The sequence below is a fragment of the Marmota flaviventris genome, chromosome 11, assembly GCF_047511675.1.
Source record: "Marmota flaviventris isolate mMarFla1 chromosome 11, mMarFla1.hap1, whole genome shotgun sequence".
Taxonomy (NCBI): domain Eukaryota; kingdom Metazoa; phylum Chordata; class Mammalia; order Rodentia; family Sciuridae; genus Marmota; species Marmota flaviventris.
The window spans coordinates 13924188-13996276 of record NC_092508.1 but is presented as its reverse complement, the minus strand read 5'-3'; the positions used below and the strand labels follow the sequence as shown (position 1 = coordinate 13996276).

The 72089-nt window shown below is 41.3% G+C and overlaps 1 protein-coding gene and 1 non-coding gene across 2 annotated transcripts; one reads left to right on the top strand and one right to left on the bottom strand.

The window, feature by feature from the left end:
* Window positions 1-12795: 12795 nt before the first annotated feature.
* Window positions 12796-68095, bottom strand: Ap1s3 (adaptor related protein complex 1 subunit sigma 3). The gene is made up of 5 exons (XM_027941803.2): window positions 67998-68095; window positions 28771-28949; window positions 27280-27388; window positions 19526-19663; window positions 12796-15041 (listed from the first exon to the last, which is right to left on the bottom strand). The coding sequence occupies exons 1-5, from the start codon at window positions 67998-68000 to the stop codon at window positions 15006-15008; spliced, it is 465 nt and encodes a 154-aa protein (XP_027797604.2). The 5' UTR covers window positions 68001-68095; the 3' UTR covers window positions 12796-15005.
* On the top strand, window positions 45538-45609 carry Trnaa-agc (transfer RNA alanine (anticodon AGC)). Its single transcript has one exon. It is a non-coding gene; the product is annotated as a tRNA-Ala (tRNA).
* Window positions 68096-72089: the final 3994 nt, after the last annotated feature.

Here is a 72089-nt window from a genome sequence, read left to right as displayed (position 1 = left end):
GTCCCACAGCAACATGTGATCAAAACACCTGATAAGAGCAACATAAAGGAGGAAACTTTGTTCCGTTACAGAGGTTCAGTGCATGGTTGGCCTGCTCTAAGGCAGAAATATCATGGCAGAAGAGCATGGTGGAGAAAAGCTGCTCTGCTCATGGCAGTAGGGAAGGGGGGAGGGGGGGGAAGGGGCCAGGGGATATAGTCCAGGCCACACCCCCAGTGACCTACTTTCTCATCAATTCCCACCTACCTACAGTTACCATCCAGTAGGCCATTCAAATTATTAATCCATCAAGTGGATTAATCCACTAATGAGGTTATAGCTTTCCATATTGTAATCATTTCACCTCTGAACATTCCTGCAATGCTTAACTCCCCAGCTTTGCAGGGGATAGTATGGTTCTAAACCATAACACAGCCCCACAGCAACACACATGCATTCTCTTGGCTATCCCAGACACTTGCTTAGAGAAATGACATTGCCCCTGTCTTGCCACTCTGACAGGTGCCACCAGCAGATTCAACATAAAATGGCATAACCAAAGGGATGAGAACAGGATTGGGGACAGCTGTCTCTGGCTTGAACCCAGGCTCTCCTGGGTGCTGGTGAGGAAGACATGTTTCATCATGGCTCAAGGTAACTCACAACTGTTGTGCGTTTGTGTCCTCCCCTGTCACTGGTGTGCTCTGTCAGTGCTAGGGGAAGGGCCTGAGAGGTCAGAACCATTGAAAGATTGGGCTGTTTATGTGGACTTGCTACCTAGAAGTGAGCTGCTTTGCACCAAGGCAGGAGTTCCCCCAGAGGTCACCAGGAGAGCCTGGGGTGGGGCTCCATAGGAGCCTTCAGAGAGGGGCCACTGAATGACCCTAAAGATAAGTGGCTTGTTTCTCAGTGTTGCATGGATTAGCTCTGCTGGTCTGGAAGCTCTAACCCACCACAATTTCTCTTCTAGGTCACAAATTCAGAGTGGCCCTGTGCAGAACCCTCTGAATCAACAAGAACATCAGGACTTTGAAGTTTCTGAAAGACACAGCCACATTCCTCTATTGCCCTCCTCTTCGGGTTCCAACTCCCATGCCTCCATTTTGAACCCATTCTTGGCCAGTATGGGAACATGCAAAAGTCCATCTTTAAAAATTTGGCCTCTTATTGAGCTATTTCATTGGCAAAATTTCTCAACACATGCATCATCCATCCACTCATCAATGTCTTGGACTATTTTTTTCTGATCAGGTGTGTATTTCAGAAGAATATTGGTTGTCAATGACGCAACTCAGTTCCATTCACTTACATATCCATAACTGGGTTTAGCTGACATTGATTGACTACTTCCTAAATGTCAGACATGAACCTCTTTTGCACACACTTTTCTTCATTGAATTCCTATGACAAACTTAAAAGGGGATTTCTTTTTTTCAGTTTTACTGATGAGTAAAAACAAGAAATTGGACAAAACCCAAAGTCCCACAGAGAATAACCGCAGAGCTAGGATTCCAACGTAGAGCCAACTCCACAACTTTACATATGACATTATGCAAATAATCCTACTGTATTTCTAGCACTGAACTGGGTGTCTGGATGTGTGTCACAGGTCCATGCATATAATTTTATGCTCAATGGTAAACTCATACCCTAGTCTCTTTTATCCTTTAAAATAAATACATTGAATCATAACTTGATCTTATTTTAAGCCCTTTCATCTAAAACTATCAGTAGTTTTTTGTGCTTATTTTTCAAAACTCAATACACATAGGAAGGGGCATGCATTCCTTTTTCTTTTTTTCCCCAGAAACACTTGTAAGCAAAGTTTGGGATCCCCTCACCCCATTCAGACCTTTGAGGTAGTAGGGTTGGGCGTTTCTCTAGATTCTTTTTGCTGTTTGTTTTCATGTTCAAGGTCCATCTCCCTTCTTCTCCAAACACTCTAATTTCCATGTGGGCAATTTCTACACTGCTACGTTGGATACAGGCATAATCTTGGCAATGATATGATTCTGACAACCTAACTAAAACTGTAGACACTGAAAGGTGCTTTTGTCTACCCTCTCCCTGGCATAGCCAGGGGTAGTTATGTGATCACACCAGAACCATTTATACTGAAGCTCAGAGGCCTGCAGGACACAAGACACCAGAATGATCTCAGATCAAATCTGGTGGTGCTTTGGGCAACATGGCGGCAAGAGTTCTGGGGCAGCAGTAGCTGCATAGCATGGTGTCTGTGCAGGCAGCAGCTCCTCAGCTGTATTTGCAGAGCAGTGTCCACTGTGGTCCTGCTGCTGAGCTCTCTGGAGCTATCCTGGGTCTTGTCCTTTTCCCAGCCTAGCTTTCTTGACTTTGGCTTCTTGACTGTCATCAAAGTGATATGATTTCTGACATCCTTGCAATGATTTTTTTTTTCTTTTCCTCTTTCCTTCCCTTTCTTTTCAACTCTTCTCTCCTCCCCTCTTCTTCTGTCCCCTCCCCTCCCCTCTTGTCTTCTCTTTCTCCTTCTTTCTTATATTAAAGCCATTGCTTGCAATCAAGAAGTCCATGCTGATATGCCAAGTATTCCTAGTGTCTGAAATATTTTTTCCCATTTGTTCTTCTAAAACTAATCTTTGAAATCACCTTCAAATGTTGTCTGCAAATCCCACAAGAAGGCTGGTCTTATTAAATCATCATCTTCTTACCTAAAAGATTTTTACCAAAGTCAATCATCTACCATATTCACCAAGCTTGACTTCAAAAAATTTCCAAGTATGGAGGTGCCAACAAATGATTTGGGAAGAATGGTGGGTTGTCTATTAACATCTACATGAACTTGGTTGAATCAACACTTCCTACGCCTCCATTCCCTTATCTGTAAAATGACACTTTTTAGAGTAGTGAGGTCCCCTCACACAGTAGGTGTCCCATAAGTCATGGCTAACAGGCATCATCCCTGAGGTGAGTTCCAAAAGAGGAATTCTGACTGACTTGTGTGTGAGCAAGACCAGCCACAGGACCAGACTCAGCAGAGATCCTTCCAAAGTGAAACCAGCATTCATCTGGATATTTGCTCTGGCACTTTGGCTTTAGAATCAGTCATAAATAAACAAGAGCTGCATAAATGGCTACTGAGCCCAGCTCTGCTTGGCTTCACCCAGGGCTAGTGTTGTTCTTCCCTGAACCACCAACCAGTGAACAAGGAAGGAGATACACAAAGCCCTTGTGGACGTTCCTGGAGGCACAGGATTGGCCTGACACTGTGCCCCAGTGGGTCTCTCCATTCCAAGCTGATTGTTCTATTCCAAGCTCATTCATTGATTCTTGTCCTAGTGTAATTCACCCCAAGTCCTCTTTTTACTTAAGTGGGGGTATTCCTAAAGAATGGCTGTCTGAACAGACGCATGGGTGAAGAAGGAATGAGCGAACAAATCTCCCTTTTCCCTGGATCTTATCCTCTGACCATCTGAACAAATCTGCCAATTGACTCTTGGCTTGTGTCAACCACCATCCAGCTATGATTCTAATCACCTCTAGTGAGAGGCATCTGGTCTTAGAAGTACAGTCTCTGAAGCTGTTCAGAACTCATTTTCTGTGGCACTGTGTTACTCCCCATGGTAGGAAAGACGTGGACACAGCACTGTCACAGCCACAGCCCTGCTCCACGTGATTCCTAGAGCTTTTGTTTGTCTCTCAAGAGAGAAGAAGGAAGAGGAGGAAGAGAGGGAGACTAAACCACATAAACAAAGCTGGCCTGCTCTATACACGCATGTATTGTAACTTGAGGAAAAATAATACACTTTGTAGAGACATCTTTATTTCCTCTTAAGAAAAAGGAGCCAAAGAAATGTAGACTCAAATCAGTTCAACATATTGACAAATATTAATTGGGAACCACTACAGATTCATTCATTTACTCATTAGCACATTAAAAATCTGCTTCTTTGGGGCTGGGGATGTGGCTCAGGCGGTAGCGCGCTCGCCTGGCATGCGTGCGGCCCGGGTTCGATCCTCAGCACCACATACAAACAAAGATGTTGTGTCCACCAAAAACTAAAAAATAAATATTAAAAATTCTCTCTCTCTCTCCCTCTCTCTCTCTCACACACTCTCTCTTTAAAAAAAAAAAAAATCTGCTTCTGGGGATGAAGATGTGGCTTAGTGGTACGAAGCTTGCCTTGTGCAAGGCCCCAGGTTCAATCCCCAGAATCTCAAAAAAAAAAAAAAAAATCTACACAAATAAATAAAAATCTGCTTTCAGAGATGAAAAGGGCCAGGGAGTAGGAAGAGGGGAAGGAGGGGAGTTATATTGGCTAAGCTGTATCATACTGTGTGCATGTATGAATATGTAACAACAAATCCCATCTTTATGTACAACTATGATGCACCAATTAAAAAAAAGTGTTATGGATACCAAGAGCCCACTCCTTGCCTTCTGAGGCCCCTCACAGTGCCGTGTGGTATGCAATACACCTACCAAGAGCAATAGGCAATTAACAAAAGGAGGGGTACCTTATCTACCTGGGAGGTCCAAGAGGGTAACCCTTAGGTCCTGAAGATGAGAAGGTATCCTCCTACAGATAATGGAAAAAGGACAACTCAGGAAGCTACTGCAGGCCAGGCTCTCTGCTAAGCAGTGTTCTAGGACCTGTCCTCAAAGAATGTGTATTCTGGTGAAGGAGAAGAGGCAGACAGGATAGAGAATAAGTGCATAAATACACACACATAGGTAGATAAATAGGTAAACAAACAAACCAGTAGGGTAATTACAGATAATGCGTCATAGAGAAAAAGAAACAGGGTTGTAGAAAAGAAAGTAACTGTGGGGAGATCCCGCTGCTACTCAACTTCTGGGATCCAGTAAGGGCTCTCTGAGGAGGGACATGTAAGCTTGAGGTTCCCCAAAATGCATAAGAAAGCATATCACATATTGGGGCACAGGGGGATGTGAGGAACCAAGAACAGTGAGGCTGGATAGATCATGAAAAGACCTGACTCCACACCAAGGAGCAGAGACATTATCCATCTTATTGCAACAGGGAACCACTGCAGGGTTCAGAGCCCCAGAGAGCTAGATCTGATCTGGATTGTAACCCACCTGGGAAGTCACTGGCATTAGGCCTGGGTTCAGAAATCCTTCTCAAATTCTCCCTCATCAGAAAGACTGAAACATTATTGAGTTAATAATGTAAATGATATCTGATGCTTTTCAACAAAACATATTATGTCCCTGATTATATTTCTGGCCACGGCTCTGAGGCCAAACTTACAGAAATAACCAAAGATGCGATGAATTTCCATAGATGCAGTGACTCTGTGGAGAACACCTTGTGGTGTCCAGATTCAGAGAGACCCACGATGCAATTACAGTAATGAATTCCACACATTCACAACATTCTCTGCAGAATATGGAAGTAGGGCTTCTATGGGAGGCCAGGAATGGAGATGCTTCCTTAGACAGGAAACAGAGTGTCCTGGGATAGAACATGCCCCCAAGTAGACTGTGTGGCCCTGGTTGTCACCTCCCTACTACAATTGTCTTAAAATTCAGAGAGCACAGGTACCAGGAGGTGTCTGGATCCATCCTTTTAAGTAAAGTTCATCTTCTTCAAAGCAGGATATCATCATGTTTTAAATGTGTAGCTTCATCAGCAGCTGCATCAGGCACAGGAGTTTTAAAATGTTGGCATCTGGGAAGCCCATAATGGCTTCTGAGCACAAGCAAAATACAGAAGAGCAGGCCCAGGAGCCTTTCTCCACTTCAGCCCCACTTTATTGGGGGAGAAACATCCTCTCACATGAATTAATATAGCACATAGCTATTTGTTTATTCTGGGCATTTAGATGGCTTTCAGTCTTTTAATCTACCATATAACTAGTGCAAAGCTCATCCAGATTTTCTTCCTTATGGGTTTTTCTCTAAGGTAAGACCAGGAATAAGCAAGTTTGTTGTAGAAAGAGCCAGATAGTAGAAACTTTAGGTTTTGTGGACCTCAAAGTCTGTCTCCTCCTCCTCCTTTCCAACTCCTTCTCCTTTTTATTCTTCTAACAACCCTTTAAAAATATAAAGACCATTCTTATCCACAGACTGGATTTGGCCTGTGGAAAATTGTTTATTAATGGTGTTGGCAGTAATGTGGAGAGACAGGCTTGCTGGCCTCCAGGTCACATGAGATCTTAGCCTGCTGGGGCTATTAGGTTCCAGGGATCACAAATGGCCTGTGGCCTATTGAATCTGAGTAATCTTATCAGTTTGGGATTATCCTTGTTATGTCAAGGGAAGAAACTATTTTGAACCTAAAATTTGTCTAAGTTTCTATTTTGTTAGGTTTGTCCTTTTGGTGCCCAGGGTATTATTAGCTCCATGCTTACTCTGTCTAGCGAAGCAAGAAAGTTGTCCTGGCCAACTGCATGCCTGTGGCTCCCAGGGAAGGCTTTGAGAGAGGTGTCAAGGGAGGAGCTAAGGGACAAAGATGTCCACCTCAGGAATCCATGGAAATCCATAAGGAAATTCTCTTATTTCAATATAATATGTAAGAAATGGTATTAAAGTGCAACTTCTGTCATCTGCTCACAAAATGTTGCCCAGTTGCAGGCTATTTTCTTTGTTTTAGCTCCATGAAGCTATTTTGAGTCATGAGTCCCCTTCCCTACTAAAAGCCAGGCCAGCACTCCTGATGCTCATGAGACGGATCCAGAAGAGAAACCCAGAGCCGCAGCCAGCCTTTGTGCAGAATTCACCAGGCTCCAGTTCCTCCCTCGTTCAGAAGAGGAAAACGAGGCAGGGAAAAGCAGTTGTCCAAAGCTGGCAAGTGGCAGAGTCTAGTTATAGACCTTGATATTCCAGGTCCAAATCCCAAGTCTTCAATCAGTTAAGAAACTCTACATGCTAATTCCTGGCCTTTGTGAAGTGAAATGGTGAAACAATTCCCCAGGCCTTGGAGGACTCAGATAACTTCCTCACCTTCCCCCCAGAAGGGACGGATGGATCTAGCAAGACTCTCAGACTTGCTGCCTTGGCAGAGTTAGAAACCCCCAAATCTACACAATTCCCGGTGATATATAGTGGCATAAACAGTCATATATATATGTGTGTGTGTGTGTGTGTGTCTGTCTGTCTGTCTGTCTGTCTGTCCCCTTCCCTTGGGAACATGAAGATACCTTTTAAATCAGAAGAAACAAAGCCTTACTTACCCTGATTCCAATGTTGGAGGAGAATCTGTCTTTGCCTCAGCCATGGCAATTCTGATTCTCCCTGCATAATCCCAGTAGAGCATGAGGAAGGTCCCAGAACCCTCAAACACATTCTCACATGCTCCCTCCAGTTGTCTCTGCCTGGTCTCCCTAGATCTCTGTAGAAACATACCATGCTACCAAAAACAGCATTTAAATCCGGTGGGATATGGATGTTTCTATTCACTCTAAATCCAGGCTCAATAATTCACTAGCAGGACTCACAGAAACCCAAAGTTACTCTAGTTGCAATTACAGGAAAAAGTAGAGATTAAAATCTCCAAAAGGAAAAGGAACAGGGGGCAAGAAGCCAGGTGCAATGTTATAGATGTCCCCTCTCAGTAATGTCCCATGAAATGTATTTAATCTACCAACAACAGTGTTTGACAATGTGTGGCCAACCACTGAGCCTGGTGTCCAGGGGTTTTACGGAGAGTCCCTTGCAACAGATTCCAGGCCATAACTCAGAGCAAACATGGGGTTCACAATAAATCTCACCATTAGGACAAACATAACTGGTCACACTGGTGGCACAAGTCATGATCCAAGGCCTGCAGCATGTAAAAAAAAAAAAAAACTCTTATCAGAACATTCCAAGGGCCCAGAGGTTACCTCCCCAAAACCAGCCAATTCTGAAAGCAGGTTTTCATTTGGAATATGCAGGCTTTGAGCAACACACACCCAAGTTAACTCTTTCATGAACGGGTGTCTTCAGAGAAAAATTATATCACCTCAAGTGGCTCCATTCAAGGACTAAAAAGAGACAGTGGGACCCTGATCCATAGTGAATGTGTCCAGGGTGATGTGGTAGGTGGGAACCTCACAACTATTGTCTAAACACACTTCTTTGAAGCATTTTTATTTACGTAAGTAATGAACAAGTAACGCCTCTGCATAGCAGTAGGAAGCTCACGGCCTCGGCCTTGTAGAAGTTCATGGTTCTGAGAAGGTACCCATCGCCACTGCATGGTCATGTTTTTTGACCCATGTGGCACTCCATAACATCCACCTATGCTGGGGAAGAAAGTGGTTTCGCAGGAGTCGAGGTTGAGCTGAGCCCTGAGAAGTGATCCAGCTCCTGAGCCAGTGAAGGGAGCTCTCCCAAGGCTGTCAGCGTGTGGCACTGGGCCTGGAGACTGCCAGACTAAGGAGGCTGCTTTCCCGTGTCCTCTCTACCGCCCCATGTTTGTCAGGCTGGCTGTTACAAGGTCGCCGTTGTAAGATCCCTCCTCCAACGTTTTTATATCATGGCAGCAGAGAAAATAATCCTATTTGTGGCACATTTCCTTTGGTAAAGGAAGAAGGCTCCCCTGGGGACAAAGGACACCTGTAGTCAATGTACATCACCTCCACCTGCCACAACACACCGGCTGGGAAGCCCAGGTGGAAGGCAAGCTGTCTATGGGGAGGCAATGGTGAAGGAGTCCTGATATGAATGATCTGCTTTCCCTAAGGACAATTAAGCAAGAAAGAGCCTAATATGCTTTCCCAATCAATTTATTTCCCATTTAGTTTTATTTCTCTAAATATTAATATTTGCATTATGATTTCTAATGAAGCCATTGAGAGTAAAGAAGTCAGTCCCATAGGATATGTTTTAAAAAGAAATTCTCCGTTGTCACATGAACACTTTATCATGAAGTCTGATTTTCTACTGCCTATAATTAATTTGCCTTTCTCACTCAAATGTAACTATCAAGAAGGATGGGAAGAAGTCAGAATCAAGATCTGACTTTGGCTCTCAGGCCTCGTTCGCAATTGCTGTTCACTCTAAATTCTTGTTTCCATTATATTTCCCACTATATAAATAACAAAAAAAGAGACAATCAAATAAATGGGAATCTTTACATTTATCCAACATGAAATACCACATTCTTTCTTTCACTATTGCCTGCCTTTCCTTATCTACTCATCTGTTTAAAAAAATTTTTTTTAAAGAAAGAAACTGCTTTCCTGTCCCTTATGAGTAATATCTTAGCAAGGTCTGGTGTACCAGGTAATTGGCAGTCGATCATTCCCATGGCAACTACCACTTTCGGCTGCAGTCCAGCTTCCTTAAAAGGTATTTTTCCTTTCTGTTTACAAGTGTGCCTTCTGAGGCTTTGTTTTCATATCACTTGCATTTGCACCGATTTCATATGGTATCTATGAGAGAAAGTCAACGTGTTTTTGTAGCAGAGGATAAAAGGAAGACTGCTCCTACCCTGTGCATGAGAAAAAATAAGAATTGAAAAGGACGCTTGTATTCTAAAAAAGCTGTCCTTTGAAATAACCAAGTGCTACAGTCATAATCTATGTGACATAATTAAAAATACAGAAAGATCTCATCATTGGGTAGTCACATTTAAAAAAAAAAAAAAAACACGGCTCTTCTCTGTACAACCACATCAACAAAACATGGCTTCTCTTCCATCATGTTGGCGAGAGAGGGCTGTGCCACCCAGATGAATGGCTTTTCATAGATGGTACGGAATGAAGGCGGCCCTGGAAAGGTGGTAGATTAGCTTTTGGTCCCACCCACTTGTTTCTTTCACAAGGACACAAAACTCATCCTTAAGATCACCAATGAGTCCTCAGTTTTAATTTGATCACTCTACCACAAGGACAATTGCAGCCAAGGAATCATTATGTGGAACTTAGTCTTTTGGATTCATTTTTTCCCCATTTTTTATTGATGCATTATAATACATAATGGTGGGATTCATTGTTACATATTTGCACATCAGCATTCAACTTTCATTATAACTCTTATTGGTGTCTTACTGTGTGAAAGGCACTGATATGAATGGTTGGGACCCAGCTATAGACAAAATAGAAAAAAATCTTGAACAATAGAGTATCATCTGTCACCCGAACTTTTGAAATTTTATCATGCTTCAGAAGTGCAATGCTTTAATGTTCTTTATGAACTCAAGACAATATAAGAGATAATACAGTCCTTCTTGGCCCAAAATAAACTATCCTGGTGATGTTCCCTGGAAACGAACAGACTGCTTGCTGGCTTCGTGAACTTCTTGTGGTTCTAGCCCAGGAGTATTAAGAAAACTACATGGTTTAAAGGAGAGGTTTTCAATCTGATAGCTATTAGGAATGGTGTGTGTTTAGGACATCAATAGGCCATTTAGGAAATCTGAAAAGACTCCCTCTCTGTCTCTATCTCTGTCTCACACACACCCCGAATTTTTTATGTCAGCAAGAGGTAAGACACATATTTAAATATCTATCATTTAATATCTGGAGCAACAGTTACCCTGGGAGACACCAATATTATGCAAAGAGAGTAGAAGGAAAGGATGAGACAAGAGGGGATTCCTGAAACTGGCTATAGAAGAGTATTTAAGAAACTGGCTATAGAAGATGGAGCAAATGGCATTTGAGGTAAAAGGAATAAATTGAACAAGAAAGAGCCAAGGAGAAAGTCACATATCAAACTGGAAGAAGTGTGAAGGAGGATGGAGTAGGTGACTTACAAGTTCAGAAGTAGTCAGATCAAAGTATTCCCCAAAGCAGACTCAGCCAAGCATGATAGCACAGGCCTGTAAACTCAGCGACCTGGGAGGCTGAGACAGGAGGAGCTCTACATCAAGTCAGCCTGGGCAATTTGGCAAGATTCTGTAATCTCCCCACCCCCACCCCCCCGAAAAAATTAAGGGATAGGGATGTGGCTTAGTGGTAAGACATCCTGGGTTTCATCTCCAGTGAGATATAGATAGATAGATAGATAGATATAGATATAATTTTTTTAAAGGCAGAGTAAAGGGCTGCAAAAGCAACCACAGAAGCAGGGTATAAATCCAGTATGGGGATCAAATGCAAATGTTCCAGGGTTAGGCTAGAGTGATGGGTAGGTAGGTAGAGTAATAGGAGCAGACTCTGCAACTCCATGCAGAAAAGCAGGCCCAATGCTGCCAGCTCTTACAAGTTTCAGAAGAAACTAGATCTAATTTTTATAAGATCACATAAATTTTTACACAGTGAGAAAGTAAAATTGTATGCAAAATTAGGGTGGCCTGTGGGACCCACGTTCTATTTATGAAAATTTATGAGACATATGAATGACAACATCATACTTCCGCTTCTCAGTTTGGGTGTGTCTTCTTAGTAGCCAACTCTGTTTATTATCCACTTGCTTTATGCATTAGGTGGGGGTGGGCTCAAGACTGTGGCCAACACCCAGGAGTTCAGTGGCTTCACACAACACAAGTCCGTTTCTACCACACACATCATGCCGCCAGGTGGCTGGCCTAGATGGCTGCCTTTCCTGACAGCTTCGTTTTAGGTTTCCTCCATCTCATGGCTCTGCCTTTCTGGATCCTGGAGTCTTTTCCTTGAGCTGTGAACAGGGAAAGTCAGAGAATGGCGGGCCACATTCATGAGCCAGACCTGCAATGGGGCTCATATTACTTTGACCCACATTCCACGGGTCATAATTCTGTCATTTATAAACTCAACTTCAAAAGAGGCTGGGAAATAAAGCATAGGTCTATGCCCAGGGGGAAACAGGAAGTGACTTGGTAAATAACCCTCCAGTCTCTGCTTATTTTTCAGTGTTATTTTCATCCAGTGCTTGCTGTTTCTTCCTCAGCCCATAACCAAACGTGAAGCTCTTTTCTCATGGTTAGATACAACCAAGGGTGACATGATAAGCTTCAGCTAAATGTTGGAAGTAGTCACAGAGCTCAGTAGTTTTTCCAGACTATTATTCAACACTAGCAGAATATGTATTCTTTCTCTGATTTCTCCTCCCTCTAAAAGGTGACAGAAATCCCACCTGCACAAGTCAGCAACACAAACTTGGTCATTCACCTTTTGCCTGTATTCCAGAAGCAACTCTTTTCTTTACCCCTATAATGTAATCAATCATCCCAAGTGTTCCCAACACACTTCACCTGCATCATTTAAAAGGGCAAAAAACATGCCTCGAATATCATTAGCTTGTACTTTATACCAAGAAAACAGACTCATCAAATACTTTCATGGGTAATATCTTTGAACAGTCAAAGTTTTATTAAACAAATGTTTAGCACTGGGACCTGATCAAAGAATAAATGTTAAAGTCCTGATTTCCTTTCCTCTTCTGTACAATGAGAGGTTTGAACTAGCTTACCTCACGATCCCACCTGACTCTGATGTTCCACCCATTCTAAAGAGCAAGCCCATGAGTCTTATCAGGGGCAGCCAGGACCAGCATGCAGATCCCCAGGTCCTAGTGATCCCCACTGTGATGCTCTAGCTGAATACAAGTAGGATGCTTAGCATTATGGCTCAAAGCATCCCTGCAAGTACACTAAGTTCCACTTGTTTCCCTTGAGAAACAGCAGAAAAGCATATAGAGAGAGATTAAGAAAAGTTAGGCTCTAAATTTAAACAATGACTGCACCATTAAATGTAGGTTAAAAAAAAATCAGATTATCGAAATCTACAGGAATAGTGACCAAGAAGTCAGTAGGAACAAGTTGCTGTCCCTACTTGGGAAGTTTCTTCTTCATGAAAAGTGGCAAGAAAATGATAGGGACTTGGGCCAGAAATTAGGGGTGGCAATTTCAAGCATTAAAAATCTGGTTAAAAAATATATTCATAACAACACATTCAAGTTTCTCATTGAAATTTTTTAAAATATTTTATTTGGAAGCATTATACAAGCTGAATATTTATTGCCATTCCTTGCACTTGGTACCCTTGTGATAATTATACAATACAAAGAAAATGTAATGACTATTTTCACCAAAACCCATAAAAGATGCCCCCCCAAATTCCTCAGTGTGCCACAAACTTACCCCAGTGTGCCACAAAGACATAATCATTTTCTGTACGTGACAGGAAGTCTGAGAATATCTATGCATAGCTAGACAGTCTCTAATATGGAATTATCCAGAACATATTTAGTACATTTAATGAGGTTCAAAAAATACCTTCATCCAAAAATAATGGAAAGGAACCAGAAAAACTGTGATATATTTACAAGAAAGTACAAAATCTTTTATAAAATTGTCTTGAAAAACAGAGTTTCACCATATTTACCAAAAAAAAAAAAAAGTTAAAGAACTAAAGAAACAGTAGACACGGTGATAAAAAAATGATAAAACTTCAGTCTGATGCCATAATTGCAATCATATTATTAATTTGAGGAAATAGTTAAAAGCCCAGTGATTATTCCATATACTCATCTGAATTATTTCCTTTAAATAATGGTTATATTGGGGAATTGGTCAATTAGCCCTCTGTTCTTGTACTCCCATCTTGCCTTTTCCCCGAAGCCCTCTACTGAGATGACCAACAGAGGACGTCTTTCCATCATGTTCTATGAGGGGGGTACCATATGCATCTGCTGGCTTGCCTTAAGAAAAGCACTAGGAGGCACTGACAGCTCCACTATGAGCGATACCAGCCCTCAGGCTCCCATTGAAAATGTACAGGTAAGATTTCAGAGAGAGGCACCAAGACAGAACAGTGCCAGCTATTTCCCCATTATGTGTCGGGTCACATTTTTGTGTTTTGTTTTGTTGGTACCGAGGACTGAACCCAGGGGCACTTAACCACTGAGCCACATCCCCAGCCCTTTTTTTATGTTTTATTTAGAGATAGGGTCTCGATACATTACTTAGGGCTTCTCTAAATTGCGGAGGCTGGCTTTGAACTCACAATCCTCCTGCCTCAACTTAATGAGACACTGGGATTATAGGCATGTGCCACCAGGCCCAGCTCAGATCATATTTAGTACCTGGTCATGTAGAATTTTCATTCCAGGAAGCATTAAGGTAACATATTTACAGTAATGTCAAGCAGAAAATTTGCGGAAGGGAGAAGGAAAATCATCCACCATTTAGACTGCAATGATAGCTAATAAATGCCCTTAGTAAGCCTAATAAGCAATGACTTAAAATATATTAAATTTACATTAAAAATATTTGAAATAAAACCTCTCAAGCAACTAAGAGTGCTTTTAACATAAGAGATTTTTAAAATAGTAGTAGCAATAATAATTATTGCATTGTTATTAATCCCTAATAAACTATTTTTATAATAAAGAATGTCACAGACACTAGATCTCTGGATCTCTAAAAATCTTAATAAATATATAGAGTTTGTAGAAAACATAACCTTACTGGAATGTCCCTTATATTCAATTAAAAGGTAAAATTGAAACCTCAGCCTAGGTAGCAGCTCCTAAAGCCTCAAGAACACTTGTTAAGTTCTATACTTTCTTTGGTTATCGTCTCTAATTCCAATCTTCAAAAAATAAATGAATTCAGAACATTAAAATAAGATACATTGTATCTGGTCTGAAATTACAGTATTATTAAGTATTTGAAAAATATCCAGCATTAGGTATGAACTCAACTATTAACATAAGTTTGAATTAATATATACTTTTAAAAATTAAATATTTAGGAAAGGCATTAATAATATATACTTTACTTTCAGAATCACAGGTTATCAACAATACAGTTTTCAACCTGTCAGTAGGAGGTCAAATGCAATGCAAATATATTGCAATCATTTTTTTCAAAATTAGCTTTAAAATATCACATGGAATTAAAACATTGAAAACAACTATTCATCCATTGGGTTATTCAACAGTCGTTTCAAGAAACCAGGCACACAAAAAGTACTCATATATAGTATAATACAGATGTGTAGCAATTATAAATATATCATGTTAAATGACTTCAATTTGTGCTAGTTAACAAAGAATCCCTTTAAGTTATTTTTGGCATGGTGCCAGAGGCTTTGTCAAGACTGACTGTAAGGCATTGCTTGTTTGTAAATTTACAATTCATAGCACTCGGAGTCTTCAAGTAGATGTACAGTTAAAATGTAGGTTTGTTCATGTATTCTTCCATTGTCTGAAAGAGAACAATGAATTAGAACAATTTTCCCTTTAAGCCGAATTCTGTAGCAAACAGTGAAATCTTTTTCATTCTTTTGGATATTTTTTGCCATTACTGAAAAAAGTTTTCAAAAGCATTTGTGGACATAAATCTTTGCATTCTGATAGAGAAAGGTGGTTTGAAGTTTAAGTATCATTTGTACACATGACCATATGGCTGGAAAAGCTAAGCTTGATCATCCAATGAGTGTCTGCTAAGAGAAAAGCAGAAACCACACCTGTCAAGAAGCACTGTTGACTCAAGGTGAATGTGTCTGCTAAAGGATCATGAGGACCACATCCAGGAATGTGTCTAGGGAGGCCTGAAGGGCACTTGCAGAGCACATGTCCTGCTCCCTACACTGTGCAGAACATCCTTGGTACACTTACTGCCAAGACATAAATGATACACCATGATTCTGCAGAACGGTGACCATGGGTTTTGAAAGGCTTTCCTCCCAAGTATACAAATCATGTTTTTTCATCCTACTCATCAGTTACCAAGTTTGCCAATAAGACACAGCTCCATATTTCTTTTCTTTTTCTTTTTTTTTTTTTAAAAAAAAAGCGTTTAAAGAGATTCACAATCATAGGTACAGTAATGCTGCAAGTACTATACTGTACAAGATGGGTTGACTTTCCATCGCCCTCCCTCCTACCACAAACACATATGTTTGAGAAACACCACAGCCCCAGGTTGAATCAATAAGAGAGCTCAGAAGGGCAGCAAGTCTTTCCTGAGCAATGCCCTGCCTCTTCTGTGCTGAGTCGCCATCAGTTCTATTAGCAACCCCTGCCTCACTTGTTCTTAAGTTCAGACCTCAGTGTCTGTGACTCATTCAAACCTGCCAGGAGAGACACTGACAGCTTGAACCAAATAGACCAAGGTCATGGCCAACCAAGATCGCCAGGGGGAGACCGAATTTAGAAGTCAGCTTTTCTAACTGCTTCTATCTGCCTTCTAGAATTCAGTGCTCTTCTGCTGAAAATACTGCTACTAAATCACCCACACTTTCTTCAAAAGCTCTTAGGCCTCCTAAAAAGCATTGGCCAACAGAGGCCCACATCCTTAAGGCTTCTGTCCTGTATCTCCTCCTAAAGATGTCACCCATGTCTTTTAACTTAGCTGGGATACCATGCCAGCTAACAGACCATGTCAGTTTTATGAAACATGGAATTCATACCTTTTGAAATGAACACAAAATTACAAATATAAAATTAAGTATAAAGTTTACTTGAAATGATGAGAGGTTACTAATATTAAAAAGATGGCAAATATAACAAAATCCAGAATAGCATGCTGTTCTCATTAATTAATGGCCAATGCTCTTCTAACATATCTTAGGTTGACTGTAGAGCTATATAAAATACCTTCCTTTTGCAAATTTGACGAAAATGCATGACAATGTGAGTACATAGTTCCTTTCTGCAGTCTTGAAGAAGCCTGAGTCAGTCAAAGGCCCTGGAGTAGACACCTCACTGGCTTCGGGGCTCACTGGCCTCTAGCTATCAGCACTGCTCACACTACCAGATGACACAGGCTGCTGACTGCTGCGCTGACTGCCTTGCCTGAACCCAACTGTCACTCGATCTACATGAACCAGTAACCTCAGAGGTGGTATTTTCTTGAGTTTGTCACTTGAAAGGTTTGGAGCAGACTTTTAAAACAGACACATCCCTAAAGAGGTGTGCCCTTACCTTTGCAAGAAGAGGGCTGGAGTGTGTACCTTGGGACACCTTCTGGCTCTATCTAGCACTGTGGTGTGCATCTTGTGCATTCTGCACTGTACATGCTATGCCTACTGCACTCTGGTTTGGCTTAGCTGTTAATGTACTAAGAATGGTGACAGTGTAGGGGCACACTGAGCAGGTTGCGCCTACATCCACACATGCACATGAGGCATCCTGTTGCTTGAGCGTTCATGTACCATTTGACTTTCCCTTCTTTATGTTATCTTTTTGTGTATGACATCTGCTGATGACTGCCCCTACTGGTAACCCTAGGAATTGCAATCCCTGTGGGTAGTTATCTCTTAGTTCGAATTTCCTTTGTTTCTAACAACTTTATGTCATCATATCCACCTTGTTACTCCCTCCCAAATAAGTCATCCTCAACCAATTAAATTTCGACTTTCCTTATTGTCAACATCTAGCCCCGGTACACTAGGAATAAGCCTGGAGCATCTAGAGTTTTGAGACTCTGAAACCATGAGGTCTTATTAAATGAGTAAAGACAGCTTTTATTTATTTATTTTTATCCTAAGAAACTTTTATTAAGTAGATTGGGGAAAAGGCTCTGGACCTACTTGGAGAAGCTACTGTGTTCTTAAAGTAAAATCAATGTCATGAAGACCTTTCCTAGCCTACAGTAAGGACAAACATTGTCCAAAGGACAGGGAATCAAGAAAGCACTTTTTTTTTTTTTTCTTTTTTGCCTTTATGCAATTATTTTCTCCTACTCATTCTAAACTTTCTGAATCAGGCAAGATAGATAAAGTTAATTTTCAGCAAGCTCACCAAAATGCCCATGAACTTCACTGAAGGGAGTACCAGAGCCCAAAAAGACACTAGTGACACTTTCTCTATTGGTGGATACTATTTATTCAATCAGAGCTATTTAAGGGCAGCATGACATTGCTACTTGCTGGGGAACATAGGGTTAAATGCAGGTCCCTGAGACCCACCCATCAAGTTTGTCCACTTAACGTGAAAGAATTTACTCGTAAAATACCTGCTTTTCATATTTAGATGAAACTAGAAACACCACATTCACCACGACCTCTTTAACACTCTCTTTCCTACAGAAGGGGAAATTTCAAAATAATCCAGGTATGTCTTGGCCCCAATTCAGGAAGCTTTAATTACTGAAGCACCAAAGACCCTGTGAGGAGTCTTTTCCTCCTGTATAGGAATTCCACATTGGGAACCCTGAGGACAGCATTTTAAATAACCTCTCCCTCTCACCCTCTCTACTCTTCCTCCAGCATATTTTACAAAATGTTATTCCATGGGATTTCCAAACCACAGATTTCTCTAGTACCTTGTAAAAATCCCCTTCCAGTGGCATTTTGGAGAGAGCTAAGTAAACCTCAGAGAATTGAAATGCATTTTTAAGGTGAGAACACCTCTAGTAATAAATGCATGGCCTCACATGGAGGTACACGGAGCTGCTTATGGGTGCTCACTCAAATAGGTGTCCTTTTTCAGGCCCACTCCCCTAGAGACTGATGCCCTCCATGAGCAGGAGCAAGAAATCAGCTCAAAGGAGTACCAAACATGCTGGGAAATCATTCCTAATGTTGTTAACTTAATCAGCCTCTTATTTCCAAAGAGCAGGAAGAATGGCTTTAATGCCAATTTTAAGAAGGTACTTAAGGATGCTCTGGATCCTCTTGACCTGCTGTTATGAAAACAAAGATGCAGAGACCCCACTGACGCTCTGGGAGAAGGACCTAGCCTTGGCCAAGCTGGGATGGAACTCAGCCCACCAAGCACATGCCTGAGCTGGGGCTGATCAAATCATCTGGTTTTGGAGAGCAGAAGTCAGTGGATCTAGCTGCTCTTTATCACAGTGTCCATGGGAGGACTGAAGGAGGTAGCATAGGCTAAGTTCCCCATTAGATATGATGCAAATCTGGGCTGCTACTAAAAGAAAAATCCCACAATATAAGAATCACAGAGAGTCAGGAGCAGTACCAAATGGATTCTTCAGAGCCCATTTATATCTCAGCAAGCATCCACAGTGCTTCCAATTTATTTATGCAAAGAGGAGCACACGTTTGGCCTTCCCAGGAGGTGTAAGAAATTTTAATTAAAATGATAAATGCCATGTTCAATAACAAAGCCCTAATATTCCTGGCAAATGAAATAACTATGTACTGCTATTCTCCTTTCTCAGGCAGCACAGATATTTCAATGAAAGTCTTTTTATACATCTCATAACATTATTTTTTCAAAGAATAACACCAAGAATTTGATATCTTTTTGATAGTGAGATATCCTAACACTAAAATGTTCATCCAAACAGGACCCATCTGCTTGGGTTCAAACTCTATTGCCCATTTATTAACTGTGTAAACCTGAGCAGGTCATTAATCTTCTGATGCCTCTATTTACTCATCTGTAAAATGGAGTAACAATAATAGCTACTTCTTAGAGTTACTGAAAGAAATAAGCTAATACATGTGAATTGCTTAGAAACTATACTCAGCACAAAGTACCAACAGAATGGTGGTTAATATAATATTTTTTTGAACCTGGGGTCATGTTTGACCACACTCCCATTTTATTTTTTGAGATGGGGTGTCATTAAATTGCCCAGGCTGGCCTTGAACTTGCAATTCTCTTGTCTTAGTCTCCTGAGTAGCTGGGATTACAGGGCTACCCTGTAATCTTATTAACAGTATCGTCACCACCATCATCGTCATCATCTTTTCCTACGCAATGGAAAATTGTACTGACCTCTTGTAACATATCAGAGTCTTCAATAGCTTTGACGGCAGTTTTCTTGGATGTTTCCTGAATTTCTCCACCTATTATAAATTCATCAAGGATAAAATATGCCTTTTCAAAATTAAAGATAATATCCAGCTCGCAGACCTGGTAGGACAAAAACAAATGTTTTGATAAAGAGGCAGCAGCAGCAGTGGAGACCCTCCCCAGCATCCCCAGCTTTCCCACGGCTGCACCCATGCACACACCAAAGACGGAAGGGTCAGATGGTATTTTAAGCACAGAAAAATAGAACTAAGGAATCCCAGGCCCTTTATAAAAGTAAAACCACATTCTATTAAAGCAGACCTTCTCCTTAGAAAATAATATTTTATGCTGCAACAAGAAATTTGAGACTCAGTGGAAGAAGGAGGCTACTCAGCTCCTCCACCCACCTGCAGCAAATAATTGAACCCTGGCTGTGTTTCAGGCACAAGGGCAGAATTTCATTTCTCCTACCCTTTGGTCTGAAAATCTTGGCTTTAGGACTCTCTCCTAGCTTTAAAAGCTCACTCTGCAAATTAGCTCAAAAATGCTAATTTTTTTCTCAAAATTAGCCCACAAAACAATGTTTTTTTAAAATTTAGAGTGTATCAACCTCTCCCAGAAGCCGCATCCCCAGGGTTTCTGGGTCAGGGCCAGAGTGCCCCTCTAACAGATTCCTAGAGAATGCTTCTGGCCAGCCAGACTTCACATTAAGAACCACTGTCACAGACTACTGCAGAGTCTGCTAGATCTCAGTGTGTAAGTATAGAAAGTGTCAAGGCTACTGTCATAATCCAAATAGGGCTCATTTCCCAGGCGCCCACCAGACAGCAGCTCAAGCACTATCCTTGTGGGTCTTCCGCCTTATTCCAAAGACTTTGACACCTGACCTTCTCTTTGTACCCACAGTACACCCATCCACCTGGAGCTGCCCTCTTTTGTTGGCTCATTCAAAGTCTCCAGTCCTCCACCACACTGACCTCTCTCAGGAGCATCTGATATATTTCACCAATCTGCCTCCTAAACCTCCTCCCCTTGCTCCCCTGACCTTGGCACGCTCATTAATGCCTGTCCACCTCTATCTCTGATGATTCTTTCTCAGGCTCCTCAGATGATTTGTCTCCTCCTCCCCAATTAAGAAATATTTATGAGTACTTGGGACCTATCAATCATCAGAACAGATGACATCTCTGCCACACACTGCCTAGATTTTGGCCATCTATCTTCTCCTTAAATATTCCGTTCCTCAACACAGCCTCTTCTCTTTGCAATATTCACATTCGCCCAAACGATCTCATGGGCTCTCAGAGCTCTGTCCAGCACCCAGGAGGCTCAACACACTCTGATGTCCAACCTGATCTCCATCTGGGGCATCAGGGTAGACATTTCTACCTGGATATTCCTCCATCCAGATCGCCATGCCACACATCGATCTGAACTCTTCCTAATTGCTCAATCTAACCCCTTCTAGAGTTCAGTTCATTTTACCCTCCCCTCGTTCCTTTCCATCCCTTGGGCTTGCCCTCCCCTTTTAGTAACCAATTCCTATTGACTCTACCATCTAAATAATCCCTATCCTTCCCTCTCTCCTCCCACAATCCCCCCCCACACCCTGCTCCACTTCACAGCTGCTCAGACCTACAAAACCTCTCACTGGGCCCATTGCAATGACCTTCCAGGTGGTGTGTGTGCCTGCTCAGAACCATCCATCACTCACACTGCTAAAACACTGATCTTGTACCTCACTGGCATGAGGTCATGTTCAGGACCAAGTTCAGTTCCTTACCAGCACACAGGGATCTGACTACCCAGCCCAGGCCCTGCTCTCTGCTCTCCTGTGCCGATGCTTCTCCTGAGCTACAGCCACACGCACCACAAACTTGCCATGTTCTTTCATGCCTTCGCCCTGGCACATTCCAGCAATTCCTAGAATGTTCTACCAAATGCCCTTTCTTTTATCTTGCTGCTGGCAAAACCAAGCTCATATTTCAAAGCCAAACTGAAAAGTCTCGGATGCAATGATTTCCCCAAATCCTCTTCCCATTCAGATCCCACATGGCTTCCCCTCCGTTCTCACATCTGGGCACTGGTGTGTTCTAACCTACTGTCCATAAGGCAGAGACCCTGTTTCAGTCACCTTTATATCCCTAGAATCTGGCACACAGTGGAGCACAATAATTTTGGAATGCAATGATTCTGGGGTAAGTGAATGAGTTGGCTATCATACAGGCCTAGTTTTTATCACACCAGGGATTAATGACTCCCCAGATAAACAATTCTCTGATTCCACCAAATGCTATAACTTTATGTAAAATGGGTGTCAATATTTTAGCAAATTGCTCCATATATTTAGAATTCAGGTCAATAAACTTACAACACAGAACTGGTTTATGTTGACAGATAGAATTGAATCTAGAAATGGATAGAATGCCACTGTAATGGATGGCCAGCTCAGAAAAACTCATCTAACTCATCAGCAAAGGTTACAATCTCCTCATTCATTAGAAAACAACATTCATCAACAATAAGTAGATAGAGAGGAAAATAAATTATCTGTATTTAACCCTTCCTCCCTCAAGAATCTCTCTTTATGTGTGTATGTGTGTGCCCACATAAACAAATATGAATAATTCCACAATTAAAATCTGTCCACTAAAACATGACCCTATAACTTCCCAGACCAATAGGTTTCCCTCTTGAGACCCCCCATCAGGGAGAAAATGGCATGATAAAAGGGTATGTCCACAGTTTATGAACTCTTTGTTTTACTTCTCATTGTAAGAATTTGAATGAGAGCGGAATGAAGTTTTCCAAGTGAAAATCTGGACAGATCAGAAAATAGTGTGCACCATGCACCACTATAAACAAGGGGGGAATTACAGCACACACCAGGGAGGAGATCTGAAACATAAATGATGGTGGGGAAGGAGATAGTGTCCATGATACAGAAAGAATCATTGCAAATATCTAAGATTAGTATTGCAATTGGAAAAAAAATATTAAAAAGTAAAGACTGTTTAAGAAACAGTTCAGACAAAGCAAGAAAGGGAAAATGCCAGCACACATCTAATGCGGCCTGCAGCTCTCTAGCAATCAGAGAAATGCAAATGTAAATTAAAACAACATTCACTGCTGCTGATGTATGGATATATAGGTTTTTGCACCCACTGTGAGTGGAATTTATGGATTTTATAGACTATTTCAGTATAGACTATTGTAGTATCTATCAATTGTAAACATTGTAAAACTTCCACAAAGAATTTCTCATATTATACTCAAACCAGTGTATCAAATACAATGAACAACAAAGATTATGGTAGTATCATTTTTAATAATAATTTGAAACAACTTAAATTCTATTCATAGGAAGTTGTTTAAATAAAATATGTATACACCCACAGTGGCATGGGAATTCTGTATAGGTGTTGGGAAGAAGGAGATTTACCGGGATTGATATGGAAAGAGCTTCAAGATAGACTTGTAAGGAACAACAACAACAAAAAAATGTTGCCGAGTCATATGCATAATGCAATCCCATTTATCTAAGAATAAAAATTATGTATGTCTTGAAGGATATGAAAAATGTGCATTACTTTGTAATTTTCAGCAATATAACTAAACAAAAAGAAATCACAGTAGATTAGACATCCACACACAGGAAAGAGGGTATGAGAAGTAAGCAGTTACCAGAGGTCAGGAGAGGCAGAAGTCGGGAGTTACAGGAGCGATAGCAGAGGAGCCTTAGGGTTCAAGGTGGATGTACATCAGGAATCCAAGATAGACAGGAGCCTCATCAGGACAAACCAGCAATCAGAGTCTAGCAAGTGGACCCAACAGATACTAATGCAAGTTCTCTAGGAATTTGTGACACCCCACTCTGAGAGCAGCACCTATCCCCAGGCCTGTAGGGTCTTCCAGTAGCCATGGGGCAACAAATTTACTGCACCTAGTTTCAAGGGATAAGAATAAGGTAAGGTGGTATGCAGATCCAGTTACATAAAAACATACATACTTTGATATACAGTTACTACCTCTAGATCATTAAGAGAAATGAATAAACAAGTTCATTGTCATTATCGAGAATTCTGATAATGAGCAAATATTTCATATACAGCAACTTCAAAATGCTATTCTCTGGTTAATCTTTGAGACTAACTCCAACTGAGAATAACATCCCTGGAGAACCTTATGCAAAATTCAAGTTTCTTCAGTTATTGCTTCATTACTCAAATACTTCTAAATTCCTCAAGATTCTGCCTCAATGCTTACAAGACTCCACTCTACCTAATTATGTGAACACCTGTGGCTTCCTGCACCATGTTAATATACACATGAACCTCTTTACTCATTTTTTCCTTATATTATCTATAGCATCAAGAATAAAGTTGACAATAGCAGAATCTTGACTTCCTTCTTGTGTTTTACTATAATACGGCTTGTGGGTCTTTTCTTTTGGCAGAAGCCCTGCTGTAGTGAAGTTATTTCTGACATTTCACCAACTAAATTCTTTTGAGTAGAGTCTAAAAGCACCTGCCCTTAACTGAATTTTGTTCCAACGTCAATACAAAAAAATTCAAACTGCAGGCAGGAAATGCTTCAGACAATAAGAAACTACATAAATACTATAAAGCTATGTATAAAATAAAAAGTTATAATACAACATACGACTATACGGCAATTTAGAGTTTATAAAGTTTTGCTCTTTACTTTCTCTTTGACCCTCATAGCGAGCAGCTCCATGAGGCTAGCAAAGCAAATACTTCTATTAACCTTTCTGAATGCCATTTTTCTCATCTGTAAAATGGAGATAGATGATGGGTCTTAAATCATGGGTGAGTTAGTACAAGCTGACAACAGGACTCGGCAGGATGCATAGTGGTTCCTACATGAAGTTCAAAAACTTGCTGGGATGGCCAAATCTGGGTACTCTGAGTGCATCAGTAAAACTTCATACCACAATCTGTAATGGAAAGTTTGGTAGGTATCTAAATCCTCAAATAGACGCTTATCTACTGTGAGACTCTAAGGCATTTCTTCTTAGCCTCTATAAATTGGGGTTAATACTACTTACTGAAGATCGAAAGATTAACTAGTTAATCCTTGTAAATCTCCTTGGAATTGAAAAGTGCTAAAAAATACATAACTTAAATTAGTAACCAGAGATTTTGATTTCTCTATCTTTGGAAGATAATATTCGCCTGAGTTATAAGAGATGCTGAGGACAATGTTTTGCCTTGGATAATAAAAAGGCATGGTTAAAGGGAACACAAGAGGAAAAGACAAATATATTATTTCTGAGATGATGTCAATGAAAATCGGCACTTTGCTCATCACTGTTAATTAATAAGAATTGAACACCTACTGGGCACAGAGCCATGAAGGGCTCTTAGCTGCTCTTAGCTTAATCAAAGATTCATTGAATTTTTTAGTGAATTACATTTTGGCTCATGACAAAGATCGAGCTTCTAAAGGATACCAGAATAGGCTGGAAAATTAATGTTAGAGAGCTGGGAATTCACTCTGACTTTCCTTCTACTTTGACTGGACAAAACATTGGTGAAGGTCATTCAAATTCTCTTGAGATGTGACATGCTCTGAAATACTTGGTTGAATTTCGGTTAGATACACCGAGATCAAAACTCAGCCTCAGTTCACATTATCACACTTGGTTTAATCTAAGAAAACAGAACAGGTCAAATCAGAGTTCAGAAACAAGGGAGAGAAGACAGGTGATGGGAAATTTTGAACTTCAGAAAACTCTTCCAGACCCTTGCAAAGGGCCATGTCTGTAGTTTATTTCAAAGGAAAATAGCAAAATGCTAGAATGCGTAGAAATAAAAGAAAGTGTTAAATTAAATTATCTCACATTTGAAACGTTACTTTACATCTGCAAATCACTCTTTAAAAAATGAAAACTTGGTGAAGCAGGAGAAGGAAAAAGAAACAATGGCATAGCTGTCTTATTACTTCTATATTGTCCCACAATTAAAATCCTTGAAGCAGCATTTTAGGACTAAAACATCATTTACAAGGGAGGAAAAGGTGGGGGAAGGGAGGGAGAGAAAATTCTTTCCAAACCTCTCCCAGGACTCATTCTTAAGAAAACTATTGCAATAAATCTGATAAAGCCCTGATCAACTCTGCAAAAACTGCTTTTTCCATTACAGGGAACACAGAAGACTCTTCTGGGAACAAATTCTCCTAACTTCTCTTGATTAAAAAAAAAAAAAAAGTCTTTAGTGAGCAAGAGGATAGGGCAGAGAATATTACGAGAGACAGACATTTTCCAAATCCAATGATATGTTTCTTGAAATGGTGAACTAGATTAAATGATTGGCTAAAATCTGGCTCAGAGCTGGTTACAATGGATGGAAGAAAACAACCAGGTCTCAGATCACTACTTCAGTGACTTGCAACTTGGTGGTGAGGCAGCTCTTGTGTTAGGGGTGCTCTGACCTGTGCCATGTCCTGAAGGACTGGCGATGGCAGGTATGCGCAGCAGGAACATCACAAGGTTAGAGGAACGGTCAGGGACTGAGTTCTGAAAACTGAAATGCCAACCTAGGAGGTTTGAATTTTATTCATGACGGATAATGAAGAATGACTGCAAAGGGATGCCATGCCTAAGAAAGACGGTCAAGAAAGAAACAGAACAACCCAGAAACAGAAAGGACCCAATGGGAAGTTTAGAAAGCAAAGCAAAACTGAAATCCCAAGTAAACCTCTGCTAGTGAGAGTGGAAGGGAAGAGATGGACGGTAGTCTAATTTGAATAGACAGAGGTAGATTCTACGAAAAAAACAAAAAAACAAAAGAACCCTGTCCTTTGGCACTGGAGAATTCTGGAACATAATAAATTCCAACCTCAAGATAGAACAGGTTGGTTCTAGACTGTGAGATGTCCAGTGAAGCCCATCACCAGTGATGCAAAGAAGAGTCAGCTGGTGAAGGATTTCAGGAGAGAGAGTCAGTAGATACACCAGGAGAGTAGGAAGGGAAGCAGGGCATTTAGAAGGCAAGATACAAAGGACAAGAGCCAGCAGAAATCATTGTCATGGCAAAATAAAGAGGAGGGAACTTAAAGAACACATTGCAATGAGGAAGGATCCAGGGCTGCAGAGAGGGGAGGGAAGGTGGGGACTCAAGAAATGTCACTGGTGTTGACCAGCAGGGAGAGTGGAGGCTAATGTTGTATGCTAATGTTGAATGAATGGGCTGAAGGTTCAGGCAGATCGGGTATGATATGAAATAAGGATAATCTTGGTATAGTATGTTACTTGGTAGCAAATGCAAAAGGATTCTGGAACAGCAACGTGAACAGAAAGGATTTGGGCTTTTTTCTGTTTGGTGTTTTATTTTTCCTTACATATTAACAACATTAAAGAATATTTGTAGCATGGGATAAAAGGCCAGAAAAGGGATAAAAAGTCAAAAGGAAGAGAGATATCAAAGCCAGTAAGGAATGAGGAAGAGAGCGTCAAGGACCCTCCATGACTAAGTTCTGGTTCAGTGAAACAAGGTATAGACACCCCCCCCCCCCCAGAAAGGTTTGTCTTTCATTTACTAAGAATAACAGGTAGGGAGAAAAGCTGTGTTCCGATCCAAGGTGGACTTGTACTATCCTGGGAACAAATGTGATTCATATTTTAGACTTGGGAGAGAGAAGGAGTGTAATAAGCGAGACAACCGAAGCAGGAGCTGAGATGGAGACGGAGTCTAACAGAGCAGAGCAACACTTACATTCCCAAAGTATCTGTCCAGCAGCTCCACGTAACGGTGAACGATCTCTAGTGTCAAAAGCTCATTGTCTTCATTTTCTACTGCACAGCAAAAATACAAACTAGCATACCTTGAAAAAAATAAAGAAAGCAAAACAGGATGAGACGTTAAACAACCAAAAGATGGTTTTTCCCAATGAATACACAGTCCCCTCCACTTCTCCAGAGAGTCTCCCCTTCCAAGAATGAAATTATTATTCATCACATCCAATATGTTCCCTAAATAGGAAACAGAATATATACAAACATTGTTGTGATTACATCACTTCTGTTAATTACATGAAAGGCTCTCAACACAATTTTACCTTGAAGAGCTATTATCAGGGGTACAGAATTCTTTGGTCCCTGGTAATCAGGGTGAGCAAACACCCTGATTACCAGGGACCAAAGAATTCCGTCCTCCTGATAATAGCTCTTCAAGGTAATTCTCTCCAGCTTATAAACTGAGCTTTGTAAAATCCAAAGCCCTGACCCATGCTCTCAGGGGCCCTTGCTTCACGCCCTGGTACTTCATAAGGCACTCCAGTCTTTCCGTAGGCATCCCTCAATTTGTCAGCTCTGAGCGTGGACCCGGCAGAAGGATCAGCACTTGATGCTAATTTACTCCATGAAATATCAGTCTGCAGAGGTCACCTCCATTTTTCCTTCTAGGTTTCATAAGCACCCTCTGCAAGGACGCTTCTAATGTTTGCTTTCCTCCTGGAAACCACGGTGTGATGCTGGATGCAGATTCAGTCAGGTTGGCCATGTTCTGGTCCTACTTAGGCATCAGCTTCTGGTCTTCATGGGCAAAATCACTACCTCCCAGGGCTCAGTTTTCTCATTTATAGAGATTCCTTTCTAGGATAGTCTTACTGTTTCAAACAGATGCAGTAAAAAGAATATATAGGCTTTAAAGCCAGAAAAATCCGGATTTGAGTTCTGGCTCTACCAATTACCAGTCAGTTACTGTGACTGGAAATTAATTCCTTGAACTGTGTCTTCCGTTTACCCAAGAACAAATATGAATAATATGTATATAAAAAGCTGCTCCAGTAAACACAGTCCCCATCTCTCTAGCACATGAACCTGAATTTTCTCCATAGCATGTTACTCACTGAAAATATCTTATCTAAACCAAGGAGTACACTCTGTGACAGCAGGAGAGTTCCTTGTCTGTATCTGTGGCCATAAGTCAGAATGCCAGGAGTATGACAGGGGCTCATCCAATATTTCCTGAATTCACCTATGCACAATCAACATACGGGTCTAGTCTTTAGAATCCATCCTAGCCCATGGAAGTCATTTTAATAATAAGAGTTCTTGGCTAGTTGGCTTAATGGTACAAATATCTGAGCCTCAGCCTTCAAAGACTTCAGGAAATGACATCATTGGTGTTGTAATCTAATATGTTCATGATTAGCACCAACCAAAGCAACAGTGAGAAATCCAGTTCTTATAAAATTACTCACACCTTTTATAAACAAGTTTTAGCTCCTTCCAGTCAATAAAACTGCTTGTCCTGTGACCACGAGAGAGAATAATCTGAACAATTTCCCGAGTGACCTTTTTCCTTTCTTTGTCCGGGAGGGTGGTGTACCATTTCTGCAGCCGCAATTTCCCTTGTCGACTGAAGAGCAATATGAAATGTATCTAGAACAAATAAAAGACAGGGAAAACCAGAACTTGGTCAACCGAGTCATTCTGCAGAGACACAGAAATTCAGTGGGGTTCACACGGGAATATAAATTAGAACAGATGAGAAACACTATCATGAAAATTATCTCATTTGACAAATGTCATGCAACCCATCAGAGAAAAAAAGTGATGTGTACATCACAAACATAGCTTACTTCTATTATAGGGGATGGATTCTGTTTTAAACTTCAATTCCTTTTTAAGATTTCTAGAATCATTTAATGACAAATATATCAAGGGAGTAGTAGTAGTAGTCCTTGAAGAAAATAAGCAGGGCAGGGAGAATGTTAAAATCAATGGAAGGATTTACTTTAAAAGTTACATCCTAGTTACAGATCACAATTATAGAAACATAATGATGATGTAGAAATAAAGGAGAGAAAATAAGGATGAGGTAGGGGAAAGAGAAACCGAGAAGGGGACCATATTTAGGTCTTAAATCTGAGCTCTGCACTCTACTTTGTGGGCTCCTTGGCTGAGAGCTTTGGATCAGCCATCTCAAGTTGCAACTGTCCTTGGCATCTCAGTAGATTTTTTAACAATTTAGATAGCATGATGGCTATACTAGGAAGCAGCCTGATTTTATTTTCAAATGTTTCAAAATGTGTATTTACAATGAAAGTTTAATTTAAATAAATTCTAAAAGCTTTCAATGAGGGGAAGACATTGTAACATCTAGAAATTTACTTTTTGTACTTGGATGGATGGTAGATTTTATTTTCAGAAATTGTCAGATGGCTGATGCTTACCTTAGGAGAGATTAAATTTCCTCAACCCATAGTATTAGAAGGTCAGGCTTAAAAATCATTATTTTGGTTTTAAAAAAATAAAATGCATTGTTTTGGTTAAATGTGTCATAGAGGGGAAAATATATGCTGGAAACCAAAAATAATTACATTTCAAAATTTTTTAACAAATATTCAACTCTTCTTTTACTGAAGGGTTTGGCTCTAAATGTTATAACTTAGGCCTAACATCTCCCAAGGTGGGATAGCTGGGGCCCAGACTAAAACAATTCTTCTTTCAAAGCTTCCCAAAACCCCAACCTACAGAATGTGAGGACTTAATAGCTGATTTTCTGTCTTAGAAATAAAATATCTATGATAGCAAGATCCTGAGGACTAAGACATCCATTGGTGATGAGAAACCAAATTAAAAAGCCCTCCTTATTCCACGGCTTTAAGAAAAACCATCTTCAGACTGAAATTTTAAATACCTGCTTTGCACAGAGCACTTTCTTAAATACCCATTTCACCATCAGCACAGGTATAAATAACTCAGTAATGGAACACAGTAGATATTTCCTAGGAATCATATTGAGAAGGTATTTTTGGTTCGCAGAGATATCATGAACGTGACTGCCATTTTATAAGTATAAAATTGAATGACTGTGAGATCAGAAACCTCAAGTTCTTGAGGTTATAAAAATATGCACCAAGTTCAAAAGAAGCAACAGATCAACTCAAGTTTATCCATGAATTGCATTGCCTAAGACGTGGTTGGAAGATCTAGTCCTCAAGTTCTGTTCTAGTTAAGAACCAGGCTTGTGCTGTGGAACCCGGTACCTCTCCAAACTCAAAAACACAGCTTAAGCAAACAGGAAGAATGAATTGTAGTGATTCGCCTCCAGCAATTAATTTTATCCTATTTATCAGTTTAGTCCTTCAGGGCACACTTGACTAACTTGTTTCAAGAGGTTAACTAAATACTGTTTTTGATTAGCATTAGCTTGAGAGTAGGGGAAAAAAAAAAAAGGCAAACGGGAGGGTTTTTTCCAGTATTTGCGGAGATAGTCAACTTCAAGTTGATGTCAAAAACAAACTTCACCAGTTTCAGAAAACAACACCCCAATGTCCCTTTTTAGCAATATTTCTGGGAAGAACAGAATAATAGGCTGGTAATACTCTCCCATAAAATCAACGTCCCACAAAGACCTCCCATCCTCACCTCAAAAGGGGATACTTCTGCCAGTCACCATTTTGAGGGGTCTAGTTCACAGATGATCCCACAGATCCAAAGATATCAGAAGAATCAAGACTTCCTTGCCCCCAGAGTATCCACTAGAGCAGTTCCTCACCTCAAAGGGCAGAACCTCAAATTCTCAGTAAGATCCAGGAGTTGAACTATTCTGGGTGTTTTCTTATTATATACTTTTTAATGCCTACAGTAGCCACTCAGTAAGAAGGGTGGCCTGATCAGGTTATAGCCCTCACAATCGAATTATGTCACCACTAATGTTCCTGCATCAGCACAGGAGCTTCTGGGGACCCCCTCGGATCCAAACTGTAACAGGCATTATAGCAAAAATGCACTGTACTTGCAAACAAAGGATATGAAGGCAATATATTATTAATAGTTATTATATATTAATAGTTGCTACTATTAATATTAAAATTATTAATAATCATTATTTTAGAACAGTGGAATTATAAATGTTATTTTCTTCTTTGTACTTGACTGGATTTTCCAAAATTCATATGTATGATTCTATGACTAGAAAAAAATGCTTAATAAAAAGAATCTTAGTGATTTCAATAAAAATCAGTCAGCAAGGCCTAATACTAAGTAAATGTCAAAGTTCTTTCAACAAATAAAATTATACCTCAAAGAGATGGCATGCAATTCAGGGGAACCTGCAGGGTGGCAAAAGCAATAGGGTCTGTGTGGCTGCCAGGGATCAGACGGGGAGAGGAGCCTGGTGGGGCTGAGCAGAGGGCTGTGGGCGCAGGGAAGATATCCATGTGATACTGTGACGGTGGGTGTGTGGCTTTACGAGTGTTTCCAGTTGCTAGAATGTCCAAGACAAAAAGAGGACCTTAAAGGGCTTTAGGTGGACTTACTACTGAGTGGACTTTGAGTGATAATGATGAGTCAGTATAGGTTCATCAGAATCACAGATGTGCCCTCAGGTTCAGTGTGGAGACTGTGGGGGAGGCTACAGGTGTAGGGGGAGGGGTATATGGAACATCTGTCTGCCTTCTACTTAATTTTGCTATGAAAACACCTCTAAACATAAAAAATAAAAAGGACAAACTAACTAGACCAAATGTCTTCCCGCCACAGGACTAAGATGCCAGCCGTGCATAAGGATAGAGATGGCAGTTAAGGAGTACATAAAAATGAGCATCACTGCCTTGTTAGGACCCTCTAATCTTTATTTCTGATTTCAAAGCAATGTTATTTAATTCTGGCAACAAAATGAAGAGAGGGAGGGAGGGAGGGAGGAAGCATGAACGTGTGGTTTAGGGTCTCTTCATGCTACCTGGAGCACTGTTTTGCAACATCAGGCTGTGACCTCCTGTGTTGTAAAATAAACAGCAGATCCCAATCGCCTGTTTTGAGTGAAACAGAGCCTGACAGAAGACACGCCTCACAGCAGTCACACCTGTTAAGGGTTAAGGATCGTGACCAGAAACTTTTGTTCCCATGGCATATACTTGTACTTGGTAGAGGTACAAAACCCATTTCCTGCTATCATTCGTGGCTAAAAGAAGGAGGAGAAGAAAGAGGAGGAGTGAGGGAAAAGGACAAGGAGAGAGATGACAAGCATATGAACACAGCAACAAGGTCACTCACAACAAGGTGAAAAGTAAAAGAAATGTTTAATATAGAAAAGCAACTTTTTATTTAGTGTTAATATTTAAACTCAGAAGAATATTGGGTACCAGGAAGAAGAAAAAAAGTGTATATATGTGTGTATACATGTATATAAACACACACATATATATTTAAAAAGTGTACACACACACACACACACACACTTTTTTCCAAGTACGGGAAACAATTATTTGGATAGGACTCTGTATGTGCCAAACCATTACATTTTAAACAGTCAGAAAGCCAACCTTCAAGAAGGGCAGTAAAGATTAAATAGCTAAAGTCCTTATGAAAAATAGAAAGATATCACCTTTGAAGCAGAAATGGATTGAAACTTCTTTTCTGTCATGCTGACACACTAAATAATCAAGTAAAATGGAGAAAAATACCTCCCTCGGTTACAGGTGTCAGTTTGAAAGCCCTCATGGGGCAATCAGCACCCTCACCTCGTTGCAAGATTAACCCAAGATAATCTCAGGAGAAATAATCACATCAGCAGCTAAAATAATTGGATTTCAGAGAGATCTGTTGGCATAAATAATTTATTCATTTGACCACTCACTATTTGTGGTGTGCCTAGGAGGTGCACTACAAAACAGACACGTATAAGAGAATTGGTTTTCCACCTGGGAAGCTTATAGTTGTGATAAGAAATCAAAAGAAATTTCAAGGTAAACATATGGAATTAAGCACAGGCTTTTATCTCCTCTCCTACCCCAAATACCACTGATAGTGGCAATAGTGGAATTGAAAATAAATGTATCAAGCCCCTGAGACTAAGATGGCAGGGGAGGTGATGGCAGCCTTTGGATGATGGAGAGGAGACAGAGTGTGATGGATGACTTAGTAAAGCAGGGGCAGCTATGACTGAACAAGGTGGTCTCCAGAGAGAAGCAGGTAGTTCTTACCAGCGAATGCCTGAGAGCAACACTTGGAGGCACATATCCTTAGAAAACGGGGCTGAGGAAAAGTCCTGGAAACAGGAGGCTGACCCAGAAATCTTCCTGAAAAAACTGGTATTTGCTACTTGCAGAATTTTCAGGGATGAGAGCCAAGTGAGAACACACGTGCATGTACATATGCCTACACACACACACACACACACACACACACACACACAGCAATACATTCCCAATGGCTTTGTTAAAGGACACGGAAATTTAAGGAAGGTCATGCATTGGAAAACCTAGGCACAGCTTCACCACAGACATGTGAAAAGCGTGCTGCCCTATGATCTTGCATGTCAAGATATCACTAGGCAACAGGAATTTCTCAGCTCCATTAAAATCCTGTGGGACCACGGCCATATATTGCTGTCCATTCTTAACAAAAATCTCACTACGTGGCATGACTATGCACTTCAGAGTTGTATCAACACTCTGAGGACTCGCACAAACCATCTAGGTCCTTAAGTAACTGTAGATGCCTGCAACCCTCCTGGATCTTACACCAAATCCAGAGCTAGCAAAGCCCTGCATCTTCATTTAAGAAAACAAAGTGTTTCTGAGCCTCCACCTCCAGCTTTTTTTCTAAGATAAAATTTCTTCATTCAAGAAACTGATTCCTGTACATAATGGTGGGATTTGTTGATATGCAAACAACATAACATTATAAGTTGGGCAATATCATTACCTAATATTTCCCTTTCCCCTCCCCTAGGCAAGGTCCCTCTCCTCTCCTCTACTGGACTCCCTTCAGTTTTCATGAGATCTCTACCATCTCCGCACAACCTCTCTTTTCTTTTCCTTTTTCCTCTCTAGCTTCCACGAATAAGAGAAAACAAAGACACTTGACATTCTGAGCTTGACTTATTTCACTTAACATAATGTTCCCAAGTTCCATCTATTTTCCTCCAATTACATAATTTCATTTTTCTTTATGGCTGCATGAAATTTAATTGTATACCACATTTTCCTCATCCATTTATCCCTTGATGGACACCTAGCCTTGTTCCATAGTTTGGCTATTGTGAATAGTGCTGATTTAAACATGGGTATGTACATATCTCTGTAGCATGATGACTTTAATTTGGGGGAGTGGTGTAGCTAGGTCATATGGTGCTACCTCCAATATTTCTTAAGAAACAATTGGAGGATGTCCCCCAGAAAAGGAAGGAGTAAATGCAAGAGTGTCTATTCTCTTGGGCACCAGAAATCCAAAGTGAAAGTGTGGTGCAAGGGAAGGTGAGAATGATGTGATGTGGTGCTTGGCCAAGAAAGCAACCCCTGTAGAGGGAAGGGGAGGGTGGGGGAGGAAGCATCCAGAGCGAAGGCAAAAAAGGAAGGGGATGTTCTGTATAGTTGAAAAGTATTGATAGGCATCTGAAAGATCTGCCAGTGCATTGGAGAAAAAATAGTGACAGATAAACAGAAAACTAGGCAAGTGGAAAAAACGAGATTATCAATCTAGGAAAAAATGATACAAGAAATAAATCATGATCATGGTTCTTAAGACTATGTTGAAGAGAGAAAGTGTGGGGTGGTGTGTGTGTGTGTGTGTGTGTGTGTGTGTGTGTGTGTGTGTGTTGGGTGAGGGAGGGGTGAATGGAAGAGAAGGAATGCTCAGTTACCCTAACGGGAAGTCAGGAGATAGTGTAAACAGCCAGCACAGCATATTACTTAGAAATATAGAGATAAACAGCAAAAGAAAAGGTTGTAATTATTTAAATTAGTTGCCTCTGAGAGAAAAGCCTAGAAACCAACAGGGGGTGCTATTTTCATCACAAATTATTTGACTGACTTTGGAAACTATGTGCATGAGCATGTACTTGGGTTACAAAATAAAAGGTAATTTTAAAAAGAATAAATTAGGGGGGTGGAATATCTATTGATAAACCTTATTCTGGATGTTGTCATCCCCTCTCCTTCCCCAGAGAAAATGCACAAGTTTAGAAGGCAAACACTTAAATACATTAATTGTTCTAAACTATTCGGTCTGCACTAACATTTGATTTTTTTCTGATGTAGTTTTATTTTTCAACCTGTACCAGCTCATGGAATAAGGAGATTCCAGGTAGAGTAGTACATTTTAGTATATGTCTTGATTTTACTTCAAGGCAAATAACATTTGGCCTGAATTCTTGTATTCCTAATACAGTTTTTTTTTTTCCTGCATGGTTGAGGTATAAGTGATGAATAAAAATTGTATACATGTGGCATAAAATGTGATGTTTTGATATATGTATACTTTGTGAAATGATTACCACAAGCTAACTAACATCACCCTAGTTATCCTGTGTGTATGTGTGTGTGTGTACTGAGAACACTTCACATCTACTGTCTTAAGAAGAAAAGCATACACTACATTATTCCTAATTACAGGGCCATGCTGTCTATATTATTGGCAGAAACTATTTGTCCTCACTGAAACTTTGGACCCTTTGGCCAAAGCTCCCCATTGCACTTTCCCACCTAACACAATTTTTTAAAGAGAGGACTGTTAGAAGTTTTTGCTGATTCTGTGACTCTCCTTCATGTTTTAATAAGTGACTTTGTGTGCCCCTCATCCTTCGCCTTTGGATTAAAGAAGTCTCACCTCTTAAGCTTCTTTTCCTATCCTGGGTTTCTTAATTCCCTTATCATTTTGTGTTTCTTCCTGCTTAACTTCATTCCTTGCTCATAACAGGGACTCAGATATTGGAGGAACTATTGAATTTTGAGAAATGTCAACTAGTCTTGGATAAATATTCAGGGTAAAAAAAAATCACCTTGAGTTTTTGATAAGGGTTATAGAACACTACACTTTTCTTAAAATAGCTTTCCTTATAAAGCTTAGGATTTTATTGGGCATCATAAACTCACCACTGGGGTTACTATCTGTTATGGTCTGAATCTAAGTTATCCCCCAAAAGATTGAGACAAGCAGCAATGTTCAGAAGCGAGATGATTAAATTATAAGAGCTATAACCTAATCAGTGGAATAATCCATTTTGGTGGATTAATCCATTTGATGAATTCATAATTTGAAAGGACTATTACAGCGTGGGTGGTAACTGTAGGTAGACAGGACATGACTAGAGGAAGTGGGTCACCAGGGGAGGGTATCCTTGAGGACTATACCTTGTCCCTGGCTGCTCCCTCTCTTTCTCCTTTCTGCTTCCCATCTACCACAAGCTGAGCAGCTTCCCCCAGCCATGCCCTTGTGCCAAGATGTCATGCCTTATTTCAGGTCCAGAACAACAGTGTGTGCCAATGATGAGATGAGACTACTAAAATCATGAGCCCCAAAATAAATTTTTCCTCCTCAAGGTGTTCTTGTCAACAGTTATTTTGGTCATAGTGATAAAAATCTAACAGTGACCCTCTGAAACCCACTTGCCTTATGCTACAAATTAATATTTTAGTTCTTTCAGATTTGTTACATGTCAGTCCAACCAACATGGTGTTTCTGGTTGGGTCCAAGGTGTGCTACACTGTAGTTATCCCTAGGTCATCTAGGTATGGCTCAGGACATGCTGAGCATTTATTAATAGACAAAGCCACATCCTCGGCCAGGGGTAGGTGAGCAGTAGAGTAGTTGGGATGTTAGATGGGAAGATTTTGACAATCAGAGGATGAAATGACATTATACACACTAAGCTCTTGTGCAGAATCTGGCGTGAAGCACTCTAGTAAATCACTAGTCACTAGTGTATCATCCAGGAGTTGGCCCCTCCCACTCACTATCATTGAGGTCAACAAAACCACTCTCCCTTCCCCCTTTGGAATCATACTGTTATCATCCCCTCACTGTTTTCACTAACAGTTCCCATATCCTGATGGGAAGAGTCCATGACTGCATCTCACAGGTCTCCATGAAGGCCTTCTGAGATTCCCTGAGAGCAAACCACCCAACTTCTGGCTGACTGCTACCTTATTCAGTCACCTCGTCTCATTAATCACCTCTCCCAGAAACAGCCCAAGCTGGCAGATGAATCACTCACAGTGCTTTTCTTCCTTATGCCTGTTGAACAATGGTCTTCTGATCAGGTATTTAATCATCCTGTGCAAGGTGCTTACTTTCAGGTTCCCCATTTTTTAACTTATGTTTGTACATTTTTTTTTTTTTACTGTCTTTTCTATAATTAACAGCAGCTATTTTTTAAATTTTATTTTTAGTGTTTACCTTCCCTGCTGATTGTGGACTTGAACTGCATCACTCCTTCATGGTGAATTACTGCTCCGTCCCTCCAGTTCCCATGCACAGAAGCAGCCCAGAGGGAGGGGGACTTAGAAGACAGGTGAGGCACTGAATAATGGTCAGTCCCCCTCTCCTGGCCCCATGTCATCAGCTATGAAAGGAGAAGAGGTCACATGTTCAAATGCCTTTCGTGGGTTGGGCAGAGACAGGTAACATATTAAATGTGAGTAAAGATTCAAGTAATAAAATAGAGGGTGGAAGAGACAACAGCCTCTGCAAAGCACATGTTCAAGAGAAAGTGGCAGCCACAACTAAGCCACAGGTGTTGCTAAGAAAAAAAAAAAACAATAAGACACTGTTGCCCGGTGTCTAGGAAACCTGAAATCTGGATGTTCATGTGAAGTGTTGGGATTGCTCTAATGTCAGCAGTTAATTGTTATAATAACCAAGAATGCGTCATTCAAGCTCAACAAAGCACTGTGAGTGAGCTTGTCCACAAGCTGCTTTGGGCTGCAGGCCTCACTGCAGCCTGCTGAACCAGATGACCAGGGAGACTCACTGCGCCAGCATTCGGCAGCTTTACTAGGATCACAAGATTTCTCTCTTTTGTGGTTTTGAAAACAACCCATATGAGGAGGTGACCCTCTGACCCCAGAATCTTACTTCCCCATCTCCTCCTAATATTATTATAAAATCTGTTCTGGGACAAGTTTCTTCTGTTAATGTTTTTTCACCAAATTTTACAAGTTTTGCCCCCCTCAAGATTTCTAGCCTAGGTTTCTGTTGCAAAAGAAAATACATGTGAATAATTAAAATCTGCACAACCTCAGACCTTTGTCACAAAACCAAATATAGGAAAGAGACCACATTGATGGGTGTATTTCAGTTCTTTTCCCAGTCCTTGCACACCATCTGGTGGCAGAACTCTCTGCTTGTAACAGGTGAAGTGCTCTGTGAAGGAGGCAAGTTGAGGAAGTTGGTTGAAGGGGGGAACAAATGGAATGATGCAAAACAACACATTGAAATATGCTGATTATGTGCCAGCTCAGAGTAATCCACACATTAAACGTTAACTGCTGAGAACTAGCCAGAGGCCACCTAGATGTAAAACTTAGTTACCTCTATGAAGAAAATTCCTCATAAAATTGTCTGTTATCCATCAGCCTCTATTGTACGATAACATTTACCAGAAAAGAAGAAAAAAGGTCAAATATACTGTTAGGGTGGATATACTGAAAGAACAAGACAATTTTATGTCTTCTTTTTTTCATTCCTAAAAACCATCATCATTGTTTTCTCCATCATTACAATTCAACTTCACAAAACCAAATCATCTACATTCCATAGATAAAGTCAGTAGATTCCATTCAACTTAGCAAATATTTATTCAGTATCTACCACAGTGAGGTATTTCAAAATGAAATAATCACTCATTCCTAGACTCACGAAATAAAAGGACATTTATTAGGACAACAGAGCTGGCATGAAGCAAGCCATCTTGGCTTAAAACTACAGAAATCTCCTTATGAATGTAGATGTAAAAATACTCAACAAAATATTAGCAAATCATATGTAATAATATACAAGAGAATTATGCACCAAGACCAGTGGGATTTATTCCAGGTATGCAAGGCTAGTTCAAATTTTAAAATCAATTAATGCATCCTATTATATCAAAGGGCTAAAGAATAAAAATTGCATGGTCATATCAAAAGATATGGAAAGAGCATTTGGCAAAATCCAACACCCATGCACATTAACCCTCTTAGCACATTGGGAATAGGAGGAAATGTCCTCAGTGTGATAAAGAATCTGTACAAAATCTAGAGCTAACATTATAGTTAGTGGTGAGGAACTAGCAGGAACAAGAATATTCAGTACCTTAGAACACTTTTGCTTGTCCCCCCCCCAAAAAAAGCTAAAACTCTGACTTCTCTTTATTTTTCCCATTTATGCAAGCAATTATAACTAGATCAATCCTTTGCTAATATCAGAGAGATACTATAATAGTTGACAGTTGAAAGGTTCTGAGCATATGGATGCCAGCCACCATGCCAAGCATTTCACATGTAATACTTTATTTAATCTTCTCCCAAGCTGAAAGTGGTCAATATTATTATTATCACCTTTGATTAATTAGGAAACTGGAGCTCAAAAAATGTAAGCACTTTACTTCAGGTTGATCAGCTAGAAGTTTCCAGAGTTAGGCATTTAACTCCAAAGCTCACTCTCTCAATAGCTGTGCAATGTGGCCTTTTGGGGGAAATTTTTTAAAATTAATAAATAAATAAAGTGGCTCCAATTAGGCTGGTCTCAACCACTTTTAAATAAAATATGATATTGAATCATCTTTACAATAATGACAGATTTTAAAACTCCTTTGCCCCATCCAATACAAAAGGTTTCTGCACCAATCATAAAAACAACTAGGAGACACCAAAATGTCCTATGCTTACAGAGATTAAGATAAAAGAACTAAATTCAACTCAAAACAATAATGACTTTAGCACTGAATCACTCCAAGTCATGACTATTACATATATCACAGAAGAGACAATCAGATGGGTGGGGAAAGTTCTGAGCAAAGTTGGCTGAATAGGCAACTTTTTGCTAGCAGAAAAACATATCTGAAGTCATCATCTAAGTCGTTTAACTAGATCAAACATGGGCCCTTATCTCTTCTTGTACAAATGAGAATGAGGAACCTGAACTTGGAAAAAATTACCCTACCAAGGAGCCACTACTTCCTGTGAGATGATTAGATAACTAAACAGGCTTTACATTGGTAGAAAAATCTTTTCTCTAACAGAAATAGAGTGAGAGGATTGCAAGGAGGAGAGAAAGAAGGTACAGCTGTCACCTTTGTGCTTCCTAAAGCCTCCTTGTGGTGCGGAACCATATCTAACTTCTTGTGCTTTGTAAAAAGTGCAATTTGAAAATCAATGGCATTTTCGAAGGTGGACTTTCAACTGTTTTGCTTTGAAATCTCAATGAGTTGGGTTTTCTTTTTCCTATTATACTTTTTAACCATTGTATTATACGTAATTTGGCTATGTTTTTTTTCAGAACTTTTGCAAATAATGATTCTGAGATTTAATCTCAATACATTTGGTGCCTTCACCAGTCTGAGTATACCAGAAACTTCCACTTCTAATGCTGATTGGACAAGGACAGAATCAAAATGGTGCAAGAGAGTTCACTCTCTATTAAGTAGAGATTATACCAAATCACACAGAGAACCAAAAAGAATGTCAAACCTCTGGCCTCTAGCAAAAAGAAAAGAAAGCTAGACTTGATTCAAGCACTAGAGAAACCGCATAGCTCTCTAGCAGGCGTGGCTGCCAAGTTAAAAAGAAACTAGACCGGTTCCAACTGAGTAAGTAACCACATGCCTTCATTATTGACAGTGCTAAGCCCAAAGAACACCTCCCAGTGCCCCCCAGCAAATGCAAATTCATGCCTCCAGAGACTGATGGTCACAGTTCAGGTTTTGATATAAACAAAGGATTATCTTTATATCATTTTTATTTAAAATTTTATACATTTTATATCATTTTACCTATATGTAAAATAAACCAGATTCTCCCCTTTCCTTACTGCCAGAGTTGCCCTTATGCCTTCAGTATTTACAATATGTATTTATCATGTATATATATGAATATGAATATACACACGTGTATGTAGGGAGATGTGATTAAGACTTAACTTTCTTTTGGGGGCTCCAAAAACTTGAAATATCATTCATGTTTACTTTTACAACATATCAAGAAGAAAAAAAAACAATAGCATAGAACATTGCCACAGTTCTCATATTTTTTGCTGTTTTTTTTTTTTTGGGGGGGGGGGCGGACAGCGAGGTACCGGGAATTGAACTCAAGGACCACTGAACCACACCCCCAGCCCTATTTTGTATTTTATTTAGAGACAGGGTCTCACTGAGTTGCATAGTGCCTTGCTTTTGCTGAGGCTGGCTTTGAACTCGCCATCCTCCTGCCTCAGCCTCCCCAGCAGCTGGGATTACAGGGGTCTGGCTAGGTTTTTTTTTTTTTTTTTTTTTTAACCTCCCTTTTTACGTGTGTGTTTTTCCCACATTTTCCATAGTAATTTAGGTTTGCTGACATAATTTTTAAAAAATGTGAGCTAAGATTGCTGCATAACAAAGAACACAGTATCTACTCCAACCCAGGAATGGAAGAACTGGGCTTGCCCGCAGGCCAGGCAGTTAGAGGCAGCAGCGGCCTCACCCAGCACACTGCGCTTACCGCTCCACCGAGGAACTGTGGCTTTGCCCAGAACCTGCGAGCGAGCACCCCCTTAATCCGAGTGAATGGATAGTTTACATAAATTCTTCCCCACAGTGGTTCATAAGTAAGACCCCAGAGCACAGGAAACCGGCATGGCTAAGATGGGGCTCCCAGGGTTCAGACAGCCCAGTCTTGCTATTGGGATTGTTGGCAGCTGCCAGCCAACATGACCCTGGGGGCCCCAGGCAGCTAGGCAGAGCAGCGCTGCTGGGTCCTCTCCCTGCGCAGGCCGCCCCGCTGAGTCCTCCCTGTCCTCTCAATGTAGACCCCACCACTGTCCTCCCTGTTCAGACCCCCACCCTCACCACCTGACCCCAACACACCTCGTCCCTTTGCAATCCCTCTCCCAGTCCTCCCTGTTGAGACCCTGCTCCCTCACACCTGACCCCTCCCCCTGTCTGCCCTCTGTTGTCTCTGTGCGGTCCCCTCCCTCTGGACAGATTTTTAAATCATAGCCTAAGTAATAGAAATTTGATCTGCAGAAGGGGAAGAGGGTCACTTTCGTCAGTCAATAGGTCACCTGGAACACTGCAGAAGAGCTCTTTTTAATAACCTTTTCATTAGAAATTTGTAGGATGTCTAATTCCTAATTTTAAATATCTCATCTTTTCTTAGGGCAGACCTAAATGATGCCTAATTTCTGACACTCTATGGCACACTAGACTATGCGCTAGAAAACAATTCAGGCAGCTAAATTTCATTAGAAATACTTAATTTCCTTCAAGATACTCAATTTATTTTTTTTAAAAACTGTGGCGGACTAGTGGAATTTTAAGTGGATCACATTTAGTAAAATGGTAACAACTATTTCCAACCACTGCTTCTTTCAATCTGCTATTAATGAAAGAGCTAGATATATTTTGGTCATAGAAAGGACCCGTTCCTGCTCAAAATACTCTCTCCAGGGAGAGCCAGACCCTTACAATGGCCTAAAAGCCCTACTCAGCATGCCTCTCAGGGCCTCCAATGTCATAATCCATTCTTCCTCCGGCTTACCCTACTGCAACCACACAGGCATGCCCTACCTCAGGGACATGTCTTCTGCTCAAAGTACTTTCCCCAAATATTTCATGGGTCACTCTTTCACCACCATCAAATCTGTTCAAACTCTTCTTCTCGGTAAAGCCTACCCCACACCCTACATAAATGCATCACCACCAGAGTGCACCACTCTTATTCTCCAACCCCACACTGTCGATATTCATGGTACTTATGATCTGTCATTTTATGTATTTATTATGTTACTGTCATTATTTCACACTCGACGTGTGAAGTCTACGGGTTTGTGATTTTTGTCTCTCAGTTCTAGAGAGAAGCCACTGGCCAAAGTCCCATTTCTCAGTAAACTGTTGAGGCAGAACAAGAATCTAGAGATCCTGACCTCAAACCAAAGCAAAAAAGCAGCTGCACCAGTGAAAGTCTATAGACTAAGTGGCTTAATACATGACAGAGGGCAAATAAATGGTACTGACCCCACCCCACTCTCTTGTAGTTTTCTAAACACACTGTGCCTAAGATTGCACCTGGACCCCTAAAGCAGTGTTATTTCCTTTCTTGAAACAACACACAAAATAATGGCTACCTAAATGAAAATACGCACTATCTCATTAGAAAGAAAAGAAAAACCTAATCAATAAATAATTTGCAATTCACTGAAAACTCCTACTAACTCAGCATTCATTAGCTACCTTAGAATAGGCCACTTTGGCATTACACTGCACCCTGGTGGACTCGCTCACGGCAAGGCAATACTCATTCAAGAAGACATTCACTTTTTACTATGCTTTCATTTGGACTCCATTTTTGAAACTGTTCAGATGTTTATGTTTTTATTGTGACAAAATAGACATAATACAAAATTTGCCCTTCTAGCCATCTTTACATGTAGAGGTTAGTGGCACTGGTGCAGCCACAGTGTGCAGCCACCACCATTCATAGAGCCCAGAGTTGAGGTTCATCCCCACTCTTCTAGGGGTCGGGATTTCCTCCTTTCTACGGCTCAGTAGTACTCCATTGAACGCATTACATGTGCCTCAGGGTGCTCATCCACTCCTCCTTCAGTGGACACCTAGACTCCTCCTCTTGTCTACTGTGAATGACGCTGGCTGCCATGGGCACGGATGTACAAGTACCTCTCAGAGTCCCTGCTGTCAAGTCCTGCTGGATGCTAGGACAGTGCTCTGTCTGATTTTTCGAGGCTACCATGCTGTTTCTCACAGTGCTTCCCACATCGTGTCTCATCAGCAGAGCACAGGCTCCAGTTTCCTGTCCTCGTCAAATCTAGATTCTCTGCATTTGTGTCGGTAGCCATCCTAATGAGTATGAGATGCTATCTCATTGTGTTTTTGATTTGCGTTTCCCTAGTGATTCGTGATGCGGAGCATCTTTTTATGAGCCACTCAGTCCTTTGTACGTCTTCTTTGGAAACATACCTGCTTCAGCCCTTTGCCCTTGTGCATTGGCTCTTTGGGGCCCATCTCCAATACTTCCATCTACAAACTTGGGGGAGCTTTGGGTCAATGGTTACTCAGGGCTTGGGTTTATGCTTTGGGGCCTCTTGGACATAAGGGGTAGAAAATCAGAATATGTGACTTGGTATTTTGCGGGGCTAAGTGGTTTAAGGCCTGCTTGTTTTCTCCTATTTACCACTGAGCCAGTAAAATAATCACCTTAGAAAGCAACAGGGCATGCTGGCACAAGAAATGCTCAACAGCTTGGATTCTGCCAAGACCCATTTCTGTGTGATTATGCAAGGTGACTGGCATCTTGGGGGAATGAACTTGACACAATGTCCAAGGTTCCTTTCAACTCTAACTACCTGACACTAGATGTCTACCCACAGGCAGCGGTAACCCTGCATTCTTGAAAAGAATAGAATATGGAGAGGGGTTCTTGGTCATAAATCATTTTTTCCATATTTCTTAGAAACCAAATACCACAGATTACAAAATATCACATTTATTGGCCAAAGTCTTCCCCATCTGCATACATGCATGTGAGTCTTTGTAAGGAAGGAACAGCGGATGTGGCTCCTTCCTATCCACTGCCCTTAGAGGAGTGGTTTTCAAGTTTGGGGGATTTTTTTTAATCATAAAAATTTTAGAAACAAATAAAAGTTAATTACAAAGAGACAAAAGTAAAATCTGAGCAGCTCCATTAGAGTCTGGGGAGCTTCGTGGGTTTCCATGGAGCTTGCATATTACAAAACCTCAATGAGCAATTTTTTCTATGACTTCCAAAGTCTATTAAAATTTTTGCCTAGAGATGTAAACATGCAGTCTTCTCATGGGTCTGCATTTTCTGTATAAGCCAAAGAATAAGAAAGGAAGTAGATATTGGGAAAGGAAGAATAGTACAGCAAACAAAAATAACACATTGCTATTGTGCATTATCTGGAACATTATTTATTACATGTCAGTGATGTGCTAAGGGTTTTGATACCTGTATCCAAAAAACACATGAACAATGATTATAATAATGATATAACTGTTATTTTTCATCTTTTAAGACAAGGTAATAGGGCTGGGGGTGTAGCTCAGTGGTAGAGCACTTGCCTAGCATGCACAAAGCCCTGGGTTAAATCCCCAGCACCACCAAAAAAAAAAAATTATATATATAAATGAATAAAAGAGATCAGAGGCTCTGAGAAGTGAAGTAACTCACCACGCAGCTATATAAATGGGAAAACAGCTTAGATGCCAGGCAGGCTAGCAAAATATCCCCAACTCAAAATGTTTTTACCAACTGTAGTCCTGCTTTGAGGATACAAGAGAACTAAATCCACTTTGACACAACCCTGCATCCCTTCCCTAAAACACTTTCCAAAAGATGGACCTCAGAGCCACAAAGGGTCTCATATTCAGAACTATGGTATTATACAGGCTGTCCTAGAGAAAGCCCAAGGAAGCCCAAAGACAGAGACATTCTCCACGTGTCTACAAACATGTGTCCCATTACTAAGCCAACCTCCCAGCATGCACAGTGGGCCCACAACATTTTTGTAAATCCTTAAAACTTTTTGCAAAAGGCAAAATGAAGTACCTGGTTTTTTATGCATGATATATGCCTCATTGTTAAGCAACAGACTTTAAAATGTGCCACAATATTTATTTGGACACCTCTTTATTTTCTCACATGCCTAAGGCTTCAAGAAATGAAGTTAGCCTGGGGTTTCCAAGCCTGAGAAGCCCAGACCTTCTGTGACTGAGAGGAAGACGGTACTAGCAAGTTAGAGAAAAACTACTAGGGAGAAGCTGTGGTGACAGGGGCATCACTAGGTGACTCTCATTCTGAGCCTTATTTTCTGTTAACGGTGGGAAGTGGTCATCACTGCCTTTCCTTTTCTGTCCCACCACATCTAGTTCACAGATGCCCTTGTCTCTCTGCACGCTAGATGCCACTTAATTCTGAAACCAAATATACTTGAAAGGTACTATTTAAACCATCCCTGGCCCTCCCGGCCAAAATGATCTGAAGCATATCCATGAGACTCATTTTCCAAGGACCCTACCCAGCTTCACAAACCAAACTCTTGCTGATCATGTAAACATGCACTATTTGCAAAACATTCTCCTGTTTCAAATATAGAAACTATTAGTTATACTTCAATCAAAAGGAGGCTTGTACATGAAACTACAAAATATCACATGATCTCTAAGATGGTACAGGAGATTGTAGGCTACTAATAAGAACAAAGACCCAATTTTTATTTTAAATGAATGTGATTTAGTATTTGACCTCTATTTAATTCATTTCACCAATAGGGTTGATAGAGTTAGTAAAATAATACCACTGACTCTGAAAATAAATATTAGTGTTTCATAAACCAAGCAGAAACCCTTTGAGTATTTTTTACTATGGCACTAAGGATGTGGCCATCAATTCCCCTTGCTTGTAAAGTCTTGGTCCTCTGCCCCATGATATATTTTCTTTGGGAGGAAGAGTCCCGAGGAGCTAATTCCAGAAGAAGCCAACCAACCGTGGTTGATTATGGATCCAGTCCAAGGAAATCTGAGAGACGGAGTTAATTAATTCCAGGCAGACCCAAGTAATGATTCTTTAGGGTCTGACCCAACTCTCAAGGTAGAAATCACCTTCCCTCCTAAGTTTACAAACCATCTTCTGGTTCCTGAGGACTGTGGTACTAACTGATAAAATGAGTTTGTGCATACAAACTAATATGTAAACACTCTGTGAAAAATCAAGACGATGGGTCCTTGTCACCTAAGAATTCTAAATATTTTTTTAATTCCACAGCAAATATTCAAGCATACAGACCATTCTTAGGCAAACATTTTGCATTCCACAAAACACAATATTATCAGAAAGAACTTTATTACCAGTTGGATTAATTAGTTAAAATGAGGAATGCAGAGTATTTGATGATAAACTCTATGATAGGAGATGATTATTCCTTCCAACTCTATGCATTCAGGAAAAAGAAAAAGTTACTTCAATTGATCACTTGTCAAAAACTAATCAAGGCCTGGGGATATTGCTCAGTTGTTGGAGTGCCTGCCTTACATGCATAAAGCCCTGGGTTTGATCCCTAGGACGACAGAGAGAGAGAGAGAGAGAGAGAGAGAGAGAGAGAGAGAGACGGACGGAAAGGAAGAAAGAAAAGAGAAAACAGTGAAGAGTTCAGAGTCTTTGGATGGGTGTCCCTCAGTTCCTGTGCGGATGACTGAACTCATAGGCAAAGAAGTGGCAGAGGGGCTCCATCTCTGCCATGCCTGACTCTAAAGCTTGAGGTCTACCTACCATCCATGCACCATCCCTCCCACCAACTGGGTGCAGCCTGAGGCATGTGCAATGGGACTGGAACTGCTAGTTACCAACTTATGTCTCTGAGTCTGCTTACGTAGGAACCTAACATCAGTGTGGACATGCTACAGCTTATTTACAAATGGCTAGGCCCAGCGCCACAGCTGGCAATTAAATCAAGTACTTCACAGGGAGTGAGATCAGCCCTCTGTAGAAGAAATGGTGCACTCAGCATCACTGTGGCATAGTCTTAGTACACGCAGCTGGAGTGACACCCAGAAAGTGGTTACAGATGAATAACTGAAGGAATGTATGTTGGCAGCAGTGGTCTATTTAGAGTGCTGGGAAAAGACGACAATTGGAAGGATTTGTGAACACGGGTGTGGGTGTGTGTGTGTGTGTGTGTGTGTGTTCCTGGAGCATGAACCCAGGGCCTTGTGCATGCTATGCAAGGACTCTACCAAAGAGCTCCACCCCCAGCGCTTTTCACTTTGAGACAGGATCTTGCTAATTGCCCAGACTGGCCCCAAACTTGCAATCCTCCTGCCTTGGCCTCCCAAAGACCTGATAGTAGGAATGTGCCATTACACTCGACTACAACATTAATGCTATATATTTTTAATTTAGAATTATATTCTGTACTAGAATTTTGGCTATGAAAGCTAAAAATTTAGAACCTTGAGTGAAAGTGACCAAAAAAAAAAAAAAAAGACATAAAATTATCTTTTAACTGTAAAATTATCTTTTAACAGTTAAAATTTATTTAACTGTGAAATAATAGATAATCACAGAGTAGGACTTCCTTTTCTTTACAAGGCATCTTGAAATGGTATTTTTGTAGCACCCTTGAAAGATTTATAATTAAATGTCAGTTTTTCTGCCAACTGTTATAATTATTTATGGGTGCCAATGACTGTGGTTGATTCTGTAGCTACACATTGCTAAAATTAGGTTAGATTTCTGAATTTTAAAATAACTATTTAAAACTATTTGGCAAGGGAAAGAAGTGAGAAAATAGTGTGCTTTTCTATACTGAGTGACGTAAAAAATGATTATTTCTAGCAAAAGGGACCTGAAAACATCTGTTACATTGTCCCTTAAAAAAAAAAAAAAGTTCATGCAATTTGACTATTTAGCAGGTGCGATTTCCAAAAACAATCAAACAAACAAGTGTTCACAATTGAAGGGGTAGAGTCTATCTGCACGTGGCCAAGGGCTATGACCCCCACATGGGCCAGCACTAGGTGTGGTTTCATGCTGGCTTTGCTATGTGTGTATAGGGAGCTGGAATACTCCAGGTAGACAGTGCTGCCCACCTTCCAGCATCATGTCAGAAGGGTAGAAAGGAATCTTGTTTGGGGATTTGAGCATGAGGCCTGGCTCGACATCAAATAATTAGCCCTGGAGCCACGTCAGTGTGACTTAAAATGTGTCAGGCTATTTGGCCGTGAACAAGACTTAACTGTATCACCATTAAATAATGTCATCTTCAAAGTAGCCAGCGGTTCTTAAAGACTTCTAAGAGAAAAACAACTTTGAAAATCTGCTGAAATTTTTGGGCCTTTTCATCTTTCAGGAAATCTATAGATACCCATTTTCCTTCCAGATGGTCCTCGGGCCTTGGGCATTTTTAATAAAGCTATAATGTGCAACCTGTATTCAATACCCAGCCAGCTGTATTTTGATTATTTCAAGAAATTCTTTTAAGTGTCAACAACTTAATTTGGGGGGGGTGGGGGGGGGGGCGCTTCAATATGATACATTGCCTAGGTATGCAGATTAAACAACTTAATACATCTTAAAGTGCCCTGCACCAGGGCTGCATGCAGTAGGTCATTTTTATTGTTGAACATAATTGTCATGTTGGAACATGTGTTTGAATCTCCCTGGAGGACCATGTTCTTGGGAAGCTAGATGACAATCAGATTTCTTGGAACAGCTCAAAATCAGAATAGCAAAACTTAGTGGGGGTGGGGGGAGAATTAGAGGACCAACTAGTTGGTCTAACTCATAGCTGTTGCATCTGTCTTCACTCCAGGTAAACAAGGTACCTGTTTATCTTCTTATTTATTCTACTTAATGTAACTCTTGTTGGAAAGATTTAGAATAAGCCTTTAAAATATCAAGGTTTTGACCCTTAAACTGATACATATGCATAAGATTACTCTAATGCAAATCCTATTGGCATGTTTGCTGAGCTAGTTTCTTCAAAAATTATTATCATGATTTAAAAGACACTTTTGTTATCAATTTACTAATAAGTTAGACAAGCCCAGTGTGCAAGGTTTAAAAAGGTTTTCTCTTAAGCCAGGCACAGTGGAACACTCCTGTAATCCCAGTGATTCCAGAGGCTGAGGCAGGGGAAGATCACAAGTTGACAGTCAGCCTAAGCAACTTAGCAAGACCCTCACCAGCTCAGCATGTCCCTCTTAAAATAAAAAATAGAAAAGGCTCAGGATATAATTCACTGGTAAGGTGCCCCTGGGTTCAATTCCCTGTACATCCCAATTTTTTTTTTTTCTCAGACTTAAAAGTTATTTATCTTGCAGAGGATAAAGGTCTTTTCTCAAATGCTTTATATAGGCACCAGAGTTGAAGTCTTCACTTTCAGTCCGTTATGTTTTAAAACATTAATTCTTGGGCTGGGGAGATAGCTCATTTGATAAAGTGCTTGCCCTACATGCAGAAGGCTCTAGGTTCAATCCCCAACCCCACAAAATAATAATAATAACAATAATAATAATAACAATAATGATAATAATAATAATAATAATTCTTAAATAGGCATGGACTAACACACTGCTGTGTACCATGTGTTATTTACTGCCTTAATTTTCTTTTAAAATGGCCTCCATGCACAGCTAGGTGCACTCTGTGTTGGCACAGAAACTAGGCAAAGATGGCTTCAGTTCTTCTGAGATATGGGTGGGATTGCTTAACTTATCTAATGTAACAGAAAAGGAACATAAAATCTTTTTTTTTTTAAAGAGAGAGAGAGAGAATTTTTTAATATTTATTTTTTAGTTTTCGGCAGACACAACATCTTTGTTTGTATGTGGTGCTGAGGATGGAACCCGGGCCGCTCGCATGCCAGGCAAGCGCACTACTGCTTGAGCCACATCCCCAGCCCGGAACATAAAATCTTAAACTCCACTTGGAACTTCAAGTCAGTAACATCTATTCACGAATATATGATCCCTACCATCCAGAAAACCACAGGAGGGCAGAGATTTATTTCAGGTATTTGTCCCAAGCAGTACCTATGTTCCAGACCTATGAAATGGAGATTCTGAAATAGAAAAAAACAAAAACAAACACACACACAAAAAAACATGTCAAGTTATCTGGACCTCCCTTCAGACAAATGACAAGAAAGTTTCCTCTGTCAATCCACATCCACAAAATGATTTTGCTTCATCCTGAGTCAAGATTTCCAGGGTGTGTGTGTGTGTGTGTGTGTGTGTGTGTGTGTGTGTGTTTGTCTGTCTGTCTGTCTCTCTCTCTCTCTCTTTCTCTTTGGTGGTGGTGGTGGGGTTGGGGAGTGTCTTATAAACTCATTCCCACACAGGCCAGACCACCCTGTTTGCAGCCCTCAGAAACATCTTGCAAGAACCTATGTCACTGCCCCAGCTCTGGCTTCTGCCACTGTCCCCCACCCCCACCCCATCCCTGCAATCTGAAACATGATCCTTACTAATCCAAATCTGTAAATCTGTAACATATTTTCAGGACCCCCTCAAAATTTACCCTTGACCACATCTTCATTTTCGATATTCCAGAGGCCCACTGTTGAGAACTGCATAGGAGCTACTCTATTCACAGATGCTTTCCCTCCCATAGGCCCAGAAGCATGATCAAATTTGTTAACTTTGTTCTAATAATCTCCAGTTCTGATAGTCAATAAGTGTGTACCTAAAGCAAAATGGTAGAGCTATGCTTTGACACTTCACCTCCTGAAGCCAAAACTGTGCTTACCGTGGCACCTAGACACATGCAAATGTTTGTGAATGAGGCACAGCCTCCATACACAGCTAGGTGCACGCTGTGTTGGCACAGAAATTTCGTGCCCGCTTCAGACATGGAAACCCCACAGCAAGCTGCACTGGACCAGCCAAGCCCCTGAGCAGCAGCAACACAAGGATACAGAAATGATCAGTTTTATGTGGTGCCAGCCTTGCTTCTGATACGGAAGCATTTGGAAAATCACATACATTAGGTTTGGAGAGGCATGTTATTCTTTTCTTGTAACAGATTGTAAGAGCCAGAAAGGATTTTTAAGATTATATCGCAGGCACAAGTTCTCCTCACTTGATAGTCAAGGACAGGTCCTGGGTTGGCTGAGTGACCTGGTAAGGAGTACAGAACCTGGGTCCTTCTCTTCAGCCCAGCCATCTTGCCCAGCCAATGCTCTTCTTCTCTATTGATGGTCTCTTAGGCTGCTGGCAAAATCAGCTCCCCTATTCCATCCAACTAAAAAGCTTCTGCACCAGCAAAATAAACAATCAAGAGAATAAAGACATGACCCATGAAATGGGAGAAAATACTTTCAAACCATACACATGAGAAGAGGTTAAAATCTAACATATATAAGAAACCCAAGCAATTCAATAGCAGGAAAACAAATATCCAAATTGAAAAATGGGAAAAGTACTTGGACATTTATCAAAAGAAGACAAATAAATAGATAACAAGTATATGGGAAAAAATGCTCAACATCATTTGTCACCATGGAAACAAAAGTTAAAATCACAAGGAGAAATCACTTTACACCTGTTATAAAGACCTACTATCAAAAAGACAAAAAGTAAGAAATGTTTTTAGCAAAGATTCGAAGAAAAGGATCCCTTATACACTATTGGTAGGAATATAAATAATCACAACCATTATGAAAAAAATATTCAAAATACAACCACTGCATGACCCAGCAATCCCACCACTGGGTATATATCCTTTCCCAGGGAAAGGAAATTGGTGTAGTGAAGAGATTGCTGCAGTGTTCTTCACAATGCCCCAAATACAAAATCACCTAAGTGTCCATCAATGGATGTCTAAAGAAAACGTGGTATACATGCACGTTGGAAAATCATCGAAAAAATCATTTGAAAAGGAGAACTGGGCCCAGCAACAGAAACCTGTAATCCCAGCTACTTAGGAAGCTGAGGTAGGAGGATCATAAGTTCAAGGCCAGCCTCAGAAGCAACTTAGTGAGGCCATCTCAAAATAAAATTTAACAAGGGCTTGGGCTGGGTTTAGTGGTACAGTGTCCTGGATTCAGTCCCTAGAGAAGGGTGGGGTGGGGGGGGGATTCTGTCATTGCAGCAATATGTACCTGGAAGATGTTATGTTAAATGAAATAAACCAAGCACAGAAAGACAAAAATGCCAGGGGACCTCATCTATCTGTGGAAACTAAAATGATGAAGTCATAGAATAAGAAAGGTGGAATAGTGTTTATCAGAGGCTAGGAGGAAGAGGAGAAAATTGAGAAAATATTGGTCAACTGATTTAAAAAACTTTAGTTAGAAGGAGTAAGATTAAGAAATCTCATACTAGACAAAGGTGCCAAAAACATACAGTGGAAAAAAGATAGCCTCTTCAACAAATGGTGCTGGGAGAACTGGAAATCCATATGCAGCAAAATGAAAATAAATCCCTTTATCTCACCAAGCACAAAACCCAAAGTGGATCAAAGACCTAGGAATTAGTCCAGAGACCCTGCAACTAATAGAGGAAAAAGTAGGCCCAAATCTTTATCATGTCAGATGAGGCCCCAACTTCCTTAACCAAGACTCCTAAAGTGCAAAATATAAAATCAAGAATGAATAAATGGGATGGATTCAAACTAAAAAGCTTCTTCTCAGTAAAACAAACAATCAATGAGGTGAACAGAGAGCCTACATTTGGGGAGCAAATTTTTGCCACACACACGTCAGATACAGCACCAATCTCCAGGATATATAAAGAACTCAAAAAACTTAACACCAAAAAAAAAAAAAAAAAAAAAAAAAATGCCTAATCAATAAATGGGCTAAGGAGCCGAACAGACACTTCTACGAAGAAGATGTACATTCGATTAACAAATACATGAAAAAATGTTCAACATCTCTAGTAATTAGAGAAAATCAAAACTACTTTAAGATTTCATCTCATGCCAGTCATGATGGCAGTCATCAAGAATATAGACAATAATAAATGTTGGTGAGGATGTGGGGGAAAAGGCACACTTGGGACTGCAAATTGGTACAACCAATCTGGAAAGCAGTATGGAGATTCCTTAGAAAATTTGGAAGGGAACCACCATTTGACCCAGCTCTCCCACTCCTCAGTCTATAAAAATCAGCATACTATAGTAACGCAACCACATCAATGTTCATAGCACCTCAATTCACAATAGCTAAACTGTGGAAGCAAATTAGATGCCCTTCAATAGATGAATGGATAAAGAAATTGTGATATATATACACAATGACATATAAGTCAGCATTAAAAGAGAATAAACTTATGGCATTTGTGGGTAAATGGATGGAGTTGAAGATTATCATGCTAAAAGAAATAAGCCAAACACCAAAGGCTGAATGTTCTCTCTGATAAGTGGATGCTGATCCATAACAGGGAGGCATGGGAAAAATGGAGAAACTTTGATTGGGCAAAGGGGAGGGAGGGCAGGGAGGGGGCATGAGGGCAGGAAAAATGGTGTAATGAGATGGACATCATTACCCTAGGTACATGTATGACTCCACATATGGTGTGATGCACTACATCGTGTACAACCAGAAATGTAAAGTTGTGCTGCAGTTATGTAAAATGTATTCTGCTGTCATATATATCTAATTAAAATAAATAAATTATTTTTTTAAAAAGAAATCTATTGTATAGCAGGATGACTACAATTAATAACAACATATGCTTGAAAACTGCTAGAAGAGTAGATTAAAATGTTTTTACCACACACACAAAGATAAATATGTGAGGTAATGCATAGGTTACTGAGTTTAATTCAGCCATTCTGCAATGCGTACTTATATTAAAACAACATGTGGTACTTTGTAAATAAAAACCATTTTTATTTGTCAATGTAAATAATAGGTAAATTAAAAATATGTATTTTCCCCTTCTCAGAGACCATAGTGAAGTGGTGGAGGAAGAGAACTGGGGGCCAGCACATCAGGTGCTGGAGGGAGATCCATAGGAATCAATGCACAGGAGCACAGGTATACACAGACACACCAACACCTAAATACACCTGCTGTGTCTGCAGCATCAGACCCAGTCTGCCCAGAAAGCAATGCCAGCCCCAAACCCCTGGAGTGGAGTGAAGTCAGCCCCCATATGACCATGGGCAAGCTTCAAGCTACTTTTAACCCATTTTCCCAAATGCTGAATATTTATTTATTTAAATTCTAGAAAATTTTAAAGATGTTCTTTTTAGTTATCTGGAAAATCCATTTTACAAATAGATTTTCCAGATAACTAAATACTAATAACTCCCTGATAAAACTGGATAGAGAATTTCATGGCAGGCTGGAAGGTGGGTTAGAGGAAGAGGAAAGAAGCAGAGATGGGCAAATCCATTAGAAAACAGTTTAGTGTGGTTGACCTTCACCCAGCTCTCCCCCAGGACTTAATAGCTACTCCATTTTTCTACATTCTCCCCACTAGCCCCTCCCCACTCACACACATATCTGACATTCATGCACACACACTTAGCCAAAGGCAGGGCCACCTCACCCTTTAGGCTCAGCCCAAGATCTCTCCCTTGAGTGCCTCCCTTGTCCGCTGAATCCCTTTAATTACATATTTTTAACAACACACCTCAAACTTAATTTCCACTCCCATACTAGTCTATCTTTTCAATGCACGTGAGAAATTTCTCCTCAATGTTACAAGAAATCTCTGTAATCGAGAGACAGATCTTACACTGTGGGCATTTCTTTCCTAATAACCACCCCAGTTAAGAACACAGAGATGGAAAGATGTAGTATTTCTCCATTTATCATTTCCTCTAGATAGAAATAATCAGCTTTGAACATATCAATAATACCTATTAGTTGTTTCATTTTTTTCTCTATAGTCAATGTGCTCTGCTTGGATTTTCTCCGAGTCCTCTGAGAGACAGACTAGTCTTGTTTGATTTCAAATCATTTATGGAGAAAAAAAGATGCTGGAAATAGAAGGCAGACATTCCAGGCAATTTTCAGTATGACTTTGAAACTGAATAAAATATTAAGATCTTGGGACCCTACTCCTATTACATAGCAATGCGTATATGATGTTTCTTTTTTTTTTTTTTTTTTTTTTATTGTTGGCTGTTCAAAACATTACATAGTTCTTGATATATCATATTTCACAATTTGATTCAAGTGGGTTATGAGCTCCCATTTTTACCCCATATACAGATTGCAGAATCACATCAGTTACACATCCATTGATTTACATATTGCCATACTAGTGTCTGTTGTGTTCTGCTGCCTTTCCTATCCTCTACTATCACCCCTCCCCTCCCCTCCCCTCCCCTCTTCTCTCTCTGCCCCCTCTACTGACATTCGTTTGTCCCCCTTGTATTATTTTTCCCCTTCCCCTCACTTCCTCTTGTATGTACTTTTGTATAACTCTGAGGGTCTCCTTCCGTTTCCATGCATTTTCCCTTCTCTCTCCCTTTCCCTCCCACCTCTCATACCTGTTTAATGTTAATCTTCTTCTCATGCTCTTCGACCCTACTCTGTTCTTAGTTACTCTCCTTATATCAAAGAAGACATTTGGCATTTGTTTTTTAGGGATTGGCTAGCTTCACTTAGCATAATCTGCTCTAATGCCATCCATTTCCCTGTAAATTCTATGATTTTGTCATTTTTTAATGCAGAGTAATACTCCATTGTGTATAAATGCCACATTTTTTTTATCCATTCATCCATTGAAGGGCATCTAGGTTGGTTCCACAGTCTAGCTATTGTGAATTGTGCTGCTATGAACATCGATGTAGCAGTGTCCCTGTAGCATGCTCTTTTTAGGTCTTTAGGGAATAGACCGAGAAGGGGAATAGCTGGGTCAAATGGTGGCTCCATTCCCAGCTTTCCAAGAAATCTCCATACTGCTTTCCAAATTGGCTGCACCAATCTGCAGTCCCACCAGCAATGTACAAGTGTACCCTTTTCCCCACATCCTCGCCAGCACTTGTTGTTGTTTGACTTCATAATGGCTGCCAATCTAACTGGAGTGAGATGGTATCTTAGGGTGGTTTTGATTTGCATTTCTCTGACTGCTAGAGATGGTGAGCATTTTTCCATGTACTTGTTGATTGATTGTATGTCCTCCTCTGAGAAGTGTCTGTTCAGGTCCTTGGCCCATTTGTTGATTGGGTTGTTTGTTCTCTTATTGTCTAATTTTTTGAGTTCTTTGTATACTCTGGATATTAGGGCTCTATCTGAAGTGTGAGGAGTAAAGATTTGTTCCCAGGATGTAGGCTCTCTATTTACCTCTCTTATTGTATCTTTTGCTGAGAAAAAACTTTTTAGTTTGAGTAAGTCCCATTTGTTGATTCTAGTTATTAACTTTTGTGCTATGGGTGTCCTATTGAGGAATTTGGAGCCCGACCCCACAGTATGTAGATCGTAGCCAACTTTTTCTTCTATCAGACAGCGTGTCTCTGATTTGATATCAAGCTCCTTGATCCATTTTGAATTAACTTTTGTGCATGGCGAGAGAAAGGGATTCAGTTTCATTTTGTTGCATATGGATTTCCAGTTTTCCCAGCACCATTTGTTGAAGATGCTATCCTTCCTCCATTGCATGCTTTTAGACCCTTTATCAAATATAAGATAGTTGTAGTTTTGTGGATTGGTTTCTGTGTCCTCTATTCTGTACCATTGGTCCACCCGCCTGTTTTGGTACCAGTACCATGCTGTTTTTGTTACTATTGCTCTGTAATATAGTTTGAAGTCTGGTATCGCTATACCGCCTGACTCACATTTCCTGCTTAGCATTGTTTTTGCTATTCTGGGTCTTTTATTTTTCCATATGAATTTCATGATTGCTTTCTCTATTTCTACAAGAAATGCCGTTGGGATTTTGATTGGCATTGCATTAAACCTATAGAGAACTTTTGGTAATATCGCCATTTTGATGATGTTAGTTCTGCCTATCCATGAACAGGGTATATTTTTCCATCTTCTAAGATCTTCTTCTATTTCTCTCTTTAGGGTTCTGTAGTTTTCATTGTATAAGTCTTTCACCTCTTTTGTTAGGTTGATTCCCAAGTATTTTATTTTTTTTGAAGATATTGTGAATGGAGTGGTTGTCCTCATTTCCGTTTCAGAGGATTTGTCGCTGATATACAGGAATGCCTTTGATTTATGCGTGTTGATTTTATATCCTGCCACTTTGCTGAATTCATTTATTAGCTCTAATAGTTTCTTTGTAGACCCTTTTGGGTCTGCTAGGTATAGAATCATGTCATCTGCAAATAGTGATAATTTAAGTTCTTCTTTTCCTATTTTGATACCTTTAATTTCTTTCGTCTGTCTAATTGCTCTGGCCAGTGTTTCGAGAACTATGTTGAACAGAAGTGGTGAGAGAGGGCATCCCTGTCTTGTTCCAGATTTTAGAGGGAATGCCTTCGATTTTTCTCCATTCAGTATGATGCTAGCCTGAGGCTTAGCATAGATTGCTTTTACACTGTTTTTTCAAAAATGTGATATTTTTGTAACCCTTTACGTTTCCCCACCACTCTAATATTTGTAATTTATATCTAGGTTTTTTATCTACTCAAATACATTTCTCAGAGGGTAAGGTGTGCCTACGGACCATCTTGAAGATTGCTCCTAGCCACGCTTGGTGGCATACTCCTGTAATCCTAGTGACTCAGGAGGCTAAAGCAGGAGGCTCTCAAGTTCAAAGCCAGCCTCAGAAACTTAGCAAGGCCCTAAGCAACTTAATGAGACCCTATTTCTCAGGGGTAGGGTTGCCTACCTCACTGCGTTCCCCTTTCCACCACATGGCACCCACACCCTCCTTTACAGGTGAACAGGTACAGGTGTCATGAAAAGCTATGCACCTGTTACTTTTCTGGAAATGCTTAACAAAACATCTACATAGGGAAATTCCTCTTCAGACAGCATGTTCTGCTATCACGTGAAATTCTGACGTTATCTTAGAAGAAATACTAATTTCATTCAAGTCCCCTAATAAAAATTGGCTCTACTGATTTTCTGGGAGGGGTAGAGAGAAGGGCAGCGGGTAAGCAGCAAACACTGGAATTTGAAGCAGATTAACTCTGTGATCATCTGAATCTACTACCAGGCCTGACAGGTCCTTCCTGACGTTTTAAGGGCATGACTTCTTAATTTTGCAGGCACAGTCATTGTCTACCAAGCACCCCAGTGATCTGACAAGTATCTTTCTCTGCATTTTAATGCATCAGTCCTGTGAAACAAAAAGAAATATCATTTTACCTCATTACCCAAAGTCTCTTTTCAGAGCAAAGTAGGAAGATGGGTCATGTTTATATTTTTTCTCCCCCTATATTCTTCATTCTTATGTAGATGGCAAAGGAGTCCTAGAAGTCTGGCCAAGAGCCCAAGGTACACAGGTAGCTAGCTAGATGGTACATGTGTGTATAGTTGTGTGTGTGTGTGTGTGTTTTAGTCAGATTTTGTGTTTCTATGATCAAAATACCCAACAAGAACAATTTAGAGGATAAAAAGTTTTATTTGGGGCTCATGGTTTCAGAGATCTCAGCCCACAGACAGCTGACTCCATTATTCTGGGCCCAAGGTAAGACAGAACATCATGGTGGAAGGGTGTGGTGGAGGGAAGCTGCTCACCTTATGGAAGTCAGGAAGCAGATGGGGGTAGGGATGCAGGGAAGGTACACCCTCCTGGGATGCACTGGGGTGCTAAGTACTTCCAGAGACCCACCTCCTCCAGCTATACTCCATCTGCCTGCTGTTACCACCCAGTTAGTCCATTCAAAGTAGGATGGCTTATTAGGTTATGGCTCTCACAATCCAATCATTTCACCTCTGAATAGTCCTGCATTGACACAGGTGCTCTAGGGGACACCTCATATCCAAACCATAACATTCTGTCCCAATCCTCTAAAAGCTCATGTCCATCTCACAGTGCAAAAATGTATTGAGTTCATCTCCAACTGACCCAGGTCTTAACAGTTTCAGTACTGCCCAAAAGTCCAAGTCCAAAGTCTCCTTTGAGGCTCAAGGCAAATGCGTGGGTGTTAGCCCCTGTAAAAATCATAAGCAGGTTACATATATCCAATATACAGTGGCACAGAGTAAACACTCCCATTCTAAAAGGGAGGAATGGGGCACAGAAATAAGAGATGAGACCAAACAAGTTGAAATCCAGTTTGGCAAACAGCTCCCATAACTCCCCCACAACTACTCCTCATACAGCATCTGGGACGCGTGGCCACACAATGTGCTTTCCAAAGGGTTTGAGCAGCCCAATCCCTTTTGCCTCGTGGTTCAGCCCACATGACCTCTCTTTAGCCTGGCTCTTCCACAGCCAGCAGCTTTTCTCAGCAGACAGTCCACGTTATGTCATCTCTTAATTCCTTGGGTCTCCATTCCAGCTTTGGCTTCCCCCTCAAAGCTTCATGAACTGCCCCTCCAGGGGCCGCCCACAGGCATTTTGACCCTGCTATCCCATACCTGGCCTCCGAGGCCTTCCTTTAAAATCTCAGTGAAAACCTCCCTGACCCGCTAACTCCAGCATCCTGCAGAGCCCTCATCACATGAATGAAGCCAAGGTCTGCTGCCAGTTCATACACTAGTTGGGCGCCTGAAATCCTGGCTCCATAGTCTCTGAGCAGCTGAGGTGCTCAATTTCCTAGATCCCTTTGTGCAAGCAAAGTGCTCCAGTGATCTCTTTTCTGAAGAATTTTCTCTTTTAGACCCCTGGAACCTATAGTGGGTCTGATTTTGCGAATTCCTGAGATGCCCTCAGCCATCTTTCCCATGTCACTTGGTGGAAGTACTCAGCATCTCTGTCAAGAGTACACCTTCCTTGGCCCCAGTTCTACAAGCACTTTTCTGGTCCAACTAAGTCTTTATTATCCTTTAGCTGTTCTCTGCATCCAATTTTCATAGTAAATGTGATGAAAAGCTGCAGCAATACACATGCCACTGACTGAATGCTGTGCTGCCTTGGATTTTCCTCTGCCAGATAAACTAGCTGACCACATTTAAATTCAGCCTCACACAAAGTCTCAGAACTGGGCAAAATGTGGCCAAGTTCTTTCCGGAATATAACATGAGTGGCCTCTATTGGTCAAATCCCAATAGAATCCTTGTTTCCCTCTGACACCTCACTAGTATCATGTTCTCTGCCACATTCTGGTCTTCTGAGCTCCCACCATAATTTCCCGTTAAGCTCTGTTTGCAACCTTTCAAAGACTTTTCCAGCTTGCATCTCTAAACTTTTCCAAAGTCCTCCCCCAAACCATTTCCAAAGGCTTCTGAACAACATGTTTCGGTTAGTCACAGCAATAACCCCACTTCTCAGTATAAATTTCTGTTTTAGTCAGCCTTTGCATCACTGTGGCCAAAATACCTGACAAGAATAACTTAGAAGAGGAACAGTTTATTTTGGCTCATGGTACCAGAGATCTCAGTCAATAGATGGCCAACTCCATTGCTCTAGGTCTAAGATGAGATAGCATATCGTGAGTTTGTGTTTTCAAAGGGCCACTTCTGTTTCCATCTCAATTCCAGACACACCAAGGCCTCAGAAGTTACAAGGCATAGGAGAAAATGAAACTGTTTTGCTGGAGAAATCAAATAAATGACACTACTTTAAAAGTTATTTTTTTAGGCTGAGGTGTGGTTCAGTGATAGGGTGGTTGCCTATCATGCACAAAGCCCTGGGTTCCAACTCTCTCTCTGTCTCTCTCTCTCTAACATACACACACATCACTTTTCATGTACTTTTTAGTGTATCATATGTACATAGAAAAAAGTACTGAAAACAATATACAATTTAAAAATGAATCTTTTTACACATCAGATACCTAGACCTCTTCCCAGAAAGAACTGCCTTCTTGAATATCATTCTGGAAGTTTTCAATTTATATCCAGGCACATCTGTCTCTTTATTTTATACCAGTAGAGAAATCATGTACAGAATCTTAAGTGACAAATGGTATCACACCTGGATGAGGGGCTGCAGAGGCCTTGATACCCTCACCCAGGGTGCACCCCACAGGGACCTGATGTGGCAAGGCCTCCAGCCGAGCTGCCAATCTGAAACCAGGACAGAGGGGTAGCCTCTGAGTACTTCCCAGTCACAGCTGGCTCAGGAAGTGGACAAGGGCCAGGTGAGCCAGGGGGAAGAATGGCCTCACTTCTTTGGGCTAGAAGGGGGACACCAAACCACCAAAGCCACCCCATTCTCCATCCCACCTGCCTCAGAAACATCTGCAATTTCCATGGAGTGAGAGCAAGACAACGCTCTGACCAAACAATGCTAGAGAGTAAATTCTTCAGTGTGAGTGATCTAAAATTTTCACAGAGCTCACAGAACCTCCCACCAAGAATGTGAGCTCCAGGAGGGTGGGGTGCTTTGGCTTCTTCAGTGCCATCTCTGAGGCCTCGACCCTGGTTGGATTCTGTGGACACAGGAGCATTGCACAGAACCCTGCATTCAGAAGGACCTGGCACTTGATTTAATGCTCCAGTGCCATTGTCTTGAAATTCCCATAAACTTTTTTTTTTCCCTCATAAACTTTATGTTTTCATTTTATACTGAGCACTGCAAATAATGAAGCCAGTCCTGCCTGTCGTGGGGCAGGTACCCAATTTATGCAATATACAAATAAATGAATTCCTATAGGCCAAATCTGGCCCTCCACTTGTTGTACATCAAGTTTTGTTAAAACCCAGCCTTACCCATTGCTTCTTGTCCATGACTGCTTCATTCTACAGTAGAAGAGTTGAGTAGTAGTGACAGTGTGTAAGATCTACAAAGCCTAAAAAATTACCAACTGGCCGTTTCCTGGGAAGGTTGCTTTCCCTTGCCTTAGAACTGTCTTTTAAATGTTTCTATCCAAATAACAGCATAAAAGGCAGGTAGGCTCAAGAGACCTGTAAGGCGACATGAGAAGCCACCTGTAAGCAAGCTACATCTTAGGTCTTTAAAGTATGTATGTGAATTTTGCATCATGAACCCAAATATACTTGTGTTTTAACATAAAGATATTTTCTTTCAAATCTAGCCAATGCTCCAAGGATAACTCTGGTTTATCCCTTGACATCCCCCTTCTATGAGGATGAGCACATAAAGGGAACAGGCAGTCCAGTTTTCAAATCATGATCTTAGTTCCTCCTCTTCGATATACCCAGGGTAGGAGGAAAACTCTTTCAGCATGTAAGTGGCTACTGAACTTCCATGTGTACAATCGTCTTACCAGTGCAGAAATCCAGGTGGAGAAGATACAACAAGGTCAGTAAACTATAGAACACTAATGTCCTTATTCTTGACTGAATGTACTTCAGGTCCATGCCTCATCACACTGGAAGAATAATGAGTGATCATTTTATTTTCCCCCAGGCTATTTTCAGAAACTATTTGGAGAGAGCAGGGTCAGACCCCAGCTCCACCTGTCAGCAAGTTCACAAACTTTGACGGAGATTTTTCAAAGGCCAGCTTCCTCATAGTGGTCAAGGACATTCAATTTCTAACTTGAATAATCAGTGGTACTCCATGACTGTTGACACTGAATTCTAGCAGCCTCCCAAGACATACATTTCTCTAGAGAGTTGGGGTGCTGGCTAGAGAGAATTTTAGAGACATTATCTGTATACATTCTTGGACGTCACGGGATCAGGGGCTTAAAGGAAGATTTTCTGGGTCAGTGGCTAGTATACTTAAGGAAAAACTGAGAACTCCACCAGGAAAAGGTATCCAGAGAACAAGATATTCCAGAAAGAAAGATTCTATGAGAGAGGTAAGAACTGGCCCCGGGGAAGATACAGTGAAATCTCTGGTCTCTGGAAGGAATTCTGGTTGTAATAATAGGAAAACAAAATTGAAGAAATGATTCATGTCAAGAAGTGCTTACCTTGGGGGATTCTTAAAGGAGTTCTGTGTGGAGGCGGGGGGATTACCAATTATGTTTTAACCAATAATGAAAAACTTCATGGGACCCCCCAAAACAGGCATTGATGATTCAGAGAAGTATTCAGTGCACTAGCACTAACTGTCTCCTGCCAGCTGTTGTGGGGAGACCACGGCACAGGAATGGAAGCAGTCGACAATATTCCCCGCCACACACACACACACCAAAGAATGGGCACCATGGGAACTCAGAAGTAACAGTCCTGACCAGGAGTCCATTCAAGTCTTATGGGGCTGGGAGACCTGTGGGTAGGGCCTGGTGTGGGAAACCCCCAGCACAACCAAACCCACAAAGGTCATTTCTCTCCCTGACTCCCAAGCCCTCTACCCGACCCTAACTGTTGGCCAGCTGCCCAGTCCAAGTCTCCCAGGAGGACATCATGCATGACTTCCTTCACCCTCAAACTGGAATTTAAACTGCCAAAATAACTACATACTTAATACAATTCATTTAAGCATCAAAGAAGTTGATTTACTGGGGGGGTTGGGGGTGGCAGGGTCTCCTCCCTCACCCTCTGCAACTCCCTTGAACCTTTCCTAGTTGTGTATACACAATGAGGTTACAACTAGCAGGGCAAAGGTTTTTTTAATTTGATTTGGAAGAAGTGTGTGTTATATCCATTGTTATTTACTGTACTAGAAATATAAATTCTGGTAAAGAGATGGCTGCACAGTTCAGTTGGAAAGTTCTCTTTCTTTCAAGTCAAATTTAAAATCTAAAAACACTCAAATATTTTATTACAAGTCTATCTCACTTTATATAAATAGCACACATTCTGAGAACTGGATTTGCAACACACACAAAAAAGATGATTTTGTGTATTTCCAAAGGGGTCACCTTTGGGGTTTCTTTCAGTGGGTGAATCCCCTGCTATGCTCATCAGGAAGCTGAAAAAGTCACCTCAACTTTTCAAAAGTATAAATCAAAGTCCACTTGCATTTTTACTAAAGGTGTCTCCAAAGCCTTTCAATCACCACCCTATCATTCTCCACAGCTATCTTCTTAAAGGAAAATCCTCCTTCATCCATCAACATTGTTGACCATTCAATAGTAAAATTCTTATCAGTAAGTTTTAAGCACACTGGGCTGAGAGCCCAAGGGATTCCTGAAGCCCAAGAGGCCTAACATCCTTTTTACAAGGTAGAGATTTCTAAAACAAAAGCAAGATAAAGTCCACAGTTGATTTAAACTCTATGATCCAGATGCAAACAGTACTGTGTCCCAACTACAGGAGATATGAAACCAGGGTTGCTGGTACATGGAATCAAGAACTGCTTCGTGTACAAGTACAAGGTGGCCTGCTGTAACCATCTTCCAGCTTCCTAGCAAAACAGCCAGGAAGTAGGAGCCAAGCAGGGAGACAGAGGGGGTCACAAACTGGCCTTCAATAAAGAGGGCTGAGCACTAGGGAAGGATTCTTTCCCACCCATGACAGTAATGACATGAGAGTTAGTGGCTCCAAGCACTTAGAATGGGCAAAGCTGCTCCAAGTCCTTTCACCAGCATCTACTCATAGTTCCTGTACCAGATCCATGACAATAATTATGAAATGTCTTGGATACTCTTAAAAACTGAGAACCTCAAAGATGGTTCTGTGTGTGTAGGTTATATCCATTGTTATTTACTATATTAGAAATTAAGATAGAAAAAATTAGGTATTAATTCATTTAAAAATAATAATAGGGGCTGGGGTTGTGGCTCAGCGTCAGAGAGCTCATCTAGCATGTGTGAGGCCCTGGGTTCGATCCTCAGCACCACATAAAAATAAATAAAATAAAGGTATTGTGTCCAAGTACACCTAAAAAATATTTTTAAAATAATAATAATAATAATAATAATAATAATAATAAACATATTACATGTTAAATAAATAACATTTTTATAGCCAATAAAAATATTTTCCAGGAGCTGGGGTTGTGGCGCAGTGGCAGAGCACTTGCTGAGCACGTGTGAGGCACTGGGTTCAATTCTCAGCACTAAAAATAAGTAAAATAAAGGTCCATTGACAACTGAAAAATATTTTTTAAAAAATTTATTAAAAAATTCCAAAGTAAAAAAATAAAAATAAAAAAAAGAAACTTGTGAAAAGAATGACAGTTTTGTTTCATTTCTGTAAGGCTCCCTAATGCCTGCCCTAAGAAAGACAGTAGGACTCTATCTGCCTCTGTATTTAATTTTTTGTACTTTTTCAGGTCACTAGGCTCGAAACTTCACTGCAGTCTTGGAAGAATGAAAATAAAAAGTCAAATTAACATCTTAATATTATTATAAAATGGCTTTGAGTTTGCAGACCTCCAGAAAAAGTCTTGGGCACTTCTAGGGGTTCCCAGGCCACATTTTAGTACCCCTATCTTATCAGTTAGAAGCAACTGTTATCCCCATTGCACAAAGGAACAAACACAGAGAGAGAGAGAGATCAAAGAATTGTGTAAGGTCACACTGCAAGAACAGCTCAGAGCAGGTAACTGCAGAGCCTCATTTGGTCACTACCAGGATGCAATGAGACCCTATATGTAAGGGGCTGGACATTCCGCTTGGTGCTCAATAACAGTGTTTTCCATTGGGAAGGCCTGGTAGAAAAGATGGAGAAACGTCCCACATTTTTGATCAACTCATCATATGACACCAGATAGAAAAAGTAAAACTCACACCAGGTGTTGTCTAGAATTTGGGGTCCTTTCCTCACAGACCTGTTCCAACCTACAGGATGGAAACCATATTTAACTACTCAGAAACTCAGGGCCTGATTCCACCCTCCATTAGACAAATGAGCTGGGCTCACAGTCACCTTGTTCCTTGGAAACTTGAGCAAGCCAAGACAGCTGTTTCATTATTTACAGTCTCCTTTTTATATCATGTTGTACTTACAAGGAACCCTCAACATGCAAAACTGGTGCCTTCAGTGTGTGCTACCAAGCCTCTCCTAGGAACAAACATCTGATCTTTCCGTGGATGCTCAGCACTCCATGGCTCTCCCTATCAATCAACTTGCTTAACACCATGGCCATCTACTCCTACCTATAATGGGCCAGTTGAGTCCACAGCGGGCCTGCAGGTGAATTCTCTTCCACAGATTTGGGAAGTGAGTTCACTTGGGGAAGTGGGACTTCTCAGTTCAGACCTCTGCACTCTCAACATGCTGTCCCTAACAGAAGGCAGAAGCAAGAGAAGCTCTTGTTATTTCTCCATAAAGTGCAGGACACCGTAACCCTCACAGCACTGTACCACGTTTCCCAGCTTCCACGTTGCCTCTCCCCAACACACACACACACACACACACACACACACACGTCCATTCTTCACCAATGGCCCAAAAGATACAAGCATAAAGTGAATAAGATCACTTTTCTTGCTAAAATGCTCCCAAAGTTTCCCTACTCAGTTGGAACAAAAGCCAAAACTTAACTTTGGTTTATAGAGACCCGCCTTTCTTTCTGAAGCCCAAGAGGCCTAACATCCTTTTTACAAGGTAGAGATTTCTAAAACAAAAGCAAGATAAAGTCCACAGTTGATTTAAACTCTGGCCCTGCGCACTTCTGCAACAAGCGAGGATTGAGGTCGCGAATCTTTCTACCTGCAGCTCCCCTCCAGGACCTCAGAGGCCCAAATGTCACCACCTCCTCGAAGAGGACTTTGCCGAATCAAAAGTTGCGTCTCCACCCGGTAGTGCTCGCGACTTCTGGGCACTCCTTAGTCTCGGAAGTTATCTTTATTTTGCTGGTTTATTACACGGCTCCTTCCCTTCGTATCCTCCTCCTAGAAAATAAGCTCCCTGAAAGCCGGAGATCCACCTGGTCCCCCGCGACATCCCCAGCGCTTGGCAAGGTGCCGGCTTACACTAAGCGCTCAGCAAAAGTGAACCCAATGAATGAAGCCGCGGAGCGCGGTCGCAGCGGGGATCATGGGCAGGGGTCCCAGGCGCGTCCTCATTGCCCGGGACAGTAGTGCCGAGGCTCGCGCTGCCAGGAGACCCGGACTCTGCTGGGCCCCCACCCCCTTTCGGAAGACGCTCGCCGGGCCCTGGAGCCGCAGGTGCCTCCCGGGAGCGCGCACGCCCCGGGTCAGCGCCGCGGCGCGGCGCACTGGCACTCACCATGGTGACACGGCCGCCACCGCCCCTGTCCCGAAAGCACCGAGCGCGAAGGACCCGAGGGCCGGAGCCGAGCGCAGGAGCCCGCGCGGCTGACAGGTGAGGCGCCCTCCTCAGACCATGGCTGCTTCCCACAATGCCCTTGAACAGAAAGTTTGCAGACTCCTCCCCGCGCGGCCGCCCTCCTCCCCTCCCGCTCCTCCCATTCTTCTTCCTCGTCGTCTCCTCCCCCATCCCTTTCTCCTCTTCCTCTTCCCCTTCCTTCTCTTCGTGCTCCTCCTTTTTCTCTCCTTCCTTTCTGCCTCCCCCTCCTCTCCACTTTCCCTTTCTCTTGCCCCGCCCCCGTCACAACTTTCCCCGCCCCGCGCCGCGCCGACCGCCGCAGGTGCACATGCACCTGCGCGCGCGCCAGTTACCGCCGGGAGTCCTCAGCCCCGGGACGCCAGGGCCGCGAGAGCCCATAATCCCACCTGTAGCTCTCTGTGCCAGGAGCTCGAGGCTGGGGGATCTGCTTTCTTGACTGCCGGGCAAAAGTGCCCTAGGTTCACTGGGCAGGTGTTTATCAAACCCGGCAAAACTGTTTTCGGATACACCTGCGGAAGGTGTGCGAGATCGTCTTGTTCCACAACGTGTAGGAAGGGAACGGTTGGCAGATCCAGGAGCAGTAGCGATTGTTACCCCCCACCCCGTTCCCATGTTATTTTTTAGCAGAAACTTGCAATCCAAGAACTTGTTCCTTGGAACAAGACCATTTCAAGCAGGTCCCCTTTAAAAAGTTCTCTGTTGTGGTGTTGAAGTTGGGTTTTCTAATTTCTTTCCACTTCTTTATTTTTCTTAACTCTAGGGTTTTTATCTGGGACCTCAGAATCTCCTCGCCCATGTGTTGTAAGCAGAGCTAAGGGTGCGTATTTATGTTCTTTGGGGGAAAGAGAGTAGTGTGTGTGTGTGTGTGTGTGTGTGTGTGTGTGTGTGTGTTTTACTCAAATTCCTAAAGAAATATGCGACCCTAAAAAGGTTAAGAACCATGTGTGATCTCTGGATCTCCAAACCTGTGGAAGCCCTTCTCAGTTATCTATCAAGTACTTTCCACAGATGTGGACCCGGCTCAGGTGGCCTGGAGGCAAGGGAGAGGTCCTTCTGCTTACGTGAGGTGCATTAGTGAGGTGCCCTGTATTCACGTGCATGTACTGGGTGCAGGTGGCAGGCCTAGGAGGAGCACCCCGGGGATTCAGCTGGGATCGCGCAGCAGATAGTACTCCTCCTGGAGCTTGGTCTCTTGTGGGACAACACATAATAAATACGTGAATAAGTATGACAAAGTAAAATGAGTGTTAAGATATTGTTGCTGGGCTAGGCACAAGGAAGTCCCAGTAATTTAGCTGGGCAGTTGGGGAAGGCAAAGGCTGCCCACTTGAGGAGGTGATACAAGACCAGGACACAGAAGCCAGTTCTCTGAGGAAGAAGAAAACGACAAAAACCAAACAACAACAACAACAAAAAATCACGGGGCTGTCCTTCTGGGGGTGGGGGGGGGGGGGGTAGGGGATACTCAAAGAAATCCTTTGTGGCCAGAGTTAATGTTTAGAAGATGTGATTAGTGGACAGCAGCCTTGAGCAATGGATTTCCTCCGCAGAAGATGAAACAACTGTGTTAAACACACCCAGGAGAGAAACAGGCCCCCCAAAGAGCCTACTCCAGATGCCTGATTGGCACTTTCTGTACACCCTGACAACCCTTTCCTGCCTGGGGTGGTGGCACCTGTAAGGGCATTGGAAGAGGATTGTTTAACAGCAATTAAATCTCAGGCTATGGGATGGTTTTACCTGGTAAAAGAGTAGGAAACGTCTTCTCAGAGGTACTTTCCAATTCCTCATGCTCCCCAGGGTGCAGCCTTCCCTGCCTCAGGCCTTTACCTAGCTAGTCTAACTTCTGTGCCTCTCTGCTTTCCCTGACCTTCAGCACAGGGCCCAGCTCTGCCACTCACCTTGAAGAGCCTATGAAAAACATCAGAGCCTTCTTTTTGCTCATGGGAAAGAGATGGGATTATAAAAGATGAGTTTTAAAGCTGAAGAGAGCTCAGTGTTCTTGCCATGACTGTTCAGCCAAAACTTAAACCAACCAGGCATGGTAGCACACACTGTAATTACAGCATCCCAGCGATTTGGGAAGCTGAAGCAGGAGGATCGCAAGTTCAAAGCCAGTCTCAGCAACTTAGTGAGACCCTGTGTTCAAAATGAAAAAAAAAAAGGGGGCTGGGCATGTGGCTCATTGATTAAGAGTCCTGGGTTCAACAATCCCTGGTACCAAAAAAACCAAACAAAACCCAAATTTAAAGCAGGAGAAATTTCTTTACCATTTGGCCCACATTGGAGAGGGTGAGATTAGAGAAGGAGCTATTAGCATCCTTTGTCTTCCCTCTTGACCTTGCTAAAATGGGTAGAAGACACTCCCCTGGTTTAGCATTCTTCCCTCCACATTCTCACACCACGCCCAAAGCCATCCTAAGAGAGAGACCTACAGTGGGCTGGACACTTCACATAACTTAAGTTATCTTATCTGCCATCAAGAAAAGCCCTAAGAGGTACTGTACTCCTTGTACAGATGACAGCCTGAGGCTCAGAGGTGGAGAGGCCAGAGCCAGCTCAGACAGCTGATAAGAGGCAGAGATAGGCCTGAAATCAAAGGACTTCTACCCAAGCTGGTTCCCCCAGGAGCCCGCCCCGTTAGACCCACTCAGGACACAGCAGGGGGAGTGAAGTAGTGTGTATTTGGATACCTGCATTCTCAGCAGAATTACTTGCGTATTTTAGTTTGCCTTCCCTATCCCATCTTCTCTCCTTTTGGAGCTCCTGCCTCCATGTCAGGTCCACTAACATGCAGACCAACCTCAGGGATGGCCCAAAGGCCCCATAGCTCAGGATGTTCCAGTGCAGAGAGGTGCTCCCTGCCAGATCCCTAAGGAGCTTTGAGATTCAGAACCTGCTGGACTACCAGAAGCCAGTACACATCATGGTGTGTCTCAGCCGCTGTTGTTTCTGAGCAGGGTCCTGTGATTAGGTGGGTATGATGTACTCACAGTGCAGTGCCCTGGCATTTGGTCAGCTTCATTTAGGAGTTTCCCTGCTTAGATCATTCCATAAACACATGTTAACAGAAGGTACAGAGACAAGGTAGCAAAGACCACCCCTGAGTCCACAGTAGAGGAGAATAGCAAATTTCAGACATGGTAATAAAGGAAAAGGCTAATAGTGTTCTAACCAAAATACTAACTCTTTAGAAACAGAGGGAGATCAAACTATTAGTTTAAAACAATAAAAGACAAAGAAAGACCATTTTGAAAGTCAGCTTCATGGCAACACGCATATTTGATTGACACCTGCTCTGCTCTTCTTCAGGACCCTCCTGTTAATGTCTCAAGTCATGACATCTCCAGGAATGCCTTCTGATGTGACCAGGAATTCACTGGTCATGGTGAAACCTGTAGCAGGAGGCCTGTTCTTTAGAAACTCCTTTACCTTTCAAAACGGGGCATTTTTATTCCAGATGGAAGGACCCTACCCAATATATTTCTAGAGATTATTTCAAAGAATTTTTCAACTAAAAAATAATATAGGTCCATTGTGGATCTGGAAAATACAGAAAAAACATCAGTTTAAACCTCACTCTTAACTTTACGGTCTAAATATAACCACTATTGTATTTGGTATATTTCCTTTTGGATTGATGTTCTCTATTGAGAGAAGAGAGAAAGATTTCATTTAAAAAAAAAATGGAATTTGAATAGATTTAAATGTGTCCCCTCCCAAATTTATGTTGAAACTTAACCCCCCTTTGGGAGTTTTCAGAGGTGGTGTCTTTGAGGCTGTAATTCATACATGAGGGTTCTGTTCTCTGGATGAATTAGTGCCTTGTAAAAAGGCTAGAGGGGGCTGGGGCTGTAGCTCAGTGGTAAAGCGCATGCCTAGCGTGTGTGAAGCACTGGGTTCAATCCTTAGCACCACATGAAAATAAATAAAGATATTGTATGTCCATCTACAACTAAAAAAAAATTTTAAAGTAAATAAATAAAAAATAAAAGGGCTAGAGGGAACCAG

Bases quoted from the DNA above. Each gene is read 5' to 3' on its own strand.
- Ap1s3 (XM_027941803.2), bottom strand. The intron at 27,389-28,770 runs GTGTGAGTAATT...ATTTTTTTCAAG, and splicing joins CTAAAACTTGTTTATAAAAG to GTATGCTAGTTTGTATTTTT. The intron at 19,664-27,279 runs GTAAGTGTTGCT...TTGTCCTACCAG, and splicing joins TGGACAGATACTTTGGGAAT to GTCTGCGAGCTGGATATTAT.